Below are 70,776 nucleotides of genomic sequence, written 5' to 3' on the forward strand. Positions count from 1 at the left end.
CTAAGCAACTAAGTTATGTTTTGCAAACATAGGGTGATAGTGGCTCAATTATATCTCTAGGAAAGTAAATCACACTCCTATGTCAATGTTTAGCAATCCTAGGGTGATATGATCTCAAGTTTGTCTCTAGAAATGTAAATTACACAAATGTAAATGCGACAATCAAATGAGACAAGGAGACAAGAGATTTATCACCGAGGTTCGGAAACTCGCCGGTTTCCTACTCCCCGTTGAGGCGAGCCCAACTCCACCGCTCAACCACGAAGCCACCGCACGCCCCCTTCGTCAAGGGATGGGCAAGGCGGGAGCCCGCCCACAGAGAGGACTACCCAAGCCTCGATCACTAGGGTAGTTCTTCCTTCACTCCGAAGGTGGTGAACTCCAAACCACTCACAAACCGGCGCCGGGCCTCCTCCACAATCTTCTCGGAGAGGTCACCGGGCAACTCCTCCACAAGCCGTCTAGGAGGCGGCAACCTCCAACAGTAACAAGCAATGACCCGGCGTGGAGATGATCAATCAAGTGCCACACTGGCTCTACAATGGAAGCAATTACACTTGACTCTTGGCTAGATCAAACCTCTAACACACTAGATGGATGAACACAAAGCTCAAGGGGGTGTGAGAGAGGTGCAAGGGGTGTATGCAATTGAATTGGGTGCCAAGAGAGTCCCCTTGCTGCTGGTGGGGGAGTATTTATATTCCCACCCACCAAAACTAGCCATTGGGGGCGAAATCCCCCAACTTTGTGCTCTGCCGGTCTGACCGGAGGTATGTGGCCGGTCAGACCGTGCTACTCTGCAATAGCTAGAAAACAAGCCGTTGTAGTGCTGTCAGAAGGCCCCATCGGCCTGGCCGGTCAGACCGGCGTTGAGTGGGCGGTCAGACCGGCCTCGGCTCGGTCTGACCGAATACGGCTCCGTCGGCTCTGTATCGGTCACCCTGAGTAGCACCATCCCGGCGTCCAGGGGACCGGTCTGACCGAGCATGTGCCGCCGGTCAGACCGGCCAGGGCACGCCGGTCAGACCGCCACTATGTGGCCGGTCTGACCGCCCCTGGTCAGGCCGAGCTCAGTGAAAGCAAAGGTGAGTTTTTGTGTGTGTGATGAAAAAGTGAGCACAAGTGAAAATGCAATGACTTAATGTGGCAATTTAATCATCTCTTTGATAGGTCATTACCCCTCTTAATAGTACGGCGAAACTAGCAAATAAACTAGCAAATTTGATCGCCCTACACCTCGATCAATTCTAAATTACAGCACTAGTTTTACCGTTTTCTTTCTCTTTGCTTTGCGCCGTCAATTTTAATCCATCGATAGTCATCCATACGCACACATGACGTGGACCTAATCTTAAAATATTATCTCAATAGCAATGGTTAGTCCACAATTAGCGCTTGTCATTAATTACTAAAATTAACAACGGGGGCCTAGATGCTTCAATCTCCCCCTTTTTGGTAATTGATGTCAAACACCACAAATATATATATATATATATAATCAAACATAGAACACATGGACATATATTGCAATGGAAATCAAAAGCTCCCCCTAAACATGTGCATATCAATCATAGACAATAAATATGGAGCCAATGCACATTTCAATATCACATTCCAACAAGCACAAAACACATTAGCAATATATCAATGTGAACTTCAATCCATAGGCATAAGATGGTCACATATATTAATATCACATACACCATCCATCATCGCACAAGTTCACATCACTTAACCATCCAAAACACATAAGTCACAAATCATCCTAAAAGGGCTCACAAATAAACATAGGCTATTACAAGACCACGAGGGGTCCAAATGACATAGAGTTTAACAAAACGACAAAGAACACACAATATAGAGTAATAGCCCATACCCATACAAAATATAGCCCAAACCTCCTTAACTTATTAAATATGAGGTGACTAACCTCACTACCACTAGTCCCAACCCACAAGACATAAAACACACTTTTCTCCCCCTTTTGGCATCAAGCACCAAAAAGGTCTTCACTCTTGTAGAGGAGGAGGACGCGCCGAAGTGGAAGGATGAGGAGCATCACGACGACGATGATACACAAATGCTTGGGAGCTCTCCAACATTTGGACTCGAGAATCCAATGTACCCACTCTAGTGTGCAATCTCCCCACAGAAGCATTCAAGTCTCCAACATCTGTGCGCAATCCACGAACATTCTCATGCAAAGCTTCATGCCCGGTGGACAAGCGTTGAATGCTTTCACTTAGGGTATTAATAGCCCCAAGTACCGGGTTAAAGTATTCGTTTGGTTGCATTCCAAAGTAGGCATACTGAGGATAGAAAAAAGCATTTGGATCATACCCATGAGGAGGAGGAGGTGCTGAGCTTGAGCTAGCTCCAGGATGAGAGGAGGGTGCCGCCCTAGGAGCACGGGGAGCTCCAAGCTGAAGGCGGGGCTTGTACTGCTTGTGCTTCTTTAAATTTTGCCCAACAGCCCCAAGCTTGTCTTGAATCAACCTCATGATGTAAGGGGCATAATAGATTCCCTGAGTGAATGTAGCCTTAGAGATGGCAATCTCTTGCATCATAAGAGACACAATGTCGAATTGATGGCCCTGAATGATGGCATCGATGACGTGCCAAGCCACCCCCCTAATGTCATCATTGTTACCAAGGCGAGGGAGGATGGTAACTCTCACAATCCTGTTAACCACACAGGGGATGGTCCTCAAGCCGGCAACCTTCCCATGTGTGTACCACACTCCGTCTTCGTAAAACTGAGAGACGTAGTCTATGGAGAGCGGATTGTGAGTGTGCTCCTCATGCAAGTCATCTCCAAAGTCCAAGCGAATACTGAGGAGCCGCCAGAATTGCCTCCTAGAGATAGAACACTGAAGGGTGTCGGACATCCACTTCATCTCACTATAGTCTCCAGCCACCCACACTGTAGCATAGAACTGTCGGATTAAATCTTCATTGTAGTCTTGTTTGAGAGTCACAATCCGTCAATGCCAACAGTCTTGAAGAGATCCTGCAAGCCCTCAAACTCTGGAGTCTCATTGATGTCTCTCCAAGAAATCCACTTATGCTCTGCAAAAGCTTTCCCTGCATAAACTTGCTCATACACACTCTTTTGGAAAGCGGTGTGAAAACGGGGATTCCGGGTGTCCCGAGGCCTCAAAAACTGATCATGGTGCCTCAAAATGGTATACTGCGATGGATTCCTCATGTTCACAACAAACTGGATGGAGGGATCAATGTGCATATCATCACTTCCTTCATCCTCATCCTCTCCACTTCCACTGACATCATCTCCACTTTCCTCCTCACTAGCCCCCTCAACATTGGCCTCAACCTCTTCATCACTTTGAGCGTACTCATCTCCGCTTGACTCCTCACTCACGGGATCGGGCGTGGGCTCACGACGACTATGACGAGTGCGGGGAGGCATTTGCTGTCAAAGAGCAAAGGATATGGGATATTAGCAATAACTTTTAGAAGACACTATGTTTAGGCGAAAAGGAAACTGCACACTGCATGTCAGGGGCGGTCAGACCGAAGTCCAGCGGCCGGTCAGACCGGTGGATAACGGCCGGTCAGACCGCCGTCCACATGTCGGTCAGACCGTCGGCCGAGCTCGGTCAGACCGTCGACCGCTGACCGAGCTCGATCAGACCACCTCTGACAAGTGCACAAGAAAATCCCTTTTACCATCACATACAAATGACTCTAAAAATATTTGCTACATCAAGATTGCACAAGATTGGAACTAGAACATCAAAGGATTGGACCTATTTCATCAAGATTGGAACAACTACCCATAGCCCTAGGGTGAAATAGATCGATTTGAGAGAATGCACAAGAGGAAGAGTGATTTACCGGTTGGAGGAGTTGAATCACACCAAGAAACTACCCTCTATTGGTGCAAATCGAAGAACACCTCGTGCTTCACCTAGGGTTCCATGCCATGGATCAAAAACTCAACAAAAACACGAACTGATACATGGAATAGAGAGAGGAAGCGGAGGAGAATCACTTACGGTGTAACCGGAGAGAAATCCACGGTCAAACCGAGGGGATTTGGTGGAGGAAAGAGTTAGGGTTTAAGGGGAGGTGAGAGAGAGAGAGAGAGAGTTTTTCGAGTTGGGGATGAATGGGGATGAGATAGGAGAGGGTAGGTGCGGGATGGAGAAGAAAAAGGGGCAAAACTGCCTAGGCCCACCTCAGCCGGTCAGACCGGCCCTATGTGGCCGGTCAGACCACCGCACCTGGCCAGTCAGACCGCGCATATAGCGCCGGTCAGACCGCCAGGCCCCCTGCCGGCTGTGCACAGCCCTTGCACAAGCCGGCAACCCCACACAATAAAATTCAACAAGAAATTTGATTTTTTAAAGCAATTTTTGAAATGTGTGAGTATAAATATTGCTAACCACCCATAATATTTAAAAATTATAATGATTTGCAACAAAACTCACTTAAGTGCTAGGAGGTGACCTTTTATGGTATATAGGGGTTTTTGGGCTAAATTGTTTTTCAAATAACTTTTGAAATATTTGGTTTTTGAATATGATTTGAATACCAAAAACATTTCAAATCCTCCTCTTTACCAACTTTGTTTTGAAACTTTTCTCAAATTCTCTCTCAATCTCATTTTGGAGGAAAATCTCATTTTGGCCAAAAATAAGAATATAGTTTCTTCAAAAGAGGGCCAAAAGGGCATTTTCATTTAAAAATCATTTTCCTTGCAATGTGAGGCTTGGAAAACATATAGGAAACCTTTTGAAACATTTTCCAAGAGATAGTTTTCAAATTACATTGATTTTACAAAAGTTTTGACTTATGTTGACTTGGGCATTTTGAAAATACTACTAGCACCACTAGTTGATTTGCTCACATATAAAGGGAAGTAGAGCACATGCAAGAGTGCAAAACTCCCCCTTAATGTGACATGCTCCATTTTCGCAATGAAGAATTTAGTGGCAACAAATCCAAAGCATAAGAGCAAAAGGAGCAAATATGCAAAAAGGCAAAAAGAAGCAACCATGGTGCACCATCTCAAGCCACATTAGAGAAGTCTATGATATTTAACTCATTCCTCAACTTGCAAAAGCGGGTTTCATCAAGAGCCTTGGTAAATATGTCGGCTAGTTGATCCTCGGTTCTTATGTGGCTAATGACTATGTCACACTTGGCAACATGGTCTCTTAGGAAGTGATGGCGTATGTCAATATGCTTGGTTCTAGAATGTTGGACCGAGTTATTGGCTATCTTTATGGCACTATCATTGTCACATAGGAGTGGGGTTTTGGTGAAGGATATGCCATAGTCCAACAATGTTTGTTTCATCCAAAGCAATTGGGCATAACAACTACCCGCCGAAACATATTCCGCCTCGGCGGTAGAGGGCTACGGAGTTTTGTTTCTTGGATGACCATGACACAAGGGATCTACCAAGCATTTGGCAACTACCGAATGTGCTCTTTCTATCCACTTTGCAACCGGCATAATCCGAATCGGAATAGCCAACAAGTTTAAACTTAGCACCTTTTAAGTACCACAAGCCAATAGTAGAGGAATGCTTTAAATATCTTAGAATCCTTTTCACGGCCACTAAGTGACACTCCTTAGGAGCGGCTTGAAACCGTGCACACATGCAAACACTAAACATGATATCCGGCCTAGATGCAGTAAGGTAAAGCAAGCTACCAATCATAGAACGATAAAGCTTTAAATCTACCGGTTTACCTCCCTCATCAAGGTCGAGATGCCCGTTGGTTGCCATAGGTGTCTTGATGGGCTTCGCATCCTCCAAGCCAAACCTCTTGAGTAGATCCTTGATGTACTTGGTTTGGCTCACGAACGTCCCATCCTTGAGTTGCTTGATTTGAAGTCCAAGGAAGAAGCTCAATTCTTCAATCATGGACATCTCAAATTCCCTAGACATCATATCACCAAATCCCTTGCAAAATACCTTATTAGTAGAACCGAAAATGAAATCATCAACATAAATTTGACACACAAAGAAATCATCACCAATGATTTTTGTGAAAAGGGTGGTGTCAACTTTTCCAATTTTGAAATCCTTTGACAAAAGAAAATCTCTCAATCTTTCATACCAAGCCCTAGGAGCTTGTTTTAAACCATAAAGAGCTTTTGAGAGTTTATAAACATGGTTAGGATTTTTAGGATCTTCAAAACCGGGAGGTTGTTCAACAAAGACAAGTTCGGCAATTTCACCATTTAGAAAAGCACTTTTCACATCCATTTGAAATAGTTTTATATCAAAGCATAATGCAAATGCAAGAAGGATGCGAATAGCCTCAAGTCTTGCCACGGGGGCAAAAGTTTCACCGAAGTCCAAACCTTCAACTTGTGTGAAACCTTGTGCCACCAACCTTGCCTTGTTTCTCACCACCAACCCGTTCTCATCTTGTTTGTTCCTAAAGACCCACTTTGTCCCTATGACATTGTGGTCTCTAAGTCTTTCAACCAAAGTCCACACATTATTTCTTGCAAAGTTGTTGAGCTCTTCATGCATAGCATTCATCCAATCCGGATCACAAAGAGCTTCATCTACATGTTTTGGCTCAAGACAAGAAACAAACGAGTAATGTTCACAAATTGAAGCGACACGAGATCGAGTTTGAACACCCTTACTAATGTCACTCAACACTTGGTCAATTGGGTGATCCTTGGAAAGAGCGGTGTGTATCCTTGGTGGCATAGGTGGATCTTGTGCCTTCTCCTCCTCCACTTCAACTTGAGCTTGACTTGGCGTAGCGGAAGTAGATGGCTCATCTTGAGTGGAGGTGGATGGCTTGTCTTCCACTTCAGTAGGCTTGACATCTCCAATTGACATGTTCTTCATAGCTCTCATCAAGCCTTCATCACCTACATCATCCAGATTCTTGTGCCCCTCTTGGGAGCCATTAGTCTCATCAAATTGAACATCGGCGGTTTCTTCCACAATACCTTTGTTCTTGTTGTAGACCCGGTATGCCTTGCTATTTGAGGCATAACCTAGAAGAAACCCTTCATCACAACGACTTTCAAATTTGGTTAGTCTAACACCCTTTTGATAAATATAACACTTGCAACCAAAAACTCGAAAATAGGCAACATTTGGCTTCCTCCCAATAATTCGCTCATAGAAAGTCTTTTTCATGAGACGATGCAAATAAAGCCAATTGGTTGCATGGCAAGCGGTGTTTATGGCTTCCGCCCAAAAGGAATCAGAAACACCATATTCATCAAGCATAGTCATTGCCATCTCAATCAATGTACGATTTTTCCTCTCCACTACACCATTTTGTTGAGGTTAGTAGGTAGCGGAAAGTTCGTGTTTAATGCCAAGATCATCACAATAGTCCTCGATATTGGTATTCTTAAACTCGGAACCATTGTCACTTCTAATTTTCACAAGAGTGCAATTAAATTCATTTTGGGCCCTTTTTGCAAACTTTTTGAAAAGCTCGGCAACAATAGACTTGTCATGCAAAAAGAACACCCAAGTATAGCGAGAATAATCATCAACAATGACAAGACAATGACTATTACCACCAATGCTCTTATAGGTTGTTGGGCCAAACAAATCCATATGCAAGAGCTCCAATGGTCTAGATGTGGACATGATACTCTTAGTAGGATGAGAACATGCAACTTGCTTGCCAGCTTGACAAGCACTACAAAGCTTATCTTTCTCAAACTTCACATCTTTCAAGCCCACAACTAGATCACGTTTTGAAAGTTTGCTCAATTGATTCACGCAAACATGGGCTAGCCTCCTATGCCAAAGCCAACCCATTGAAGTTTTTGCAACTAAACAAGTTTTCAAATTTGCTTCACTAGAATTGAAATCAACCAAATAAAGATTTCCATATCTAAAACCTTTGAACACACAAGACTTGTCAAGAAGGCTAGAAACAATAACTTCTTGCGGGAAGAAAGCACATGACAAGCCAAGATCACAAATTTGAGCAACCGAAAGCAAATTAAAATTTAGAGATTTAACAAGAGAGACATTATCAATTGACAAATCATTAGTGATAGCAATTTTACCTAACCCAATTACCTTTCCTTTGCTATTGTCTCCAAATGTCACTTTCTCTTGTTCTTTCCCTCCTACTTCAAATATGGTGAACATAGCCCTATCACCAGTCATGTGTTGAGTGCATCCACTATCAAGCACACAATGGCTCCCACCGGTGCGGTAGTTCACCTAAAAAAGAAGATCAAGCTCTTTTAGATACCCAAACTTGTTTGGGTCCTTGGAGGTTAGAGACCAAAGCTTTGGGCACCCAAATGTCATTCTTTTTACCACGGAGTATAGGGGAACCCACATATCTAGCAATAATGCTACCATCATGAGCCTTCCTAAGCATATAATGAGAATCAAACATGCAAGTCTTGGAAGGCTTACCAAATGCCCAACCTCACGACACTTGGAGCAATACTTACCATTACTCTTGACAAAACGAGTAGCACGGTGAGAAGCTTTCTTACCCTTCTTTGAAATGAATCCAAGTCACTCCTTGTTAAGGATGCACCGTTGCTCACTCAAAATCTTGTCAAGAGTGTTCTTACCCTTGAAGCACATCTCCAAACTCTTGTTGAGCTTAACCACTTGCTCCTTAAGCTCATTGTTCTCAACAACAAGTGAGGCATCACAAATAGAAACACAAGTGCTAGAGCTAGAGCTAGGCATATCCACAAGATCATCACAAGAGGTAGAAATGCTAGATGATACAACATGAGCAATATGGCAAATAGCACTATCATCAAGCAAATCACAAGATATGCCAACATCAATGAGAACTCCATGTTGAGTAGTGGAAAGGAGGTTGTCATGAGCTTCCTTAAGCTTCTCATGAGAAATGGTGAGTCTCTCATGAGAGGTCTTTAGCTCCTCATACAAGACCTCCAAAGAAGCATGATCCTTCTTTCGGGCCTTGAACTTGACAATCTCCTTCTCACTATAAGCATAGAGCTCCTTAAACATACTCACAAGCTCATCATAGGAAACATCATCACAATCATCATCACTCTCACTATCACTAAGAAATGCTACCTTAGAGGAGTCCTTTGCCATGAGACAAAGTGGAGCGAAGAGTGATGGAGCCTCCTTGATGGCAACAACGGCCATCTTCTTCTTCTTGGAGCTTGCATCATCACCACCTTCTTCTTCGGACCCGGATGAGGCGGAGCTCTCCTCATTTGAGTCCCATTCCCCGATAAAGGCCTCAATATTCTTGCCTTCCTTCTTGAGCTTCTTCATGAGCTTGTAGCCTCCACTCTTCTTCTTGGATGACTTGTCTCCATCATCATCCTTGGAAGGGCACTTGGAAGCAAAGTGTCCCTTCTCACCACACTCAAAGCACCTCAAGTTGGGAAGAGTCTTGTTGGGTCTTCTATTTCTTCTCCTATTGGAGTTGGAGTCCCTTCCTCTCTCCTTTCTCCTTCACAAGAGATCATTGAACCTTCTAGCAAGAAGGGCAATCTCTTCCTCCAAGTCCTCATTGGCTTCATTCACCTTGCCCTTGCCCTTGTCTTTAACTTCGGCTTGTAGAACAATGCACTTCTTGGAATGTGAGACTTCCTCCATCTCCTTCTTCTTCAACTTGTACATGTCATTGGTGTTGATCTTCCCCAAGAGGCTTGCGGGTGTCATCCTTGACATGTCAGAGTTGATGAGCATGGTGACAAGGGTCTCATACTTCTCTGGTAGAGCCCTAAGCATCTTTTGGGCAACCTCAAGATCGGTATAGTTTGCCCCAAGTCCCTTGAGATCATTTACAATGACATTGAGCCTCCCATACATGTCATTCACACTCTCATGAGGCAACATGGAGAATGTCTCATATTGGATCTTGAGGAAATGAAGCTTGGCATCCTTGTACTCGCTTATGCCCTCATGGATCTCCGCCAACTTGTTCCAAATCTCATATGCAGTCTCAAGGTTGCTCACTCTATCGAACTCCTCTTGGCTCAAAGAGTTGAACAAAGCATTCATAGCTTGGGCATTGAGTTGGAGGTTGCGGTGATCAATCTCCATCAAGAGCGTGCCGGTGATAGCAAAGCCTACATCCACAATACTCCAAATATGGAAGCTCATAGCTTTGAGGTGAGTAGACATTTTAATTTTTCAAGTGGAGTAGTTTGTTCCATTAAACATGGGAGCCTTCCCTACATGGTTCACCTCGTTCGACATCTTCTCTCTAGGCGGTGAAGCCCAATCAAGAGAGACCAAGCTCTGATACCACTTGTAGGATCGAGATGTCGACTAGAGGAGGGTGAATAGGTGATTTAAAAACTAAATGACACCTAATCAAAACTAACCTAAGTTGCTAGGCTTGGTGAGGGTCAACTCTAACTAAGCAACTAAGTTATGTTTTGCAAACCTAGGGTGATAGTGGCTCAATTATATCTCTAGGAAAGTAAATCACACTCCTATGTCGATGCTTAGCAATCCTAGGGTGATAAGATTTCAAGTTTGTCTCTAGAAATGTAAATTGCACAAATGTAAATGCAACAATCAAATGGACAAGGAGACAAGAGATTTTTCACCGAGGTTCGGAAACTCGCCGGTTTCCTACTCCTCGTTGAGGCGAGCCCAACTCCACCGCTCAACCACGAAGCCACCGCACGCCCCCTTCGTCAAGGGGTGGGCAAGGCGGGAGCCGGCCCACGGAGAGGACTACCCAAGCCTCGATCACTAGGGTAGTTCTTCCTTCACTCCGAAGGTGGTGAACTCCAAACCACTCACAAACCAGCGCCGGGCCTCCTCCACAATCTTCTCGGAGAGGTCACCGGGCAACTCCTCCACAAGCCGTCTAGGAGGCGGCAACCTCCAAGAGTAACAAGCAATGACCCGGCATGGAGATGATCAATCAAGTGCCACACTAGCTCTACAATGGAAGCAAATGCACTTGATTTATGGCTAGATCAAACCTCTAACACACTAGATGGATGAACACAAAACTCAAGTGGGTGTCAGAGAGATGAAAGGGGTGTATGCAATTGAATTGGGTGCCAAAAGAGTCCCCTTGCTGTTGGTGGGGGAGTATTTATACTCCCATCCACCAAAACTAGCTATTGGGGGCGAAATCCCCCAACTTTGTGCTCTGCCGGTCTGACCGGAGGTATATGGCCGGTCAGACCGTGCTACTCTGCAACGGCTAGAAAACTAGCCGTTGTAGTGCTGTCAGAGGGCCCCATCTGCCTGGCCGGTCAGACCGGCGTTGAGTGGGCGGTCAGATCGGCCTCGGCTCGGTCTGACCGAATACGGCTCCGTCGGCTCTGTATCGGCCATCCCAAGTAGCAGCATCCCGGCCTCCAGGGGGCCGGTCTGTCCGGGCATGTGCCGCCGGTCAGACCGGCCTTACGGGCCGGTCAGACCGCCGTTGTGAGGCCGGTCAGACCGGCCAGGGCATGCCGGTCAGACCGCCACTATGTGGCCGGTCTGACCGCCCCTGGTCAGGCCGAGCTCAGTGAAAGCAAAGGTGAGTTTTTGTGTGTGTGATGAAAAAGTGAGCACAAGTGAAAATGCAATGACCTAATGTAGCAATTTAATCATCTCTTTGCTAGGTCATTACCCCTCTTAATAGTACGGCGAAACTAGAAAATAAACTAGCAAATTTAATCGCCCTACACATCGATCAATTCTAAATTAAAGCACTAGTTTTACCGTCTTCTTTCTCTTTGCTTTGTGCCGTCAATTTTAATACATCGATAGTCATCCATGCGCACACATGACATGGACCTAATCTTAAAATATTATCTCAATAGCAACGGTTAGTCTACAATTAGTGCTTGTCATTAATTACCAAAATTAATAACGGGGGCCTAGATGCTTCAGCTGCGTTGGCCTCCGTGTCACTGGCCATGCCTTCTCGCGCCATGCAAGCCTCCACCCCCGCCGGCCATGAGAACCTCCTACCAAAAGGCCGCCGGAACTGCCGCCCTACCACTGCCATCGTCGCTACAGCGACCCCACCACATGTCGGCCCCTCCTCTCCTGCCTCCACCATTGCCTGGCTCTAGATCTAGCCCGTACTCCATAGTCGGTCTCCTCCCTCCCTGCCTCCACCTCCGGTTACCGTCGCCATCCACGCGCCGGCCTGCCACGCCTGCACCATCTCTTCCCGTGTGCCAGCCTCGACACCAACGTTAATTCGGCCAGCCTCGCTCCCTAGCAAGCATGTCCTGGCTGCCTGCCATGGCCTAGGCTCCGCCACTGCCGGCACCACCACCAACGCGCCACCCCGAACAGCTCGCTTGGCCCAAGCATGAGGTGGACGAAGCCCCGCCGTCACCATTCTTGCGGCCATGCGGCTTTGTCGGCGGCCGCTCGGGCGGTGGTGGAGGCGCTTGTCGCCTCCCGAGCCGCCCGTGGTGGAGGGCGACGCGAGACCAAGCTTTTTCTTACCACAATTATAAAGCATAATTTAAATAATTAGGTTAGTTGTTTACTCTGTCTGTCCATAAAAAATAAACCTATTACGAAATGCGATATATCTTAGTACTGCAAATGAATTTGGATTGGTGTTTTTTATGTAACCAAGGCAATAGCTAGTAGTAGCTGCAGCGCAGTCAGCCTGCCTATATACAGTGATTTGTGTGCATGTGAGCAACAGCGGCTGCGCTGGCTGGGTAACAACGGGTGTACCATGCCGCCGAACACGGGCAAAATAGCGGCCATAGCGCGGTCGCTTGCTGCCGCCTGCCGCTACCAATTGCAGAATCTATATACGTACATTGGCCACTAAATAAGTCCAATGACAGCTCACACGCGTGGGGAGACCAAAGTGGCTGCACTACCAAATAGTATGTGGCTGCTATACTAACTTGCGCATGTTTCTGTGTTTCTCCGCTGTGCAACGACCATGCAACCAGCCAACTGAAATACTACCATTAGTAAAGAATTTTTTAAAGAACCGTCTATCAAAATCATTATTTTTAAAAACAGTTTCTAAAAGGATTGTACGTAAAAATTCTGTCTTCACAGATGGTTTGCTTAAATAACTATGCTTAAAAATTGGAGCAATATTAATATTAACGATGAAATTTGGCAACTGTTATTAGTTAAGACCGAGTCAAGGGAGGATTTAACGCTATGATTATAGTAGATTCGGTTGGAAAATGTATTGGAATAAGTTGATAAGTGTCATGGTTATGGATAATGCATACCCTCTATCCTACGAGTCATGGAATGTAGGGATATCTTCGTATGTACGGTAAAGCTCTGTATGCGATAAGGAAATCGACAAAAGATTATGGAAATAAATTATGGATGCTTACTGATGTTAGTTTTCTGTTGAATTTCTAATATTGCAGTTATGGAGCATCTTGGAAGCTCAAGCATTGCGCGTGGGAGAGGCAAGAACAAGAGGATTTGGACGAACTTTGATTGTTCAAGTTCGCTTTAGATCCAAGCTGGAAATCAGAAGGAGATTTCAAAAATGGATACTGCAAGTTCTAGAGAATGTACTTGCTAAGAAGTTGTCAAGTTCTAGCCTTACTACTGTTCCGCACATTGAGTCGAGAGTAAGACACTTTAGGACTAAGTTTGGCGTAATTGAAGTGATGCTAACTAAAAAGTGGCTTTTCTCGGGATGACAACAGAAAGATAGATGATACAATAATGTGAGAAACAACAATATGATGATCATTGCAGGGTAAGTCATCAAACAAAGTATATAATTATATGGAGTACAAAATTTATTTATTGATTCATAAGTCGCTATTGGCGGACTGCGGCCGCCTGCCGCTACCAATTAGCCGCTATTGCAGCAGTGGGGCGAGGTGATATCAATCTATTTACATTGGCCACCGAACAAGTCCAAAGGTCCGGTCACACGCGTGGGGAGACCAAAGTGGCTGTACTACCAAATAGCATGTGGCTGCTATACTAACTTGCGCATGTTTCTGTGTTTCTCCGCTGTGCAACGACCATGCAACCAGCCAACTGAGATATACCTCTCACTAGTACAAAAATCATCTATATAGGTTCTAGGTTTTCCTTTCGATGAGAACATAATATTACACGTGGATTCATGATAAATCTTATTTGAAAATAGCGGTGGTTTTTTAAAGAACCATCTATCAAAATCATTACTTTTAAAGAGGTTACTAAAAGAATTGTATGTAAAAATTGATCTTCACAGATGGTTTGCTTAAATAACTATGCTTAAAAATTGGAGTAATATTAATATTAACATTGAAATTTCGCAATTGTTGTTAGTTAAGATCGAGTCAAGGAGGATTTAACGCTATGATTACAGTAGATTCGGTTGGAAAATGTATTGGAATAAGTTGGTATGTTTAGAGGTATTTTTGTATCAGCTTCCATAGTAGGGAAGGTTTGTTTTTATTCTTCTTTTCTATAGATAGAGTCCTGAGCCAATCGAGTCATGTATAAATCGGTCTCAGTTAATTTCCTTTTTCTATAAGGTGACCGATCAAGTCCTATTTGAGTTGGACTTGTATCAACCCGAGAGTATAAATATATGTGCTCTAGGACCTTGTAATCTAACAACAATTCAATAATCACTTTTCGGCACATTTCTACCCTAGTTCCAATTTCGACGAGTTCTTGTTTTCGAGTTTAGGTTGCAACGGTTTTGATTTTCAGCGAAAAAATAAGATTTGTTAATCTCGCTTGTATTGGTGGAATTAGTAATTTCTCAAATAAGTCCAATATACTAGTTAAGCTCTTACTAGCGTTGCCTATCCGATATATCGACTCTTTATTAGATTGCTTTGCTATCTACTCTCTCCGTCCCTTAGTATAAGGGATTTTGATATTTTGTTGCATGTTTGACCACTCGTCTTATTCAAAAAAAATTTGTGCAAATATAAAAAAACGAAAAGTTATGCTTAAAGTATTTTGGATAATAAAGTAAGTCAAAAAAAATAAGTAATAATTTCAAAAAATTTTAAATAAGACAAATGATCAAACAGTATAAGTAAAATATCAAAATTCCTTATATTATGGGACGGAAGGAGTAGATGGATTTAGTATATCAATCCCTCTATGCATCACCTAACGGATCGTTTAGATTAATCAAGCTTATTATATATCGATTAAATCAACTTGATCAATCTGATAGGTTATGTTCATCATTTTATTAGAGTTTTAGCCGATGAGTTACCTACTTATCATCAATTAATCTGCTACTTACCAGACTTATATAATCATCCGGTTGTTGCTTTTATTGACTTCTAGGTCCGATCTATCAAAGATAGTGATCAATATTTGAAAATATTTGAAGATTGCTATTGATTGTACTTCTTCTTGTCGTAGCCGTGCGCTAGTAGTTATTTTTTTATAGGAGTTAATGATAAGTTTCAAGCAATTTAGCACATCGGCCTATATTTAAAGATCATATAATTGTTTAAATACTATTTTATTTTTAAAATCTTATAGTGTCTTGATTTTGTCCGATCTATCTAGATTGGTTTTAGTAAAGTTACGTGATTCACAATTATATTACATCCAAGTATCCACTGATGTTTCCTTTTGATTCATTTTTGCATCTAAATTCCACCTGTTATAGTCATTGATCAGAAATTCTATCAGTATCAGCTGGGCACACGATACTATATTAGCCGTGTGGCTGATTGGCCCAACGATCTAATTTCTTTGGTTCTATCTTGTTAGTTATAGGATTAAATTAACTGGTACGTTCTGAACCCGATTGATAGGACCTGCACTATAGCGAAGCAAATCTCTTAGGTTTTTATATGAACGACAAATTTTACGTCAATAATTAACTCGAAAAAAATCGTAACTCTAGTGGAAATTGTACATGAAATTCATATGGCTCTCGATAGGATATATAACTTCATAGTTTTAAGGTTTTTTTTAATTTAAGATCATTAGGAACCTAAATACCTGTACAAGCTTTCATATCTATTTTTAAGAAAAACAATTTTTGAGTTTGGCAACTGACCCCGGATGGAGATATGCACTGTACAAAGTTGTATATATAGTGCTGATGAGATTTACAATTTTTCATTTAATATTATTTATAATATATGTTTTAGAGAGGTAAACTTAAAAAATATCATATAATGTTTGAGTGATTCCTAGTACATTTCTGTAGAGCAATTATGCCAAAAGTCATATCTACTTAATTAATGGCTCTGCAGAAAAGTGCCGGCAGTATCGGCTACGTCCACAACAAAAATCCACTATACCGATATGCTTTTGTCATGACTTTGTAGATGCCTTTGGCACTTCGCCTATCAAAACATCACTTCATAAATCAGGCTAATTTAAGGGATATTTCACGTACGGTGCTCTTCTCAACGGCGGTATCCGGCCTATATATGTGACTGCCGGAGCTACTTCTGTGTAATGGTCCTTACTTCTTCGGTAATTTCAGAAATTTTTTGGCCAAAATTATTTGAAGTTTTGACTGATTTTGAATTAATTTGAACAAAATTTGACCAAATTCACAAAAATTGCAAAAAACAGAAAATTTCGGGTGATATTGAGCTTGCCGGTGGGGAGCGAAATTACCAAAATTTTAGAAATTTCGAACCGAAATTTCAAACCCTAGTCATAAGCGTATAGTCCAGTCTATCCGACGAGCGCGGTTATTTACATATAGCACGCTACTTATAGTTTTGTTTTTGTTTCGTGTAAAAAAGTTAATCCAGGAGTAGGATAGTTAGATGGACAAAGTCTTATAGGTCGGTTCTTCTCTTGTTACAGTAGTAAGGTGGTCATAACTATAAACTTTTGTTTTTATTTCATGTAAAAAGTTAACCCAAGACTTATATGATTGGATGGATAAGATCTTATAAGTTGGTTCTCCTCTTGTTTACCAGTAAGGTGATCTTAACCAAGTACACATAGTATTTTGTAGACTACATAAGTCATATTCTAATGGAAAAAATCCAAATCACCCCATACTATTGCGATCGTCAAAATAACCCCCATACTATTGCGATCGTCCGAATTACCCCTAAACTCCAATACCGGACATTTTTAACCTTGAAATTTACAAACCAGACTAGTTACTGTTTATGTCGATCCAGGACGGTTTTGGCCCTACGTGGACACACACGTCGAAGTCTAGTCAACCAAAATAAATAAAAAACATAGGGCCAACTTATTAGCCAAAACAAATAAAACATGGTGAGACCCACTGTCAGTCCAATCCCTCTTCTTCTCCCCTCCTCTTCGCCCTTTCCCCCCTCTCTCTCAATCTCCAGTGCATCAAGGGTGGCAGCAGAGCTAGTTAAGGCAAGCAAAAGATTTGGGGGCAACGCGCGGTGGCGGTGCTAGTGGAGGTGACTCGTGGCGGCAAATTAATGCGGAACTGATGTCGCACACCTTTTTGCCGCCTATCTCGCTGCCCACATCATAGTGCCCTGACCGAGAGAGGTGGCGATGGTGGAAGAAGGGTGGATCTGGCTTGGTAGGTGACAAGGAGGGCGGATTTCTGCCGTCATCTTCTCCGTCGGTGCTGCTCGCCAGGCCTCTCCACCTCTTCCGACCGGCACTGCTATCATCACCTCCTACGCCCGAGCCACCAGCTACACCATGGTCCCCTCGACTATGGTTGGAGTCTACATCGTCTCCCAAGGTCAATTCAGGGGAAGAGGGGCAGCGGTGGCTGAGGCCCCGCCTTGTCGGAGTCCGCATCGCCTCCTGCAGTTGATTTGGAGGAGGGGGGTGCAGTAGTGGCTGAGGCCCACATGGCCAATGTCCGCATTGCCTGCTGAACCTGGTGAAGAGCGCACCTCAACGTCGTTGCTTACTAGGGTCGAGCCGCTAGGAAGGAGAGGAAAGGAAGATGTACTGACAACTGGACTCCACTGATTTTTTTTTGTTTTCTAACTGGGCTGCCATGCGTATGCCACATAGGCTAAAAATCACTCCGCATTGAGTTAGTTGGAAAATTCTTCAGGATTTAAGAATTTGGGGTGTCAAATATCCGGTATTAAAGTTTAGGGAGTAATTCAGACGACCGCAATATTTATGGAGTAATTCAAACTTTTTCATATTCTAATTTGATCAAAGATGTCACATTTTGTGAGCTTAAGCACCGTGTATAGGCCACTAAGGTATTATTATTATTTTTTTCTTCTTTCGTTCGGATGGCCCAATCGAGCAGAGTGGGGAGGGAGAGCTAGCAATGCAAGTTGTCACTGTTTATTGAATGGACACCGAAATATAAGGGTTCGTTCGGGGGGTTTTGAAAGATTGTAAGGGGAATTGAAGTTTTATCTAAAAGAAAATATTATAAAATTCTTAAGTTCAAAATACGTTCCAGCAAAATGAACCTCTTCCTCCTATGATCCTATCCACTGCAAGCTCTTTCTATTGTCCCGAAATTAAATGTTGGACATATCCAATTTTTAAAAAATTTTATTTGGTGTAAATCTGTTGTAAAAATTGCCATAAATTTCCTTGCATCCAGGCTTCTATATAGCTAGCTAGCTATCGTGAAGAGTTAAGCATGGACAAAATGACTCCGGCGGCTGATGGCGACGACGATGAGACGACATGCATCCGTGCCTTGGAGCTAATCTTCACCTTTGTCGTTCCCATGACACTCAAGGCGACGATCAAGCTTGGCCTCCTCGACGCACTCACCGGCGGCGGCCACGCACTCACCGCCGACGAGCTGGCCGCGGCCGCGCAACTGCCGGCCGAGGCGGCGTCGTCGGTGGACCGCATGCTGAGGCTCCTCGCGTCGTTGGATGTCGTCAAGTGCGCCCCGACAGACACTGGAGGCGAAGCAGCTGTCCGGCGGTACACGCCAGCGCCGGTGTGCAGGTGGTTTGCCGGCGAAAGGTCTCTGGCACCGCTGGCCATGTTCCTCCTCGACGACGACTACCTGAGCACCTGGAATCAGTTGCCGGCGGCGGTGGCCGGCGGCGACGGGCAGGTGGCGTTCGAGAAGGCTCGCGGGATGCCCATGTTCGAGTACATGGGGACGAACCGCCGGCTGAACACGCTCTTCAACCAGGCCATGGTGCAGCAGTCGACGGTGGTGATCGGCAAGCTGCTCGAGCGATTCCAGGGGTTCGACGGCGTCAGCGTGCTCGTCGACGTCGGCGGGGGCACCGGCGCCACCCTGGAGATGATCACTTCGAGGTACAAGAACATCACCGGCGTTAACTTCGACCTGCCTCATGTCATTGCTCAGGCTCCATCTCTTCCGGGTATTGAAATTAATATTTTTATCATCTCTTTTCTCACTTTAATTTTTCAGTAGCCCGAGGTTTTATCTAGTTTAAAAACAAAAAGACACTATACCGTTCCAACATAATAGCTTATGTGTATTAACATCGGCACGGTATTACTTGTGCTACCAGACATGATATCTATATATATCAAACTCTTATATATATTATAATCAATGTTAACATCATCATGACGTCGGTTATTTTATTATAGTACTCTCTCCGTATTTTAATGTATGACGCCGTTGACTTTTTAACAAACGTTTGACCTTTCGTCTTATTTAAAAAATTTATGTAATTATCATTTATTTTATTGTGACTTGATTTATCATCAAATGTTCTTTAAGCATGACATAAGTATTTTTGTATTTGTATAAAAAATTTAAATAAGATGAATGGTCAAACGTTGGTTAAAAAGTCAACGGCGTCATACATTAAAATACGGAGGGAGTATAATGGTATACTATTTCGTATTTCCGGTAAAAATATGAGCTCATTTAGATGAGAAATACAAATAAAAGCACGGACAACCCTGCGATACAAATTCTGTACTCTATGTTTGACTTTTTCTTTTCATGTAGGTGTCAAACATATAGCTGGAAATATGTTTGAGAGCGTACCTAATGGAGATGCAATTTTCTTGAAGGTAAGATGAATAACTAGACGTAACATCCATTTCCCCTTTTATTGAGTATTTAAATGTTAACTATAAGATAGCATGGTCCCCATATTAATTACTATTTATCTTACGTTCATAAAAATCTATGTGCACTGACACAAGATGTGTAAAACACTATTCCATTATCTTAAAATTTAAAAAGAAATTATCGATAGCACAAGCCGATCCATAGGTATAATATATACTTCCTTCGTCCCTAAATAATTGACGCCGTTAAATTTTTTAAACATGTTTGGCCGTTTATATTATTTAAAAACTTTTATGAATATATTCAAAAACTTGAGTAGTATTAGTATATTTAACAATAAATCAAATGATAGAAAAGAATTAATAATTACTTAAAACTTTTTAAATAAGATGAACGGTCAAACATGTTATACTATTTGTTGGTCCATTCTTTCATAAAATGAACTATGTTTCATTTTGGAAGAGCAAAGGTGCGAAACTTAGTTCATTACTTTACTTTAAAGTAGGTTGGGTTTAAGACAAAGGAGTGAGTCCGGCTAACACCGTACCAACCCTGAAAAGTATATATGCATTATATTTTAAAGAAACTAATTATGGTCAGTTTAACATATAATACCTCAAGTCATTCTAATATTTTCCACATTCATATTGATGTTAATGAATCTAAATATAACTTCAATATGAATGTGAAAAATGCTAGAATAACTTATATTGTGAAACGAGTCGATAAATAACCAACTAACGTGGCTTGAATATATGTGCATGCAGTCGATGCTCCACCTACATAACGATGAGGACTGCATCAAGATCCTCAAGAAGTGCCACCAAGCACTCACACACAACGGGAAGGTGATTGCTGTTGAGATACTTCTCCCAGCGATTCCAGAGCCGGTCCCAACAGCACAAAACCCATTCCGGATGGACATGATCATGCTCAACAATCACTGGGGAGGAAAGGAGAGGACGGAACCAGAGTTTGCTAAGCTAGCCGTGGAATGTGGCTACACCGGTGTATTTCAAGCAACCTATATTTTCGCTAACTATTGGGCTCTTGAGTTCAGCAAGTAGTTCTTCAAAATCATGTTAATTTGGTTTTATATTTATTATGTATTTCAATAAGTATATATGGCAAAGAGTAATTCCGATGCCATGCAAATGGTTTGAAATTGTTTTTACTTGTGTAATAAAAATATAAATTACCCCCTATAAATCGAACATCGTACTGCAAATGGCTCATATATATATATATATATATATATATATATATATATATATATATATATATATATATATATATATATATATATATATATATATATATATATATATATATATATATATATATATATATATATATATATATATATATATATATATATATATATATATATATATATATGTATGTATGTATGTATACATGTACATATATTATGTATATGTATATGTACATATGTATACGTATATGTATATGTATATGTATATACGTATATGTATGTATATGTATGTATATACATATATATAGATATATGTATGTATATATATACATACATATATGTATGTATATATATGTATGTACATATATACATACATACATACATACATACATACATACATATATATATATACATATATATATATACATATATATATATATATATATATATATATATATATATATATGTATATACATGTGGTTTGGAGACTCCTAATGCACACGTGCGCGCGCTAGGAGACCAAGTCACACACTCAACCATCTGAATTTTAAAACAACCTCTTTCTACCTAAGATTTCAAAAACTTTCAATATAAAATCTAAAAGCTTTTAATTCAAATCTAAAACTTCCAACTGAAAGTAGTTCAAAAACTTTCAACTTGTGGTCAGACTTTCCATATAGAATTAGGAATTTTTTTTTTAGAATTACACAGTACGACACAGACACTCACAACGCACGCGTACTCACCCCTATGAACACACGCACGCAAACCCTACCCCTATGAACATCTTCGAAGACTGGGCCGGCAAATCAAATCCTGGAGAGATTGACAAAGTCACCACAGGCGGCCGGCAAATCAAATCCTGGAGAGATTGATGAAGTCACCACAGGCAAACCCTACCCTAGAGAGATTGACGAAGTCACCACAGGCAAACCCTACCCCTATGAGCATCTTCGAAGACTGGGCCGGCAAATCAAATCCTGGAGAGATTGACAAAGTCACCACAGGCGGCCGGCAAATCAAATCCTGGAGAGATTGATGAAGTCACCACAGGCAAACCCTACCCTAGAGAGATTGACGAAGTCACCACAGGCAAACCCTACCCCTATGAGCATCTTCGAAGACTGGGCCGGCAAATCAAATCTTGGAGAGGCAAACCCTACCCCTATGAGCATCTTCGAAGACTGAGCCGGCAAATCAAATCCTGGAGAGATTGACGAAGTCACCACAGGCAAACCCTACCCCTATGAACATCTTCGAAGACTGGGTCGGCAAATCAAATCCTGGAGAGATTGACGAAGTCACCACAGGCGCCTCGCTGTCGACGGGTACGTCGCCTACCACTGAAAGCACAACGCCGTTAAATCCTAGAAAATTCGCTCCCATAGGGAGTCGAACCCAAGACCTCAGGTGCTACTGAGGCTCTTGTAACCACCAGGCTACAGGCCTTTTCGCATTAGGAAATTTTTTTATCCAAGAACTGAAACTTCCAACTAAAAAATAAAAAATAAAAAACTTTCTACTAATTGGTCGAACTTTCAATATAGAATTACAAAATTTTTGATTCAAGATTCAAAAAACTTTCAGCCGTAATTCCTCACAAGGCGGCAGAGAAGGAGTACCGCCCCATGTAAAACACCCGATAATCACAATCTATTTGACAACTTGATAACAAATTTTAGTTTTAATAACTTGGTAAGATAGAATTCATCAGAACTAAGCTTCCACCCACTAACATATTCTTACATTTTCAACTACTTAACTATTTTTCTATTCTTTTCTCAATTATTTTCTAATCCTTATTGCTTAGCTTACTAAAATCATTAGAATACTGAGATATTTATCAGAAAAATTTCTTACACGACATCCAAATATATGGTAAAATTGTTCTTCAGATGTATTTTGGTATGACCAAAATAGAATAGTTCGCTCTTATGAAAATTGATTTTAAGATCAGAAAGATGCGTTGATATATTTACATTTAAGATATTCTATAAAACACCTGTATTACATACTCTCTACATATTGAAAAATTGTTTGAATAACACTGTTACATAGTGTATGTACTGTTTCAATAGTACTTCACTTGTACTCGCTTAGTCTCAAAATATATTTATGTAACCAGCTCTACAAATATTTGAATATTGGATGAAGAAGAAAGAGGCTGGCAAAAAAAAAGGCCGAAAGTAAAGTAAGGTGAAGACCGATAAATAAATGGGCCGAAAGCCCATTTAGTTAGTTTTGTTCCGCTGAAAGCCCTGAAACCACACGAACACGCGGCTTTGCTTCGGTTTCGTTGCCCCTCCGCCGCCGCCGCCGCCGCCGCCACCCATGGAGATGGAGATGGAGGACAACAAGGCGCCCTCGCCGCCATCACCTATGGAGTCCGACGTCGCTGGGGAGAAGCGCAAGAGGGAGGACGATGCATCCTCCTCCGCTGTACTTGCCGCCGCCAACAACACCGGCGGTGCCCAGCACCCCATGTGGAAGACCAGCCTCTGCTCCTTCTTCCGCCGCCGCGCCGCCTCCTCCGCCGACGGCTGCAGCCACGGCGACTCCTGCCGCTACGCGCACTCCGAGGAGGAGCTCCGCCCGCGCCCCGACGGCACCTGGGACCCCACCTCCGACCGCGCCAAGAAGCTCCGCAAGGTCGCCGCCGACGAGGTGGAGGAAGAGGTGGTCACCATTGACGACAAGGCCCTGGACAAGTGCCTCGTCGGCCTCCCGAGGGGATGGGCCAACGACAGGCTCAAGACTTTCCTCCAAGACAAGGCAAGAACTAACTACTCCTCCATTCTTCCTCCTGCTCTACTACTAGTTTTTTCATCGTTCTTTCTTGTTTTACCACTGTCTACTCCAACTAGTACAAAATTCTCACACTCTTTCGATTATATCTTCCTGTTTTGCACCAACAGATATTGGTTCAGAATGAGTTTAGTTGATAAGCTCTAGAATCGAAACTATTGATCAACACATGATTCAAGTCCTTACAGCTGATATCACTTGAGTTAGCTTGGTCCAAAAGTCCTTTGACAAGCAAGAAAGTAACTTTTCATCACCTTAGCTTAGTCTGGTATTTTTGTATAGGTTGAAATAGATTACTATACCGTCGCACCATTATATTATTGTAAGATAAGAGCATCTCAAATACATTGAACAAGTAACTTTTCAAATTGGTGAGATTATAATAAGTTTATCTGTTTTGCAACATGTGGATGTGGCTATGATGACATTAAAATGAAGGTATGCCATGGTATATTGGTCATCTCGTAATGTTGTGTCATTTTGATTCATAGAAACTTGAATGGATGAATTGCATTTTTTAAAAAAAAAGTCAAACCTTGATGTTTGTTAATAGATTATGTCATGAACACATGACACATGGAAGTACACTGTTTGAGATTTTGAGTAATACTGGAATCATTGATCCAGTCATAAATACCTTAATACAAGTCATCCCAATAATTCCTGTATACCAGTGATTCTACCTAAAATTCGAATCCGAGTAGCTGGTTAGATGATAGCATGAACCAAATTATTCCATTCAGCATACTCCAATTAATGCATGCTTGTACTTGTAGTAAGTATACATGAACGATGGAATTCTTTTGCATTACGTCCCTCAACTCTTGTTGATATTGTGGACAAATAGAAGCATGGTCAAATATTGGAAGCTTGTCTCAAAGCTTCATCTTGCTCTCCCAGATATAAATTCAACTTTTCTTGCACTAATGCTGAAATACTACTGCTTGGTTCAACCTTGAGTTATTGAAAAATGTGCGATGTTCGAAAATAATTCAGAAACTAGGACTATAATTTTTAGGGTTATGATAATTAATTTTGAGAAATCTTTATCAAGGTCTGACATGGTCAATACTAAAAGAGAATCGGTTTAGTTTACAGATATTTCACAATGGAAAGGAGTTTTTTTCGTAATTTTAAGTTGTGTGGTATGCATATTTATTTTGAGGCTTCTGAAATCTGTACTTGTTTCATTTCTTTTGTACAAATACACTTGATTAGTTTGGCTAGTCTTTTATAAATATATAACAGTACTTACAGTATCCCTAGTGCTAGGAAAGAAATCATCTTCAGTACCTGTATGAAGCACATTTAGAAGTAATGGATTAAGGGACAAAGAGGTGATGATAATAACCATGCAGATATCATGTTTATCTGGTTTGTAAAAATATTGAAAAAGTAAACTCCCAATTTTGGCTTTTTAAAAAAACTTAGAATTGCATGCTTATCTTGTGTAATACTCCTTCCATTTTACTATTTTTTGTCCAAGGCTTTCATGCCCATTATGCACATAGACCAAGCAGTGGTAGTCTACTAGATTTAAAATAAAGTGGGATTGTATAAACCAATCAAATGACATATGGAATCTGCTCAATCGTTTGGCTCTTTTTCAGCACTAAAGTAGTAGAGAGTGCAAAAACTATAAATATTTGGATAGCTTCATTTTTTATTTTCTCAGTAGACGAATGTGAAATGACACTTTCCAAGGAAATAGTCACTTGCAAGACAGAGGGAACATATTTTCATTCCTAGAAAGAAGGATGCAGTTTGCAGCTTTAAATCATGTTAGATTATGCCAACCTAAATGCTGTAACTTCATTGATGGTGATGCAGGGAATCTCGTATGCAACAGCGAAGAAGAAGAAGGGAATGACTGTTGGTTTTGTAACTTTTGAAAATATTGAACAGCTGAAGAATGCTATCGAGGTAATTATTGGTATGTTCATATTGGAACGTGTTTGAGCAACTGGGAAGTGACAATGACTCTTGCATATTAACTTGAGTAGGTACTTACAGAGAACCAATCTGGTGGAAAGGAAATAAAGATAGCAGATGCCAATCGTAGATCTCATCAAAAGCTGCACACAGAAAAGCCTGTATCTGACAATGGAGTGACAACAGAAAATGGTACTAGTGTTGATGTTCCTCCTGGGGAGACATCTGCACCTGAAGCAGCAATATCAAATAAAAAAAGTGTCCGCGATGCAGTTACTCCCCTTGCCCACATGTCTTATAATGATCAGCTAGAGCACAAAAAGAATTCTGTTGCGCAGATACTGAAGAGGCTTGTAAGATCAAAACCATAATCTTCTTCTACCTTTTTGTTTGCTTGAATCATTAGTAACTTTTCTTGTTATCTACTTCCGCAGACTCGCAATGCTAGGAAAGCTTGCCCTACTGGCATTCCCCTTCCAGATTGGGTTTTTAAATCCAAAGAAATTGGTAGCCTCCTACTCTCATTATGTTGTGTTTGATATAACTAAGATATGCTTAGTAATTGTGGCTCTAAACACATGTTCTGTGATAAGATTGTTTGGGTAGAACACGATAATTTTATGTACTATTTATTCTTCTGGTGGCTAATAGGAAAAGTGCCAAAATTGTAGTGGGGATTTGGATGATCCAAATGCATAAATTTTCTTATAATTTCCACCCTAATAACAGTTAAAACTAGTATTATATATGGCAGGTTTTTAGTTAAAGACTTAAAGTTAGTAAAATTTCATAATGCAAGTTCTAGTTAAATGAAAGTGCTATGCTCCTCACTTATAGGGGAATGAGTATATGTATTTGATTAGGAGTTTAATACCTTCTGTCCAAGCATTTGTACATTTCATTTATTCCATTTTCCTCTTTAGTTTGTCATGATTATATTTTAAATCATGCAGGTGGTCTTCCTTGCAAGCTTGAAGGCATTCTGGAGTCCCCAGTGATTAATGGATACCGTAACAAGTGTGAATTCTCTGTGGGATTTTCTTTGGAGGGAAAAAAGACGGTTGGATTTATGCTTGGAAATTTTAGGTTGGTTTCCCTATTTGTTTTCTGTTTGTTGTTCGTGCTCAGCACTAATGATTGACAAAACAAAATCCAGGGAAGGTGTGACTGCTGTTGAGGAACCTGTGGACTGCCCAAATGTCTCAGAAATTTCCTGCAAATATGCTCTGATGTTCCAAGACTTTCTGCAGTCATCAAGCTTGCCTGTGTGGAACAGAGTTGATAATTGTGGATTTTGGCGTCAATTCACAGTATGATCTCTCAAAGCTTTTCAACTCTTTCAGTGGGTGCTTATATGTTCATTTCCTGTTGGTATATTATACACTTTATTTGAACTATTTTAGTTCTGGGATAATAATTTCTCAGACTATGGCTGCTGTATAGGTTCGGGAGGGAAGATGTCAAGCTCAAGCTGTTGCACAGAATGCAGAAAACCAAATATCAGAAGTCATGCTTATTGTTCAGGTAGTACCTCATTCTCAAATAGATGGTGCTTTAGAATGTGCTCTATCAAACCTCATAAACTTTTGGTGGAGAATATAAAAAATTAATACATTAAGACTTCTCATGTCAAAATGACATTAGTAGATCTGTGACATCTGTCATGAAAAATATATTTTTAGTAGTTTTGAAAAACATAATACTATAATAAGTACTGGTTCAAAGGTGCGTGACAAGGGAACAGAAGGATTGTAACATCAAGAATCAAAATGCATTGTATACTACGAGTCCTGTAGATCACATCAGTGCAATACATGTTCCTACTGGCAGTATTGTCTGACTTCCTATGTTCAGGTTTGCTCCACAGGTGTTGATGATGCAGTAATGAAAGATGAATTTGACAAGTTGACCGTTGCCCTGCAACAAGGAGCAGCAACATGCTCACCTCCATTACCTCTAACAACTATAGTAGTGCAAGTAAGTTTGAGTTCTTTGTCTGGAAGTAAGACTTCTATTTATAGTTTCCTCCATTGCCTCAACATTTCAGCTTGTCTAAACTGACCACTCTTATAAGTTTTATTACTTTATACTGTAGATGTCTTGCTGTCCTGTAACTCAATATGCTACCCACTAATATCTAGGAGTTACCATTGTACTAAAAATGTATAAAACATGGTTGATAGGAGTTCAGAAAGTGCATTTATCTGGGTTCATCCGATCACTGGTAGAATATGTTACCACTTGAACCAAACTTTATGTAATTTATAATGGTATATTTGCAACTACGGAATCTTTTACTGCTCATGCAGGATCACAAAGGAATTTCAAATGCTGCACCAGCTGATTGTCCATTGATCCCACTATTGGTGCCAAAAGTAGATCAATCAGAAGGTACAGTGGATAAAACAAGAATCCATGACCACATCGGTAATCTGTGGTTCTCCATATCACCAACAGCATTTTTTCAGGTTAGCTAAAACTGCAGACAGCTTTGTCCATTGGCTATCACGGTTCAATTTGGTAATGACTCACTATTACACAGGTCAATACTCTCGCTGCAGAAAGATTGTATACCCTTGCTGGTGATTGGGCCAACCTCAATTCGGGCACATTACTTTTTGACGTATGTTGTGGAACAGGAACAATTGGACTGACCTTGGCACACCGTGTTGGAATGGTGATTTCCTCCATTCATTTCATGTGATAGTGCATGATACTTCTTATTACCCGTATAATGCTCAGCCACAGCTGGGCTCTTTATTAACTTATGTAGAATTTTGGAAATGTCATGGTAGAGAAGTCAATGAATGATTTAGCGAATTCCTTGTCAAATGTGCAGGTTGTTGGAATCGAAATGAATGAATCAGCAGTTTCTGATGCTGAGAGAAATGCGCTCATTAACGGTGTATCAAATTGTCGCTTTGTCTGTGGGAAGGTGAGGCTTATGCCCTTGTATTCCTAGAAGTTTCTATCATTCTATTGTCACTGACTCACTGTAGCCACCATGGTGTCAATCCTATTCAGTTTTTCTTATGTCCTACTTTATATACTCACCACATCAGGCTCATCTGAATTTTACATCTTGGGATTAAACAGGCCGAAGATGTGATGGGGTCTCTTCTCACTGAATATCTTGGTTCACCGCAGCAGGACATTCCTGTTTCTGAAGGTGCAGTAAGTGGTACTGTGAAAGATGAGGAAGTTATTGACAGTTCTAAGAATAGTGGCGAAAATTTGGACAGCTCAATGCAGAAAAATGACAATGGCGAAAGCCAGCAGCTCGGGGATGCACCAGCTGATTCTTCCTCTTCTGCCATAGATGAGATAAAGGGGAATTCCAATGATAGGGTTGGCAATGGGTTGGAAGGCAGCCATGATGAATACAATGAGGTTGCTGGAGAAGATATTCATGGGGAAGCATCATTGATCAATGAGTCTGTTGACCTGAAAGTATCGGACTGTTTGGAGGACAGAAAGACATCTGATGATGGTTCTTCCATTTCTAACAATGATGTGACTGCAGCTACTGCATGTCAGTTCGAAGACATTGTTGCTATTGTGGATCCTCCTCGTGTTGGGCTTCACCCTACTGTGAGTAAATTTCAATATCTTAGTCCATTCTTGTTACAATTGTTTGCCCCTTTATATTCCAAATGCTTCCATGCAAACTTCAAAACATGCCCACAAAATTGATATCCTTTATTTTTATTGTCCATTATTCTAATCTACATATCCTAATAAATTTAACCAAAACTATGGATTTTATGTATATGTTCTTTAATTATGCAATAAAATTAGTGGTTTTGTGTTTTTTGTGTGAGATTTATACCTAACTTTTACTGATTCCTACTGGTTAAAGTTGAGCATATATGCCTGAGTAGGTATAACATGGTTCAAAGCAGGCAATGGAAGAACCATGACCTAAACTGGCCTAGATCCTTTTCTGGTCCATTTTTTTACTAGTTAAACAGCCAATCCATTCCCACTTCGCATGATTTTGATCTTCAATAGAGATATCACTAAAGTGAAGAAATGAAGAATCTAGAGAAAATCAAGACAACATGCAACTAACAGATAATGTAAATATAATGAGCTTCCTGTGACTTTTCACTGTCTGCATACTGTGAAGCATTAAACCACATTTTTGTCACTTACAATGAAACTAGATTTGTATCCCATATGCATATGAACCTATCCATACACATACATGTGCTGCCAATAAATGCATTTCTGGTCAATTCCAAATATATTGATTCATTGTATGTGTCCTATACCTTTCTTTCTTATGTATGGTGTTGAGTATTTTAATTGAACTATCGACTCCCATGGAGGATCAAGCTTACACACTGAATTTGATAGGTGATCAAGGCATTGAGGACTCATCCACGAATTCGACGTCTAGTGTAAGTATCTTGTGTACCTGATTTCTGCTACACTGGTCTATTATACAAAATGAAATCTTAGTGATGGTCGAAATTGTAAGAAACACCGTTTGTTCTCTTAAAGCTAGTAGAGAAAGTTAGACATCTTTTGCATCGATGCTGGCCAGTTGCAATTTAATTTACAGTACTGGCAATAAGTGGTCCTGTTCCTGAAAGATGAGGGCAGCATTCTCTCAAGAGTATTGGCAAATAAAAACAGCATGTCTTGCTGTGTTACTGCTCTGAAACTGATTTTCCTCTTATTTGTTTTTACCAGGTACATTTCCTGCAATCCAGATAGTCTAGTTGCCAATGCGATTGAGCTGTGTACCCCATCATCTGAGAAACAGGAAAAGAACAAAGGAAACCGGGGATGGCGAACCATGAGCAGCGCTGGCCTCGCGAGGCAGCGTACAAAGTCGATGCCCAACTCTGAGCCATTTGTTCCCAAGAGAGCCATGGCTGTTGATTTGTTCCCCCACACCTCGCATTGTGAGATGGTTATGCTTTTCGAGAGGTGAACAAGTAGCCGGCTCATCGAATTCTTTCTAGAGATTTTTGATCTTTGTTGAAATTTTCATCATGTTGTATGATGCATTACAAGACCCAGAAGCCATGACAATTGATTGTTGCTGCTGGCCTGGAACATCAATTTTTCATGTTAAATGAATTGCACTCAAAAAGGACCACAACCACAAAGCAGGCACACTGGAAGCTGAAACTTAACATGTGACATGCATCTGTCTTATTTTTAGGTAAACCCCAAAAGAGGACAGGGAGTTGCTGTTTTCATTTAAGAAGAAGAGAGTGACCCGCATCTGTCATAACTAGAGCTTTGATGTATTGGCAATCTTGTCAGGGAAAAACCGTACTTTGGTACAGGATCCAGTGTTTGCCCCATCCATGGCAAACAACAGTGCTGGTAGTACTAATATTTGTGCTCAGATTGTAATATTGTCAATAGGGGGAAAAAAAGAGGTTCAGTTCCTTGCTACTCATTGGCTGCATCTGGTAAAGGATGGCCTAACATAGACTAATAAATATCTAAATGCATGGAGATGGAGTCAATTTCTTGTGGTGCCCGCTAGACAAGAAAGCAATGGCAATGGCATTAGCAATAGCTATCTCATCCAAAGAAGAAAAGAAAAGAAAAGACAAGAAAAGAAAAGGAAGAGAGGAATGGTGGTGCGGCAACGCATAATAAAAAGTGGAGGTGCAGTAGCTCAAGTAGTCCAGAATCATATCTATCTGATCAAGTTGAGTTGAGATGGGAGCAATCCTTCTTCCATTCCATATATCCATGCCCTCTCTCTCTCTCTCCTTTATTGAGTTTGATGGATGGCAAAGGCAGAGAGAGAGAGACCTCTCTCTCCTTTATTGAGTTTGAGAGAGAGGGGCAACCAAACCAACCAGCAGCATTTGCTCATTTTCTGGGTGGAGTGGACACTACATGTGCCCAATGGATTATTAGCATTTAAAAGCACACTTTGACCCTAGACAACACCTCTATTCCTACTACAGTGGAGTACTTAATAATTTCTTGACCTAACAACTACTGAATTCAACAAAACGGCTACGGATTCTGTGTGCATTCACTACAGCAAACCCATACCTTTGCCCATCAACTGCAAATAGCAACTTGTAGATCGACCTTCAGATTTGCGTCGGTAGATTATCTACTTGATTATATGGATAAATTAAATATTTTGAAAAATAAAGTTAGCAAATAGCTTAAAACGAGTGTTCTAAACAATACAGTAAAAGAAAATATTTTTTTATGAAAACATATTTTTCGAAACGTAGAATAAGTAATCCGTTTCAATAATCTAATAAATTTTAGTTGCTCATTTTAATATACTAGCATATATATATGCTATAGAATAGAGTGCATCATCGTCATTATTATTATAATTACTATTAAAGTACTATACTACTATTTGAACAAATCTACACATAGAACAGAGTCTGATAAAAAAAATACTCATAGATTAATTTGTACATCTTCCTCTCTGATAAAAAAAATACTCATAGATTAATTTGTACATCTTCCACCTATCAGGTTTAAAAATTGTAGCTTGGTAGATTAATCGTCGATAAATAAATGCACTGGGCAGCTACATGAGACCATACAGTAAATTGTTCTTTCAAAAAGGGCTGCTGATTTCATTGAATTTTGTTGTTTGTGAAGTTCGTTTTCACGTAGTATGAACAAATTAGTCGGACAGAATATGACCAGAGAATTAATTCCCTGTGTTGATTGAAATCATGTGGCTGTGAGAATGATCGATTCGATTGACCAAGCTCATATACCAATAGTTTGTGCCGACTAAACCCTAAAATACTTGACGACTCCTATGTCACACAATCGCTAGAGATCATTGCCAGCACATCACAATCCTACGTGTCATCATCAGTGCCCATAAACACACGAGAATGCATACTTCTTAACCATAATTAACCCTAATATAAAGTACAAAGGCATACATGCTCACGTGTCAAAGTTTTAAAAACCTTTGACCTAGCTCTTAATTGTGTCCATGTGGCTTTGACATATAACAAATCAAGACTCTGCACATGTGGCTCCCGAATTCGACACGTGTAATACGAAGAGCTGTTCTCTTATTAAAACAGGGGATATGGAATGGATGAACTCAGAAGAACTTGTTTGATTCGTAGGAGCAGCCAGCCACTAAAGTTTTTCTTTTTCTTCGAGCAGCTACACATTTAAGCTTGGCATGTGTCAATCAATGCTTGATTCTTGCCATGACTGAGCATATATAGTCAGGTTTCTCAATCATTTAAAATAATCGAGGTGCATGTACCAAGTTAAAAATACCCTTAGCTTTAGGAAAATCAATATATGAAAATAAGAAAATTCTTACTAATAATTGAACTAAAGCATATTGTATGTTTAGTATCATGCATATATAATAACATCAGCTAGATTCATATTTAAAAGGACCTCTCATGTGATGTTAAATTTTGATAATATATCATGAAGAAAAACAATAGAGTTCAGGCTTAAAAAGTTTATGATAGAAAAAAAATAATCAAATAGGTTAATTTTCTTTCAGTGATAAGCAAACGTACCCATCGACAACACGATATGGTGGCTTCGTAAATCTCAATATATATATATATATATATATATATATATATATATATATATATATATATATATATATATATATATATATATATATATATATATATATATATATATATATATATATATATATATATATATATATATATATATCAGTCCAGTCTTCGGAGGTGCTCGTAACCGTAGGGTGTGTGCCCGCGTTCATAGCTACAGGCGAGGGTGTGTGCGCGTATTTATATGAGTGCCTCCATATGTACCATGTTTTAAAAGGAAAAAGAATAATCAAATCGGCTAAAATTCTCTATAATTCGCTAGGCCAAAAGTGAAACATGACGCGCCGTAGAAAGAATTTTTGAAGCAAAATTGTCGTATCAATACAGATCGAAGACGTGACACGCCGCGTAGAAAGAATTTCTGGTGGCATGCAAATTTGTCGTAGCAATACAGAAGATGTGTCGAATGTTGGTCCTATCATGCATTTGGACATGTCGTAGTCTGTCCTTACTAATCTACTGTGGGTATGAATGATGCGTATAGGTTACACAACGCAAGTCGACGTTTCAGTATTCCTTTTCGCTACCTACCTACTGTTTCTAGTCTCGACAACAGTAAAACGCGTACTTTTGTATATATGCGTGTGCTTTGTTGTTAGCATCGTTCTCAAACTTTGTAAAGGGAATCGAAGAAGTTGACCCCAAAGCAAATTTATGATTTTGCCGACGCTCAACGGCTATAGTAATTAATATATATAAAAGCGACACTGAGTTTGAAATGAGAAAAGAAGTCCATTAATTTTACTTTTCCAAACTATTTTATTGGATCATGATGTTTAAATCAGCCTATGTTCTTCCAACATATATGAACAATGATGACAAAAAATGTCGTGACTTGATGCATCTTTCATCCTACCAAACTTTAATCGCAAAGTAAAACTTATAAAGAGAGAAACGATAAACAAATACTGTTAGGAGCGAAGTAAACTATTTTTTATTGCTTATGGTGCAAAATGAGTCGAAAAATAATTTAGGTGGTTAAGGTCTCTGGCGAAATAGTTCGAGGAAATAAAATAGACTAATAAGGAGGATAAAAAAGTGAGCTAATGAAGAGGTGTGGGATAAAGAGCTTATTATTTGAAAATCTCTCAAATGATCTTTTTTGTAACAATTAATATTTGGAAAGTGAAGTTTATTTTTTCATATATTAATTCTCGCTCCAATCATCTAATCCCTTTAATTTGGCCACATGCATGTACCCAAATTGGGGAAACTTTGGCGGCTGCAATGTTATCTGCTGCCGAAGTGGTAGAAACTATTAATATTTGATAGAATAGAACATCTGAAAATATTATAAAGGGGGAGAGATGGGAGCTGCAGAGCTGCAGTGCAGGGTGATTGATGAGCGATCAGCTTGAACGGAAATATGCGTATCTGATATTTATGCAGATGTGTTCTTGTTAGAAAAAGAAAAAGAAAAAAAAACAAGTAATGGGGAGGGGGTGTCGCTGTCTGCCTCTCTCTTGTCTTTTGATTAAGGAGGGAAGGAAGGAGGCTCAAATGGCTCATTGTCTTCCTTCCCCACCACCTCCCCCTGTCTCTATGTCATCGTTTCGTCTCCTCGTCTCTGCGTGTCGTCTCCACTTCCGTCTCTCATCATCACTATCAGTCTATCACTTGGAGTAGGTGACTATTAGCCAGTTATAAACATATTTAATTGAGATAAAAGATTAGAGAGAAGAGTAGTAGGCTACAGATCTGTAGCTAGCCAGCTGCAGCACAGACTCCAAAACGCAATGTGTATATGATAGGTGGGACTATATATTAATAGTATAGTAAGCAACTATTGTATGAATTAGCTATTAGATCGGCTATAGATGAATTGGAGCTAGTAGTGGGCTATACTATTAAACTTGCTCTAACATACGTTATAGTGATGCGGGCCACTAACATGTAAACCCGTGACAGTGAGTCTTGTTTGTCAGTGACCTATATACCTCCGACTTTACATCAAGACCGTCAATGAGGGCGTGTGAAATGAGTGATCGAACAGGCCCCAAAATTAGGTGCCCCAAATTTTTTTATATTCTAATCTACACCAATGCGTTCCGATATATTTAAAGGCCTCTCATTCCATTTTTATAAAGTTTCACTCTTACTCATTTGTTTATTTGGTTAGAAAGGGCTTGTTTTTTTAGCTTTGATAAGTGTTGGATGGCACTCATGGCCAACTCAAATAGCTATAACTCATGACGATGACATGAATGTGCGTTATAGGCATTAAAGATTCCATTTTTCTATCTAATAAAAATAAATTACTACATCATAACATGGTATTTTTGTAACATTTATTTAAAATCTTCTTCTAACTGAGATAAAGCTCTACTGCTAATTTTTTTTGTCTTTCCTATTTATATTAGCGTTAAATTGTGTTTCGCACCGAGGCCTAGAATTCGTAGTTACGGCCTTGTGTACTCTCGTGCTACTCTAGTTTCCATTCCATTTCCACCGCCACTCCCACCCAACCACAGTTCTAGTCTCCCCTGCAGCTGAAATCGCCCCTCCTTATTTATTGTGGCCTACCTCTTGTCACCGCTGCTAGCTCTTCATTTTGCACTCCAGACTACAAACAAGCTAGCTAGGATCAACAACAACAACTCAAACAATAATCTGCCGCCCGCCATGGATCAGCAGCTGCACCTGCAGGTACACACACATACCCTTCTTCATCTCTCTCTCTCTCTCTCTCTCTCTCTCTCTCTCTCTCTGCAACTCCTTTCTTTCTTTCTTTCGTCTAGCTTGCATAGTTGCATGGATGCTACTTCCTGGTTTCTTGTTTCTCTTCTTACGGATTTGTGCTAATCAATCGGTGCTGCAACTTCACAAGTGCCACTCTGCAATCAGCCATCCATGACCGTGATTTTTCTAAATAATTCTTTTAGCTACAAATTGTCCATGATTTCGGGATTGTTTGCCCTTCACCAGTTTGAGATTGATTCCTCCTCATACCCTACCCTACCCTCTCTGCTGAATGAAATTAATGTACCATCATCTTTTGATTATCACTTACCTGCATGTGTGCTACCTTCATTAACTGAATCTTTCTTATGCTCCTTAATCAATTTCGTAGGGGACTAGTACTGCTACAACTGTTCCATTGCAAGGTGACCCTGCTTCTGATCACCACCCACATCTCTCAATCGACATACCACCAGCTGCAGCAAGCATGTCACCTGCACCGACACAAGCTGCTGCAGATATCACACCCACACCGACCACTTCGATTTTGAGCACCAAAGCGAGCACACCTGCAGGTTCATGTTCCAGCAGAAGCACCAGCGTTGCCCCAAAGCCGCAACGATCGTCATCCTTCATGCTGAGGCAGACTGTCAAGAGCCTCTTGCCAGTGGGAAGCTTCAAGTCGTCAGTCAAGTTCTTCAACGCCAGAATTTCGAGGACATCGTCGCTCCCGGTGACCGATGTCTCGCAGGAACAAGCCGATAAAACTTCGACTACTCATGCTGTTGTAAGCATATATAACCAAACTCAGCTTGGCAAATTCTGTATGATCAAGAGCTAGTATATTATGTTTATTTTGTCTGACCGATTTTGTACCTGTGGTGCAGGATAAAGCAGGTCACATGTACCGGTCACAGTCGCTTCCCATGAACATGAAGAAATTGAATAATGGAAAGAGCTTCAAGAGAATGAATTCACTCGGCGGTGTCTACCGCGTAGTTCCTTCGACACCATCAGTCCCCGTGACAAGCAGCAATGTCATCCCAGATATAGTCCCATCTGAACCAGGTGTGTACCGTCCAATATCAGTTATATATAATATAGTTTCACCCCAGATAAATATGGTTTGCTGGTTGTATAGAGAAATTTTACAGTCCTCTAGGTACCACACATCATTCTAGTAAATTTTTAGTACGTACCTCATCTCGGTTTAAGATGAGTACATTCTCAACGATAGTAAAATTACCATTTTCTATATATATATATGGTGCTAACGATGTGAGTCGATCAATTTGTGTATAGGTGATGAAGATGGAGAGGACATAGCAGAGGAAGAGGCAGTATGCAGGATCTGCATGGTTGAGCTGTCAGAAGGGAGTGACACTCTGAAGCTGGAGTGTTCATGCAAGGGCGAGCTCGCTCTAGCTCACAAGCACTGCGCCATGAAGTGGTTCACCATGAAAGGTACCAGGACATGCGAGGTCTGCAAGGAAGATGTTCAGAACCTCCCTGTCACCCTTGTTCGTGTTCAGAGCATGCAGCAGCCTGAGCTTCAGACCAACCCTGCCAACGCATCAAGATACGATCGCCTCAGGTAATTAATTAACTTATTACTAGTATTAACAATTCATTCCATTGATCCTGCTGTTGCTTGCCAGAGCTTTGTAGTATTTGTCATACAGTTGGTTTGGTTTGGTTAACTACTTAATTTGATCACAAGGACAAGGCCATTAGTTGTGCATGGGATTTTTCTAGTAGTATATTATTAGGGTGACAAATTAAGACAAAAACACCTTTTGCTGGAACTAGAATGATGTGTGCCAATGGAATATTAACACCTAGTAAAACTGTCTGATGCATGAACAACAGCTGATGTTAATTAATTTGTCATCTTGTTGCTGGATGATCAGGATGTGGCAGGGAGCGCCAATCCTTGTGATCGTCAGCATCCTCGCCTACTTCTGCTTCTTGGAACAGCTGCTGGTACGTGTCTCTCTCTCGTTGATAACACTATATACAAGTGTACTAGATAACAAATTAAAATATAAATGTGTTCTGATTTCTTTCCTAATTAATTAATCAATTCCCTAATGTTACATGTGTGTGACATGCATATTATATATATCTGCAGGTTGCCCGTGATGGTATTGCAGCGCTGGCAATATCGCTGCCCTTCTCATGTATCCTTGGCCTCTTCTCATCCCTCACCACAACAAGCATGGGTACGTATGACGACACTTATTACTGTTGCATCATCACGCGTGAAAGTTACTTAAGTCAATAATTCAGAACAACTTAACTAATTAACTGTATTCTGTGCACGTTTGTGAGTGTAGTGGCAAGGAGATACGTGTGGATCTATGCGACAATTCAGTTTCTGTTCGTCGTCTTCTTCACCCATCTCTTCTACAGATATGTAAGAATCAGCATCACAATAATTAACTTGTCTAGTACAGTGACAGTTAACTGCATGCAATTAGATTGCAATTAACTTGTGAATTATATATATGCAGCTCCATTTGCAAGCGGTGATATCAATCATCCTGGCCACGTTTGCCGGGTTCGGCGTAGGGATGACCGGCAACTCCATCATCGTGGAGATTATACGGTGGAGGGCGGCGAGGGCGGCGGCGGCGCCGCCGGCTCAAACCCGTCATCGTCGTCGTCGTCATGGTCGCAGGCAACAACAGCCACCACCTGCACAACCAGCTGCTTCTTCAGCTGCCGTCGCCGACGTTGAGAACCCACCTGTATAATACTCATCGATCGTTACCTGAAAGGAAGGTTGGAGGCCTTGCAAACTGTATAAATTTATTTCAAACTAGGAAGTTAAGTTAATAAGTAGGCATGGAGTTGATTTTTTTGCTCAGGATCGATGCATGGATGCATGTCAATTTTATACTATATTTTTTCAGTTCTTTTTATTTTTTTTGGAGCTTGTGTGAAAGAATCAGTCTTAGTATAGTATATACTAGTATAAAATGTGTCCTGGTGTACAAAGTATGTCAGACATGTATATCTGCTTGAAATCTTGTATTAGTATAAAACTCTTGAGATGCTCTGCTCTTGGCTTGCTGAAATTGTAAACCATGCATCCTCCAGAAATTAATCTTCATCTTCAGATATACAAGTGTTACAATAACTGTTAATTATCCATATTCCAGACATCATTCTGAACGGCTTAATTATGTTTGGCTTATAAATTTAGCTAAACTCCTCTCTTCTCTAGACAATACACGTTGTGTCCTTTAATTTCCCTTCCCGATCGATCGATCGGCGACATATGTACAGTAACAGCACTGAACAACAGTAGCAGCAGCAAGATATATAAACAACCCAGGCCTCACGTTTGGTTGTGCCTATTGCCAACGACACTAGTGGTGAAAGAGAAGTAGGTTAGGCAGGAATTCCCTACCTATAGTACAAATAAATACGAATGGTCATGGTCTAACCTTATTAGCTAGCACAAGGTCTCTAGGATGACGACTCCTCTCAATTTCTCAACCACGCAGCTGCAGCTTGATTGTTATAATGTTTCTTCCCTATACTACTATATAGCAAAAATATTTATAAGATACACAACTACACATCAATGTACATCACAGAATAAATCGGCGATAAACAACAATAACTTATGTTACTAAAATAAGAAATATCATATACATATATAAAGAAAGGATATTCATAATCTAACATATCTAGTACATTAAATTAGAAGATCTTAATCAAATTACACTCTACAGATTATATGGATGCTAAAATACTTAATAGTTAATTTAGAAATCAACAAGTCTGGAAATCAATATCACTATTCACGTGAAAATAGAAATCAACAAGTCTGGAAATCAATATCACTATTCACATGAAAATAGTTCGAGTCAACGATTTCGCGTAAACTTCTATCGGTTAGGTTAGTGGAGCGATTTCGCTAGGGTTTCGAGTGTGATGGGCCAGAAAACCACCTTCTCAACATAACTGAATTAGTTTCTGAGCAACCTAGGATTTCTCTCACTCATGGTAGATTTTTCTTTAAAGCCAACGGGACAGGATATATGCTGGGATCTTAACTGCATTTTCTTTAGGAGCCAGCGGACCAGGATATATACTGGTATCTCAGCCTTTTCCACGCTAGCTCGACGAAGCCTATTTTATTTTATTGTGTGGGTAGAACTAGTATATTATAATTGTCGATTAAGGAACTATATGATGTTTTTAATTACTAATCGATACGATATATATTTATGGGTAAGATATTTGTACAATTTTTTAATATATAAGACTAAGACTAATATTTGCTTAGATCCTGAGATGTATATAACAAATTTATTTATCTATTATATACTAAAAGCCCATTAAATATCTTATAAACGCTCCAAGTCCCCACATGGCACTCGTACCAACGCTTTATGTGACGTTCTAATAAATTAGAGCATCGAGGCATCGATTTTTCACTTAAAAATGATTGGTCCATTATTATATACCATTAATTTTATTTAACAAATCAAAACAGAAAAAATCTCACTACTCATCACGTACACACCTATATAAATTGCTGAAGATGCCTCATTTTTGTGTTGTATTTTACTATTATTAGTTAGATAGAAAATTTAAACAACACGCACCTCTTCTTCTAACTATCCGCCCCCCTTACAACTGACTTTTACGGTATTACCTCTCTCCTCTCTATTACCTCCTCTCCTCTCCTCTCATGTTTAATTGCTTCTTCTCATATTTTTTTTATAATGATAATAACAATTAGATAGCTAAGTGATTATGATTTTTATTCCATAATTAATTCAAGATACATATTACCCATATTTTACTAAGTAAAAATATGCATAGAGATGGTATTTATGAAGAATTTATACATAGATTTGAAAATAAGTAACACTTAGACTTAGGTAGTAGTGAAGATATTGTTTTTAGTGTATTAATGATGCATTAGGTTTTATTTTGGTGCTATAGTTAAAGTTTCATCTTGAAATAAACGGTCAACTTTCAAAATAATGATAATTGACAATAGACCAATTAAAAGGAGGTTAGCTTGATGGTAAAAAAACATTTTTTTAACAATAATGGTTTAAAATTAGTTTGTTAAACATGCATTTTGAATAAACCAACTCTACTTACTTTTTTCCCTAAATAATGAAGAATATCATGGTTAATTTGTTGTATGGATAAATTAAATATGATATAGTTCAAGCCAACAAATTGGTTAGAAAAAATATTTAAGAAATGTCGATGAAGAAAATATGTGGAGAATTAAAACTTTTGAAGCATGATAGATGTAATCTAGTTGATATTTCATATATATAAATTTCTCAAACACAATCTATGCCTTTGTTATTATATATCAAAAGTCAATGAAACATCCTATAGAGCACTCCTAGGCCGCCACATGACATTATAGTAAATTAGAGAATTATATATGAGAAAATAGTAAAATATCTAACCTTCAATTTTCATTTAAAACGGTGAACCCATTATTTTAGATCATTGGGTTTAGCTTATAAGAAAATCTGCCAAGTCTCATCTACTACTCTCCCAAGTACTAGTATCGTTAAAATCCTAGGGATCGATATGATATTCTTTTAAAAACTTTGGTCAATATCATGTAGGAATAATACATTTTCACGAATCTTTTAGAGATATGAGACTAAGATTAATATTTGTTCAAAGGTGAAGGAGTATCTAACAAATTACAATATTGTCACTGCATTTTTCTATAATAGCTCTATAATATACTCATATAGTACTTGTGTATACTATCCATACCACAAGTGTGAATTTCACTAATACAGAGCTAATATAAACCATTTCAACAGTAATATAATCCACTAGTATAGGGTAGTATATATGGAGCACCATAAATGAACTTAAATTTTAGTAACAAAAATGAAAACATTTATTCATTATTGTGTTACAAAACTATTGTTGATCTCCTTGCCACCATGCCAGAGAGAGACACAGGGCATGGTCCCACCCCAACCTCATGTGCTCATAACATCGAGGAGTGAGTATGACTCTCTCGCATGTTCCTCATGATCAAACGCACCATTTTCATTCACCCCCGATCTTGTCAACTCATGTATATAAGAAAACGCTACCGAATTTCATAGGTGGTGACTGATATATGGCCTGGCAAATCCAAAACTCTAAGAACACTAATTGGTCCGTTGAAGGCGACCAAAGGGCGAATTCCATCACCACGTCCTTTCAAAAAAAAATTTCCATAACCACAGCTGCAGGTGAAGATTCTAGGGTCGCTATCATTGACACTATCATCGGTATCGGTATGGTGATCAATCTAAGATGCCCCCTGCAACATATATTTACGATACCAATGCAACATCAAATGACACTTATTGCTGCATCGTACACCGGTCAATATTACCACCGAATTCCACATAAGCAAAACTTGGTGATTATGCATACGCTAATATCAAGTTTAAGAATTAGCTCCAACAAAATCCTTTCACAAACATGCAAGAACAAATGTAGGGATGATGTATATATGCATTAAAATCAACAAATGCAATAAATGTGTTCTTATGGTGTAACCTAAACTAGGAAAACGCATAAATATTTTCTTATTAAAGATAGTTTTTGTTTAATTTCAGAGCTCAAACACTTTGAGTGGTATTTTTTAGGCTGTCCAAAATAAAATATTTTAATAGTAAATTTCATAAATTGCTCATATTAATTTCTTGCGAAGTTACTACATACAAACCATGACATAAATATGCAAATTCTCAATCAATTTTTACTAAATGTAAATGTATATGAAAAAAGCTCATGCATCGCATAGGCTACTGACTACTACATATATGTCGTGGCACCATATATTATATAATACTTCCTCCGTCCCTAAATATTTAACGTCATTGACTTTTTTAAAAATGTTTGATCACTTTCGTCTTATTCAAAAACTTTTGTGAATATTATTTAAAAACTTGAGTAGTAGTAGTATATTTAACAATGAATCAAATGATAGCAAAAGAATTAATAATTACTTAAATTTTTTGAATAATACGAACTGTTAAACATATTTAAAAAAGTCAACGACGTCAAATATTTAGTGATGGAGGGAGTAACAAATAAAGATTCTTGTGTATCCCCCAAGTACAATGGCCAGAATATTAGTGGATTATCTTTGAGACAAAAAGTTTCCTTGCACAAAATCCATTTCCTTTTTATCATAAAAAAAATTTGATGCGGAAAGCCTAGTGGATGTATATATACATAACGGCCTGACTCTGATCTTTGAACTTAACAAAGTTTGAATGATGTGTATATTTAGTTTGGGCCGGAAAAGAGAGTTAAATCTATTATCTATTATGTACTAAAAGTCCATAAAACTTCCTACAAACGCTCTTAAGCCGCCACGTGGCGCTATAGTAAAATAGAGAAAATCCTAGAAATTCTAAGAAAAAAGCAAAACATCTATCCCTTTGATTTTCACTTAAATTGGTGGGTCCAATATTATACACCGTTAGATAAAATTGATTTTAAAACAAACTAAATACCATGGTCCCACCTATCCTCCTCCCGCGCATTGGCAGGTGGAGTATATAGTACGTACATGGTACGTACACTTCCTCCCCCTTCCTTTTTTTTCCTTTTTCTTCTTTTTTCCATTTATATATAATGGATATATTTTTTAAATAATCATTATTTTACAAATAAAGGGTCTACCATCATATAATTTAAACCGGTGTACTCTTTACTTTGTACTATTATTTTCAAATAATGCACTATTTTAAAATAAATTTTACACAATTATATCGTGTACCTATCAAATAAACAATATTTATATTAACTAATTTATACGTGCACTTAAGCTAATGGCCCCATTATATAAATCATCGGATCTATTTTTTATTACATTGGTCTATTATTCTATAATTCTCAAGTAATGCACTGTTTCAAAATAAGGTCTACACCATTATATTGTGTATCCATTATATTAACAATTTAAAATCTATATAAACTAATTTACACTTACACTAGAACTGGTGGACATATTATTATAATCATTGGATCTATTGTTTGCTAATAAATAAAGCGTCCGAAATTTTCTTTTTGCCCGCCGCACAATGCACGTCTGCACCTTGGCCTTTCGCATGCGTGACGAAGCGTAGTGTCTGAGACATCTAAGTTGATCACAACCGCTGTAGCGCTACCGCTTTGCCACATATCAAATCATATATGGAGATGATTAATTTTGTTAATAACATGAAAAGAAAATTAAAGGTATGATGCAGCGAGAGAATAATTAAGCACCATGGGTTGTGTTTTTCTCAACACTAATTAGCTCTGTTTAAGTTGAAACCGAGAGTTGATTACATAATAATTATAATGTATCTGTGTTATGTCGTATTTGGATTTTGTAATATTTGTTCGTACAAGTGAAAGGAATCATTATGTTATAAACAAGGAAGGAAGCCCGCGCTGATGCGCGGGCATTTTATTTTTTAATGATAAAGAGAACACTAAAATAAGTATTATCTCACCATATTCGTATTAGAAATTCACCATAAGAGATGGTAAATTATCTTATAGTGGTAACTAAAATGAAAGAAAAATACTTATGCCGTGAAATAGATCATAGACTTTGATACTCTCAAATTTCAAACAAAAATCACTTAGTTCATGCTTTTATATAAACTCACATATCACCACTACAGATTATTATTGTCTTGAAAGTTGAGTCTCTTTTCATAAATGGAATTAAATGGAATTGTATTAGTACCATAAAAAGAGCCTAACACATCAGTAATACAATAAAATAATCACGAACACTTCACACATAATTCTCTGTCTTATGTCCACATCTATGCATAGATATTCTTAAACCATTCCTACCAATTAATAGGGTAGTACAATTAAAATTAAACATGAATGTCTCCCTAACATGTGAGACCGGGTAACACTACTAAGAACCATGTGAAAAAAATATTCGCTCGAGTAACAATCTCTCACTAACACAAGGGTTAGTGGGTTTCGATATTTCTTTCTTGTATTATATCTGAAGTTCTTTTTTAATTTTTCCCGTGTAATATTACATCCCTAGGTAAAGCATGTATGTTTTTTTCAGCGAATAGCTTGTACTACGTATGTAAGTTTAGGCGGACAGATCATAAGCATACGAACATAACAACATTTAATCTGAGTATCGAGAGGGGAGAATTGATTTTTTGCCCGATCTTACATATGTAGGTATTATGTAGGAGTATGTTAATTTTGGGAGAATGGCGTGTCCTACGTATGTACGCATTTTTTTCGGCTTTTATCCGGCGAACAGTTTGCACGTATTTTTCTTGTCGTCGTACATACACGTATGGACTTATGGATGGATGCTTTTCCATTGGTGTACAAATTAATGTATGGATTGTGCGTCGTACATCAGATATTCAGAAGGTAGCTAGGCTTGTCCATCTTGCTGAGACCAACTCCTACAAAACTTCTCGCGCATAAAAATTATTCAAAAAGAGAAGTTCACACACACATAATTGTGTCATACCTGCACGTGCAGTAGATTAGGAGGGAGGGTTTTTTTTTCTGTCGTTGTATACACCCTGGTACGTACACAGAAGAAGATTAGGAGTGGTGGATTTTTAAAAGATCCAATCTAATGGTCCAAAATAACGGGTTTACCGATTTAAATAAAAATAGAGGGTTTGTATGTTTTATATCATGTGACGGTCTAAGAGCGTTTATAGAGTGCTACATGGCGGTTTAGGAGCGTTCATAGTATGTTTAATTGACTTTTAGTATATAATAAATAGATAGACTGACGGTAAGAAAGCGGAGCAATGGATAGTGTGAGGCGCCGCCGTGGCATGGCTTCTTCACGGCCTCGTAGGAGTGTTTGGTACATATGCACAGTTTGAAAAAAAAAACTTAGAGGTGGAAGGATAGAGAGAATCGTAGGAGTGTTTGGTACATATGCACAGTTTGAAAAAAAACTTAGAGGTGGAAGGATAGAGAAAATCATAGGAGTGTTGTACATATGCACAGTTTGAAAAAAAACTTAGAGGTGGAAGGATAGAGAAAACTACCAGACGGCCGGGTCCTACGTAGTTGTCTTGTAAAATACAGAATATATGAAAGATTCCTTTAAACGATTATGTTATATATACAATTAATCAAAATTATACGGTAATTAAACATTTAGTATATATCTATCATTTATTCGAGATATTTAGATATGTCAATATGAGCACTGCTACACATACTTTTTTTTTCTTATTAAATCTTTACTAACAATCATCTTAACCGTTTGATTTAGATAGATAGAAGTTATGGAAAACCTAAATGCACTCATAGCATGACACATCACTGTTAGTAAGAATTTAGTAATAAAAAGTTAGTATGTATAGCCTTTTCCATCATTCTAATACTCTTCTCAACTATCCAACTGATCAAACGTACACTAATTGTGCTGGACTGCTGGTAGACAATAGGCGATTCAATTAGCACGGGGTGCTAGACTTAATCTGTGTTTTGGTGGTTGCTTTTTGTTCACAGGAGATAATTCCGATCCGACTCGTTGGTTCGTGACAGTCTCGCCGCCGTATATACCCATTAACAAATGAATAATGGACCGTAGATTCGTATGGGGACGGACTTTTTCTTTCCATTTTTTCACATCTGTTGCACATAGGAAGTACATTAGCCGGTTTTTAGGAGAGAGATTTTAACAAATCTAATCTAATGGCTAAAAATAATGGCTCCATATGTTTGCGCATAAATCAATGGCTAGATATTTTTTCCAGAATTTCTTATATTTTCTTTAATTTATTAGAGCGCCACATGGCATCATGAGAGCGTTTGTAGAATCTCACGTGGCGGCTTGAGAGCGTTTGTAGGAAGTTTAATGGACTTTTAGTATATAATAGATGTGAGCGCAATATTGGCTAATATCAATAGAACTCTTACTACGACAAGGGTGATAAAGGGAGTTTAAGGCCCTCGATCTCTTTTTTTTTCCCGATTCCATATTTTGGATTTTTGTTTGCACGCTTTCTAAGTTTCTAAATGGTGTCTTCTTTAAACAACATTCTAACGTTTTAGAAGTGAATTCATTCGTTTATACCCTCAAATAGCTATCACATAAATTATATAATTCATCAATTTCAGCTATTCTAAACCTTAGGTGCTACATATTTTTTTTCATGCGAGTCATGGTGATCAGTAAACTGGTGATCAACGGATCATCGAAGTCGTAAGATGAATATGTAAGAGTTACTCTGAACAATTGTAAATAGGTGTCAAAATTAATTGCTATTAATTAGACATCTAATGGCTTGCTAGCCACAAAATTAATTTCTCTCTACAAGTATATAAACATGGACGAAGTTGGAACAAATATTACCATATGTCCCATACATATATATTGCGCAGTTAATATTCTAATTAGTCATTTAAAATTCCTTAAAATGTTCTCAAGGTGCCACATGGTGTTCTAATAAATTCGGGCAAATATTAGAAATTCTAAGAAAAAAAATCAAAATATCTATTACTTGATTTTCACTTAAATCGGTAGGTCCAATATTACAAACCGTTAGATTAAATTGATCTTAGAACAAACTAAATACTACGAGGTCCCACCTCGGCATAGGTACGCACCTACGTGCACGGGTACCTACGCCTCCCCTCCCTTTTTTTCATTTTTCTCTTTCTTCTTTTTTTCCCATGCATCTGCTTCCCTCCCTTTATTACTATATCATGCACCTTCATGCGACGATTTAATCTAAAGAATTTTGAGTATCTTGCACTCGCATTTTTCATTTGCGGCCATACTACACGTACGTATATAGATGGATTGTATGATAATTAACTAGCAATAGTTTCTTATTTACTCGAGAAAAAAAACATGATTCAAAAGTTGTAAGTACTTAATCCATCTCCTACTCAAAAGTTTGTGAATGGTTTTCTAAGATACCTTAAGAAAAATAGAATCCTTAAATTATTATAAAATTACATTATTAAAGTTTGCCCTAAATCTATTAGACAAAATTTCTGAACAAATAATAATCTTACCTTTCAATAATATAAGTGCCCGCGCATACACGCGGGCCACCTTCCTTGTTAAACAAAATCGTGCAGCGCATAGCTAGATAAGCATATACTCAGCCCATGTTCAGTGAGGCAATTAAGTTTAATTTGGATCAGCCCGTGTTATCTATAATGAGAAAAGTAAGCAAGCTGGGTTCACATGATCAATAAAGGACTAGCTAGCCTGTGATCAAATAATCAATCCTTTGCTTTGAGATGAAGTCATGCTTTAATTTGTCAGTTCCCAAAAGAAAAGGGTGCAAACAGGTTGATCGACCGACGAATCAGCCATATGGTGAGAAGGTACTTCTTTTACTCATTAGCCCATTGGTGCCATTCTGGCTAAATATATTGTATGATCACTTTAATTTGTCAGTGAGAGATCAGCTGGCTTAGCTGCCTGATTAAGATATAATATAACAAATGTGTGTCTTTTTTAGGGTAATTAAGCAAATGTATGTTGTTGTCATGCAGAACTCTGAAGCTGAAGTAGTAGTGAATTAGTATATATTTTAGTGATGAGCTAGCACAAACCCCCCAACGCAAGGAAAGAAAAGAGAGAAGAAAATTAATAAGGTAGTAGAAAAGGAGAGATGCGATCCTTTGCCCAAACCCTGGAGCCAAAGTCTCGAATAATAGAATCACATCATCACTTCAAACCTCTTCTATTCCCATGCCTCTCTCTCTCTAGTATAAATATACGAACTAACCATGATCGATGCATTTGTGCTATCCATCGAGTTTGATAATTACTTCTTATTGTTTCATTAGCAATTAAGCTATACTAGCTTCAGTGCAGTTTAATCGATCATGGCGGCTAATTCCTCCAACGACACCGTCAACGTGGCCTCCGAGGTGAGCAGCATCCTCTCCAAGCTCAACGATCACCTCGCCGGCGCCGACGAGGCCAAGGAGCCGGCGGGGACAAGCATCATCACGCTGGCCGGGGAGAACAACGGCGCCACCATGGAGGTGGCCGGCGACGTGGAGGACCTCGTCGTGGTGGAGGCCGGCGGCGACGAGGACGACGACGAGGAGGAGGAGAGCGTGGTGAGTGCCTACACCAACAGCAACTACCAGGCTCTGAACAACTCGGTGCTCGTCGCCGGCAGCTGCGCCGTCAAGGACCCCGGCGTCCACGTCGTCATCGTCGAGCACGTCGACGAGATCCGCGACTACGACGACGACGTCCGGGACGAATAAGCCTGCAACTCATCTATCATCTCATCCATCTGCAGGTCATCAACACCATCTATACATATGTATATCTATCGATATATGGATTAAAGTGATGATCAGGTGATCGATCATGATCACCTGCATCATCAATCTACATCAGAAATTAATCGATATATACATCCCATCGCATGATCAACAGCTCGATATATATGTATGTTGTGCACGTGGCTTCGGCTTCCTTTGTTAAGTTTCTTAATTAATTTACAAGATTTGGTAGTCATATGTATTTGTTCTGGTTGTTGTAGTTGTGATCTATATTTATACATGTTGCTTCTATATATGTAAGTTGGTTTGTATGTGTTTTCTTCCAATAAAATCTTGTTTACTCCAATGTAAAAATGTTAATTAACTATAATGTTTGTTGATTTGTCTCAAATACCAAACGAACATACATTTTTCGTTTCCTTAAAAATATGGTGCCACATTTTTTACTTGATTTTAGTCATATTTTTATCTTTGTGATGGATATTTTTAACTTATATGTAAGTATGTTTCTCTCTCTCTCTTGCTACCTCTTCCAAGTATGTAATCATTTAATTTTAATTATTCACTTATATAATGTACATTACGAAATTTACAATGTAAATATTAAATTTATAGGGTAAATGTAGGTAATTTATAATATAAAATGATTTTATTGTTTTCTGAAAATATGACGTCATGGCTAGTCCCTATTTTTTTATCAAAGATACAGGGTGGGACTCACTTAGCCTAGATTTTTTACATTTTGGTCCTTTTAAAAAATTACAACTAGAACCCTTGATAAATTTATTTTAGTAATGGACCATTTTCTAGGTGCCAAAGTCCATACCGCAGAGGTCCAACATCTTGGCACCAACGATGTTGGCGTTGACACCTTTGCTCCCGTAGTAGCAGAGATGTAGAGGGGTCTGATATACCAAAGAGACTGGCAATGAAGACATATCTGTAAAATAAATGTTATGAAAAAGGTCAAAATGGAGAAATATTTCTTACAAATAGGTCCTTAATGCTAAAGAGGCTAGCACTAAGGACCTATTTATAAGAAAAATATTTACATTTTCGCTCTTTTTAGAAAATTTATTTCATAAATTGGTCATCGGCGCCATTCTTTTTGGCACGGACTCTCTTCACGTTAGCGACTTAGCTACCAATTTATGAGGGTGTCGGAGCCCGTATCATTTACACCGAGACATTGAACCTTGGCGCCAATGATCTTGGGCTCTTGGTGACAAGAAAAGGAATTCATTCCATAGTAAGTTTTTTCGTATGTCTATTTATAAAATAAGTTTTGAAAAAAAAAAGGTAAAATGTAAAAGATCCATTAGCCCCTTTTCATTGGGATGAGGCCCAGGTTGTCCAGCCAATTCTGGCTCATAAAGAATTAGCATGGTGAAAAATCATTGAGGTCTATGGCCTTCTCTTCTCCAATATAACTCATTATAAATCTAATTGTCGTATCATATTTCCCCGAACGTAGATTCAGTACGTCTGTGGTTATCGACGTTATCGTTGTGCGCGTTGTGTTAATTGCGCTTATTTTTAACCTGTTTTTAAAATGAAAACTTGTTTTACAGATCGGATCACAGCTTGATAAAATTAGTATTTCCCAATTAATTGTCATGTCTCATATATATCTGTCCTAATTTCTTCATATTTTGGAATGTAATAATATTATTGTTTGCAATATAGATTACTGCACCATATGAGATTATTATCATGATCCATTGCACTACCGAACGGCCGTTTGAAGCGCGCATTAAGCTAGATAATCCATCAAGTCCCACGTCTCCTCTAACCTTTCTAGCTAGCTAGCTAGTTTCTACTCACAACAAATTAATTAACCAATGCAAACATATCCAACATCAGAAAATTTCGTTTCTTAGCATACACTCTTGGAATCTCTCAGCACATGCAACTAAGTTCCTCCTATGAGCATTGCTCCATCTCACCGGCTCAACTTGTTAATTACTTCTACTTAGACCAAGACGGTCTTATTTTATTAATTCGACTTAGACCAGACGTTGGGTCAGCCTGTGGAGGATAAAAATCTGAGCCAAATATTGCTATACCGGGCCCGGCCTAGCTTGTTAAGCCCATTATTGGGCCGGACCAAATAGGTCCACGTAGGCCTAGTGTGTTTTTTCTCCCCTTTCCCTACATTTGTTCTCTCATTTTCCACTCACATACTTCATGAATTATTAAAAAAAATTAATAAAAAAGTGTTTTAGAAAGATGCTTTTAAAAACATATTAACCTATTTTTAAAAAAAAAATTGTAGCTAATATAATTAATCATGCGCTAATCTACCATGGTCTGTTTCATTCGTTTTACGTGCTGAAAGGAACGGTTCCTCATCCCTCAAAAGAACTCAGCCTTAGAATATGCACTGACAAATGAAATGGCAGAGTACAGATGACAGAACGACAGTTTATCATAGCCTAATTTTATCAGGTGATGAGAGATTGTGTAGTATCCTGTTTCCAATGAGACCAAAGTTTGCTTATATATGTGCTACTGTTACTTAGACACGGCCTAATTAATTGACTGATTTAAAAAAATAATCAAAATTTGCACATACATGTCTGGATTTGCAACCTAAGCAGTAGCAGTTTCATCGTCGGATACATATCGGACGGTCTGGATCGAGCGCACTGTTCATGGTTACATAGATCTAGACCGTTGATCATAAAAATGGACGCTCCATGTTGTGTGCGGTTGCTAACGTGCAGTCACTGCATCAACCCCATTGCCCTCTTTCTCCTTCATCATAAGTGAAATCCCTGATCGATGGCTCTAATAAACGCCTAGATTCAGAACCACTCGATCTCTTGCAACCTCGCCCACGGCTTCAACGGCATCACCACACATCCACTGCACACTACCTCCCTAGATATCCCTCTAAGCTAAGCCTGGGGAAATTATTCTCTTACATTGTAACACCTAACCCAACTATTAAATTTGCTCTAATGTGGATTTTAAAGTTAGAGTTTTACGTACATGCCCCTGACCCAATCCCCTCCCAAAAAAGATCCTCGCTAGAGGCTTTACAGGTGCTTCTTGGAAGAGAAGAGGGGCACAATCGAATAATTTGACTAAAGTTTGTGCAAATTTTAGTAATCCCCTATTATTTATATTGTACGAAACACTAGTTTTATTGAAATTACCGATATTATTGCACCCAAGGAACTATTTGTTGCATGTTCCCTCATCGTATACACGTAAGTGAATATCCAAAGGGCTTGATAGTGATATGACTTTTAGATTGTACGGACCAAATTGCGTGCAAATTATTTTTGCCACGTTTTTAAAAATACGATTTAATTAAAAAAAAACCCTACATCGGCATTATTTCGATAGTTTATTCTGTATAAGCTGCAGCCTGTTTTACACTAAATAATATTTAATTTATCCATATAAAATAATAGTGCATAATCCGTCCCATCATCCATTGCAAGTGCCCATGGCTTGTGTCTTGTCCTCATAAATACCATGGATGGAATTTACATATACTTCTTCCGTCCCATAATATAAGAGATTTTAAGTTTTTTACTTGTATTGTTTGACCACTCGTCTTATTCAAAAAATTTTAAAATTATTATTATTATTTGACTTACTTTATTATCCAAAGTACTTTAAGCACAACTTTTCGTTTTTTATATTTGCACAAATTTTTTGAATAAGACGAGTGGTCAAACAATACAAACAAAAATTCAAAACCCTTGTATTATGAGACGGAGGGAGTACAAAAGTTGGGCTAGAAGAATATCCTCAATATATGTGCGGCTTTACTTAGCCCAGCCAGGCCAGTCTAAATTAGTTTTTGTCGAATCCCAAATAAGCTTTATGGTTTCAATTATTAATTCCCTTGAGAAGTATATATAATTTTATTCAAAAGCAACACGGCATGGCAATTTAGAATCATCCAAAGCAATATCCAACATGGTGAGAGCATCATGAAGTTAGCCGGCGCGTGACTTGATGGGCTATATATATCGCACGATCGGGCCGTCAAGATCAATCATCATCCATTAATTGGTGTTGGACAAATGTATTTAATTTCAGTCCTCAGTTTAATTACGGCCTGAAAGATAAAGTTTGGGTGTTGTTAATCTGCAAGGGACCAAATTAAGGATGCAACTAATCTATAGCTGCACATGATTAAAGGACAAAGATGAACCTAAAAGTTGTTCATGCGCGGCGGCGATTCAGATTCGGCAAAACTTGAGTGTCAAATCTTACAGCAATGCTACGAGATGCATCTATCTTTTCATGTTGCCTAATTAATAATTACAGTATCATATATATTAGGGGATAGGCCAACTAAGCTGGGAGTAATTAAAAGTAGTAAAACGAAGACGCAAAGTAACCTTTTCATCATTTCATATATCATTCAGAAATAACATAGGGACCAGCTAGCTGTAGGCTGCAGCTTGTGTTGTGTTGTGTTGTGTGTGTGTGTGTGTGTAAGCATAGGTGCGCACTACTCTCAGAATGCATATATATGCTTCATTTAATTCAGAGTTCAATACACTCAGGTAAGCAAAAGCTTCCCTAATTAAGTGCGTAATTGTTTAAAAAAATTACTCCATCCGTCCCATTTTAAGTGGGAACATAAGTTTCTGCGTCCAACTTTTACCATCCGTCTTATTTAAAAAAAATTATAATTAGTATTTTTGTTGTTATGAGATGATAAAACATGAATGTAATTTACTCGTGACTTATGTTTTAAAACTTTTTTCAAAAATTTTTCAAATAAGATTAACGGCCAAAGTTGAATGTGAAAAACCATGGCTGTATTTAAAATGGAATGGACGGAGGAAGTGCATAATCAAGATTGCAACAAGATACTTGCACCTGCAACCTTGAGAGTTCAGTCTGTCAGTGTGGTCGCACTAAAACCCATCATTAGACCCACATTGCATCCTAGCTATCTTAATCATCATCTTGTACCTCCCTGCCTTGATTATTTTCTGCTTAAGTCCCTAATGATTTGAGGTTATCTTTTAACACCTAATATGGAGTAGCACCTGGACTTTGGCAAAGGTAATATTGAAGTGTTTTACAATGTTCTATACTGACAGGATAACTGATATATTTATACTACCGCATCGACTATTAGTAGTAAAATTTTTAAAACAATGGTTGATATGATGTATCCTGATGATAATAGCAGAGAATACTACTAACTATTAGTTGTAGAACTATTTTTTTAAGAATACACAGTACAACGCAGATACTCATAACGCATGCGCACTCACCGGTCCCTATGAACGCACACACGTAAACCCTATCCCTATAAGTATCTTTGAAGACTGGTCCGGCAAATCCATCCTGGAGATTGACGAAAACACTACAGGCGTCTCGCTAATCACAGGCGTCTCGCTGTCGACGGATACGTCGCCTACCACTGAAAGCACAAAGTTGTTAAATCCTGGAAAATTCGCTCCCATGGAGAGTCGAACCCAGAATCTATGGTGCTACTGAGGCTCTTGTAACCACCCTTTCGCATTAGTAGAACTTTTAGAACAATGGCTGATATCAATATATATCCTAATAGTATAATATTACTGAGTAGAGAGAGGGATCGTCCGTAACATTGGTTTGTACTCCCTCCGTTTCACAATATAAGTCATTCTAGCATTTCCCACATTCATATTTTCATTAACATCAATATGAATGTGGGAAATGCTAGAATGACTTACATTGTGAAACGGAGGGAGTACAAACCAATGTTACGGACGATCCCTCTCTCTACTCAGTAATATTATACTATTAGGATATATATTGATATCAGCCATTGTTCTAAAAGTTCTACTAATGCGAAAGGGTGGTTACAAGAGCCTCAATAGCACCATAGTATTAACATCAATATGAATGTGGGAAATGTTAGAATGAGTTACATTGTGAAAGGGAGGGAGTACTCCGTAATACAAATTAGCTTGAACATACATAATTTCCAGACAAGGAAACGGCAATAGTCGCAGCTCTATTTTCTGAACAACTTTTTTAGGAAAAAAATATTTTTTTAATAGTGAGAATGAAAAAATATATATATCTCTTTTATTTTTAAACCTTAAATTAGCGGGCAAATTCAGGAGTACTTCAGTGGAGTACTGAAGTAAGTAGGGCTCGTTCACTTCTTTAAAAAAAAACTTACCAAGTTTTTGGTAAAATATTACATTACCAAATTTTGGTAAGGTAAAGTAAAGGTTTGGTAGTGTTTGTTTTGAAGCCTTTTCATCTCTTGCTAGAAGTTGTGAGAGTATAAGGTTCTAAAATTAATAAAAATTAGTAGAATTATGTTGGTACGTTATGTTTAGATTGTTACCTTGCCAAGACTTGACATTACCAAAATTTTGAAAGGTTAAAAATGGCTATAAAGTGAACAAACCCAGATAGAGAAATGGCAATAGCACAACTCAATTTTTTGAATAAGTTTTAAGGAAAATATATACGGTCTCATCTTTTCGCTTATACTTATCAGTAAAAATTTAAATTTTCAACCTTAAATTTAGAGTTGACTTTGGTTTATTTTTCATTGAAGTTTATTTTTCAGCCTTTGTTTTTAGATCACTGAGAACACATATATAAAAAATTTATTCACAAATTATTATTCGTTTGCAAATATAATGTTTAGCTTATTCCCGAATAAACGAAACAATGGGGCTGATAATAAAATGAGAGTATTTTTCACTCTTTTCTTTTTAACTCTTACATTTGGGGCAAATGCAGAGGTACTTCACTGAGGTCCAGAGTGAAACACCGAGCGAGCTATAAAAGTCTGTGTGTCATCCCCTCCACTCCACACTCCTCTCAACTCTCAACAAGAAGAAGCAGAAGCATCGATCCAATCCAATCGAGGCCATGGCCGCCGGCGTGAAGAACATGGTCATCGCCATCCTCGTCCCTCTCCCTTCCCTCCTCTTCTTCTTCTCTTTCGTCCGCCCCACCACCACCCCGTCCCCGGTGTCGTCGTGGTGCGCCGCCCACCCCCTCCTCGTCGCCAACCTCCTCTTCCTCTTCAACGTTGACCTCCTCTTCTGGCTCATCGGCAATCTCCTCTCCAACCACTGGGTCAGTTCTTTTCCTCCTCTCTAGACTTTAGTGTTCTTCACTGCTCTGTTGCTTTTGCCCGCAACCTGTTTGACGAAATGCCTTGTTTGTTGCAGCTCATCGATCTGTACTGGACCGTCATCCCGGTGATGCTGCTGCACTACTACCGGGCCCACCCGGCCGCGGTTGCGGACACGGCGAGGTCGGCGGTGGCGGTGGCGCTCACCTGGGTGTGGAGCGCCAGGCTGACGCACAACTACCTGAGGAGGGAAGGGTGGCAATGGGGCAAGAGGGAGGATTGGAGGTTCGCCGAGATGCGGGGGCAGTACGGCAGGGCGTGGTGGTGGATGTCCTTCTTCGCCGTCTACCTCTCGCAGCAGGTGTTCCTCATCGGCATCTGCCTCCCCATGTACGCCATCCACTCCACCACCCAGCCATGGGGCGCCTGGGACGTCGTGGCAACAATGGCATGCCTCGCCGGCATCGTCATCGCCCACTTCGCCGACACGCAGCTGCACAGGTTCGTGACCACCAACGAGAAGCTGAAGAAGGTCGGCGAGCCCACGGTGCTGACCATGGAGGCCGGGCTGTGGCGGTACTCGCGGCATCCCAACTACTTCGGGGAGCAGCTGTGGTGGTGGGGGCTGTACCTGTTCGCCTGGAACATCGGGCAGCCATGGATGGTGGTCGGGCCGCTTGTGAACAGCCTGTGCCTTGGCTATGTCACCGTGCTGGTGGAGCGGCGAATGGTGAAGCAGGAGCACCGAGCAGAGGCCTACAAGCTGTACCAGAAGAGGACCTCCGTTTGGATCCCCTGGTTCAGGAAGCCCGTCCCTCAACCCTACAACCACAAGGACAGCTCAAACCAAAATTCGCTCAAAATTTCGCACTCTTGATTGTTCACCTTTATGTGTTTGATCACTTTGATTGCTCCTTCCTGTCTGTCGTGCTTTTGTGATGTTTCATTTGTTGTCGTGTAATTAACTATTTGTAATCTGTAACTTGTACCATCATCACTTTGCAAGGTGTCTGCAAATTCACGGTGTAATCTCTACTCATCGCCTTCACTAAAATGAATTACATGTATTACTAGCGAGCGACAGCTGAATGCTTGATGCAGGAGACTCTGTCCATCAAATGTCAAAAACACAATAAGTTAACTAATGCTGAATCCAGGCTTGATCCTTGGTGTGGATGTGATATATGTTACGAACAACTTGTGCGAAAATAATGATGAGACAGTGTGATTGCTGTTCAGATTTATAAAACTATGTATCAAACCGACGCATATACTGATCAGGGCTCAAAATCAATTTTAATAAGAGTGAGGTTTTCTGTCTGGGGGCAGCAACACAAAAACAGGATTTGTACAGCCAAATTTTTACTTGCAACAGTGGGGGGTTTCCCATGAGATATTTGGGTTTTCCAATTGATCAAAAACGACTTTTGAATAAAGATTGGAAACAGGCTGAAGAAAAAAGTTGGATGTTGGCAAGGAAATCTTCAGTCGATTGGGGGAAGGGTGACTTTAATCAATGCTTGTCTTAGTAGCACTCCTTTATACATGTTATCCTTCTTTAGAGTTCCTATAGGGGTAAGGGAGAAGATGGACTTTTTAAGAAGAAGATTTTTATGGCAGGAGGATCAAGGGATTAGAAAGTATCATCTAGTTAATTGGAACACTATTTGCTCCCCTAGAGAAATAGGGGGTTTGGGCATTCTAGATTTAGAGGCTATGAATATTGCTTTATTGGGAAAATGGATATGGAATCTTGAGACTAGTGATGGCATGTGGCAGCAGCTGATTAGACAAAAATATCTATTCAAAAACATCTTGGCTGCTACTAAATTAAGACCAGGGGCATCTCATTTCTGGCAAGGGATTATGGATGTGAAAAACAGTTTTTTCAAATTCTGTACAAAGAAACCTGGGGATGGAAAAAACACTTTATTTTGGGAAGATAATTGGTTAGGTGGCAAACCTCTGGCTGAGCAATTTCCTTTTTTGTATAGAATAACTCACAAACCACATATCACTTTGGCTAAGGTGAAAGAGATAGGTTGGACTGAAATGACTTTCAGAAGAAACTTAGTAGGAGATAGACTAGCAGATTGGAACAGAATTAAGGCTTCTTGCAATCAGTTGACTTTAAATGATAAAAAAGATGTGGTTGTGTGGAATCTGACAAAAAATGGATTGTTCAGTGTTAAATCCTTTTATAGAGCTCTGAAACTTCAGGAAACATCCTCCATGACAGGGGGTATACATAAGAAAATCTGGAAAATCAAGATTCCTTTAAAAGTTAGGATTTTCATGTGGTTGATGTTAAAAGAGAGTATTCTAACAAAAGACAATTTGATAAAAAGGGGGTGGAAAAAAGGAAACAACTTATGCCAGTTCTGTGAACAAAAAGAGACAATCCAACATTTATTTTTCGAATGTCCAATAGTAAGGTTCACCTGGAACGTTGTGATTTGTGCTTTTGGAATGAAACAGATCAAAGACCTGAAACACATGCTGAACTCTTGGATTCGATCTTGTGACAAAACCACAAAACAGTTAATGTTGGTTGGTGTGGCTGCTGTAATTTGGGCCACTTGGAAAGCTAGAAACAAAGCTTGTTTCGATCAAATTTTACCACATAATCCAACTGATGTTTTATATAATGCTTGTGCACTAATGATTGACTGGTCTATTTTACAGCGTTCGGAGGAAAAGCGAAGAAAGTTACAGTGGGGAGCTCAATTGCTAAAGCAAATAGCAAGTGAAGTCTTCAAGTCTCAATTTGGATGGCACCTGGGATAGAGAAGATTACTGGATAGCTGATATAGAGCAAGAAGATCTGGAGAACGAAATGAAATCTTGTGTTGTGATCGATGGTCTTTTTGGCTTGCTCTATATAGCAGTGGAGGGGGGTTTCTAGTAAAAAACAGTTTGTTATTTCAGGCATTTCATCCTGTTTTTTTTCTTTCTTCTTTGTTTGCTCCATGTGAGCCCCTGGGGGGAGTTTTCTTCTCGGGTTTAAGACCTTAAATTTCTACATTTCTTTAATGGAAATGGAGGGCTTTTGCCCTTTGTTCTAAAAATATATATATACTGATCAGACTGAACTCCATCAGATTTGAGGTTTTCTTATTAAAGAAGAATTTGGTTTTTGGCGTTTATATCATTTACTCTTCTTCTATGGTAGGTTTGGTTTCTTATATCCGCTTCAACGTCATGCTCTGCCCATCGGCATTCGAACTCCTATCTGCCCAAGCTACACCGGGGATCATAATCATGTCCTACAATGAAGAGTTAAATGAACAACCCACCCACCATCTCGCAGATGAAAGCCTGAAACCATAGCTACCTTTCATAGCAGTTGAAACAATAAGCTACACATACGTAAACACCAAGAAAATTGCATCGAGGAAACTTACTTTCTATACCATGGCCCCTAAATCACTCTACTCCTTTGATTTCTAAAATGTACTTTCAAAGGAAGGAACACACTGAAAAAACTCCAGATCTCCTCAGTGGAAGCTGGTTGGTGCAGACAGTTTGCTATCTTTCTCTTTGCCATCCTCAACAGAAGAAACAGAACTGTCCTCCTCCTTCACAGCTAAGAACACCAAGAGTGCAAGCAAGGGGTAGCTCACGGTAGTAAGCGCCCAATTCACAATCAATTGCGAAATTAGGCTTGTCTTGTGGGTATCAATTTGCCATGCCACAGCTGCTCCAGCACTTTGCACTCCCTTATAGAATCCAACATATCTGCACACAAAATACACATTTAACTGAGACAAGTATTTTTGTGATTTGGTCTGCTCGACATGCATATTTAAAAGTTAAAAGATGGATCTTTCTACAACCATCAGTTGGATCTCTTTACTTGGCAAAACTTTTAACACACACAGCAAACATTCAAAGATTCACTTTTGAAACGGATGACTTTGCAGAGCAATCATGGTAGTAACTTTAAAGGAAATGCTAATTGGATAAGAATCCTTTTCTCTCGTACACTTTCAAATTTATTGTTGGAATTTCGGTTGCTATGTAAAGATACTAGAATCCTGAGGGTAAATCTGCTGTACAATTAAGTTACAGACAGTAAGAAACAGCTAATTTCTGCAGGAAAAAAGAAGATCAAATGATGCTTTTGTTGTCAAGCTTGCAGGTGGCAGCTTACAAACCACAGGGATATAGAGGATAGAGACACGCATTGCTTTTCTTAGCATGTCTCTTTCATGTTGGTCAATAGCCCAAAGAATCTAAAATTCGCAAGCCTTCAGTTACATGCCTTACTTGAAAAGCTCACACCCTTTCGAAATGCATGATGATTGAGATGCCAGATGAAATGGAACATACCAATAATTATCATATCCGGCTAGGGGCACTACTGAAAACGAACAATAAATTTGAAGAGTTCACCGACAAAAACGAAAATCAAGAGGAGTCTTTAGTTTTTCTTTCCCCCTTTATACAATGTACAGTGTCAGTGCTTTCTCTATATGTCTATAATCACCAGCGAAGCGAAACTGGTTTCGTTTCAGAAAACACTAAATGGACTATTTTATCAATTGTAACACTGCAAATCTGCGACCAGGATGATCGAATACACGTTCTTTAGTTATCAGAGAAACATATTGTTTTTTTCTATTTAATTATGGCTCTGTATGTTTGAACAGGAAAAGAGTCAGATTCCAGCAAGCAGAGTGTGTTTCTGAGCCGTAAAGCAGGAGGTCTGCTATCCGATTCCAATCTTAATCTGATTGTTAATTGACCATCCTAAATAACATACTAAAACCACAAACAGTTTGAACTGTTCTACAAATCCTTAGTCATCAGTACGAGGTAATACTAATAATAATAATAACAAAAGAGATTAAAAACTCAGCCATATCATATTTGTTGGTGACTTAATTGTTGTTAGAAATGAATGAAGTTAGGTAGGGAACCTGCTGAGGATTTGGGTGTCGTTGGCGAGGGCGCCGATGATCCAGTAGATGAGGCTCTGGAACATGGCGTCCAGCAATCCGTAGCTGAAGTAGAGCAGGAAGGGCCCCGCGTACCGCCGCCCATCCTTGAAATCGATGAGCCTCTCCCCCCAATTGCCGTCGGCGTAGCGGAGCTGGTTGGCGAGGCCGCCGGCCCAGATGGCGGTGCCGAGCACGGCGACGGCGGCGACCCCGCACAGGCCCCTCCTCCTCCTGCTGGAGGATCCGAATCCGAAGTCGAGGAAGTAGCCGATGGCCGCGGAGCCGAGCATCTGGGCGCCCCAGTAGAAGACGTTGTTGAGGCCCTTGGTGCGGAGCGTGAAGAGGCGGCCATTGACGTTGTTGAACTGGTAGGTGTAGAAGAAGTTGCTGGCCCATGCGGCGGGGAGGACGAGCAGCATCCTCCAGTTGGCGAACAGCTTGAGGATCTCCCACCCCTCGGTGGACACGGAGGAGTAGCTCATCCTGGTGGCGCGGCTGCCGTCGTCGCGGACGATCCTGGAGGCCGGCAGGAGGAGGAGGGCGAGGCCCGCGCCGAGGAGCATGAACGCCATGAAAGCGATGTAGGTGGCGTCGTTGACGCTGGCGGCGTCGGCGGCGCGGTGGTAGTTGAGGGAGAAGGGGAGGAGGCCACCGAGGACGCCGCCGAGGTTGAAGAGGCACCAGAAGAGGGAGATGTAGGAGCCGCGGCGGGACGGGGGTGGGTATGACGTCATGATGGCGCCCTGCGCGGCCCAGAGGAGTCCGGCCCCGACGCCGAGGAGGGCGCCGGCGGTGACGGGGAAGGCCTGGCGGGAGGGGTGGTGGTTGTAGTAGAGGAAGGAGGCGGCGTAGAGCGGGTAGGTGAGGGCGCCGGCGAGGAGGGTGACGCGCGGGCCGAGGAGGTTGTGGGCGGCGCCGCCGAGGACGCCGAAGACGGCGAAGCAGGAGTAGAGGGCGGTGTTGGCGTTGTCGGCGGTGGAGTGGTCCAGCTGCCCGCCGCCGCCGAGCCCGGTCAGGGCGTTGAACATGCCAGGGCAGCAGAAGCACACCAACCCGATCAGGGACACCTGCACCAGCGGCGAGTTGTACCGCAGCTTCCCCGTCGCCGCCGGCGACGACTCCACCTCCGCCGTCACGGCCATTCCTTCCTCCGCTAATCTAATCTCAAATTGGAAGGAAGGAATGGGATATTATTATCGTTGTTGATTAGTTAGTGTGTGAGGAATCATCTCCTCCATGGGTTTATATACCGGTTTATGTTATGTTATGTGTGAGATTCTTTTGTTTTTTTCAACAAAGAAAGATCCAACAAATCGATACCGACTTGATAATTTTAATGTTTTTTTTAAATTTTTATACATGCAGAACTCGATAATTTTGATACGATGGGATTGCTTTTTTGGTTTTGTCTTGGGGTGGGTAGCTTTGGCCGTTTGTTTTGGATAGATGACGGTGTGACATTTGGAGCAAGGTCAGGAATTCCAAATGAGTATTTCACATCAATTTAGATAAATATATAGTACGTCGTTGCAAGTGCGTGAGAATGAAGGGATTATTCTTTTCATCATTTTTATTTCGAATGATCCAATAAATTTGCCATTTGTTAACTTTTTCTGATTTTGTATTGGTAGCTACTCCATTCATGATGTTTGGAAGGAGGAAAAAAAAAGACCTATTGAACATCTATAGGTTAGTAATTTTGGGTTAGAGATCCAATTAACAAAGAGATGCATATCTCGTTAAGCCATATACCTGACAAGATTTCAGGCTTACCAGTGGGGCTGGCAAGGGAGATACTAACAAACATTCATGGCTACAATTTTGGATCTGTTCAATAATGCATCCTGGAAAAATCACATCCGTCGTTCCTTGTTTGTTGCATAAGAAGACGAGAGGCAGCTATGTACAGGGACAGCTAGCTAATTACGGCACGAGACCCTAGTTGTTAGGTAGTTGATTAAGATTAATCCTGCATTCACATGTATAAACAATTTCTGATGCTAGCTATTTATATATTTGGATTGACATTTCCGAGCCGAGCCGGCCCGCTAGCAAAACGATGCATACATATTTGTCTTCGTTAGTTGTCTGCAAACACGAGATAAAATGGAATGGAAACTTAGAAACTACACTAGGATGAAAAAAGTAGTCTAAACTACTTTATATGCAGCTTGAATTTCTTTAATGGACATGCAAGTTGGTAGACATCCATCAGATAAAATGTAGCTAGCTAGTTAAGCCTCATTTTATTTCTTAAATGAATGAATGAATAAACAAAGAAGGGATCGGGCTTATGTCCAAATGACTAGGGAGGTACTGAGATGCGTATCCACCTTAATTATATACTCCCTTCGTCTCATTTTAAATGCAACCATGAGTTTATATGCCTAAATTTGATCGTCTGTCTTATTTTGATTTTTTTTATAATTAGTATTTTTATTGTTATGAGATGATAAAACACGAATAAAATACTTTATACGTGACTTACGTTTTTAATTTTTTTAAAAAATAAATTCAAATAAGACAGACGATCAAAATTGGGCACAAAAAATTATGGCTGCACTTACAATAAGGGAGTATCACTAATACTATACTTGGTAGTTGCCACTCTCTAATTACTCCCTCCTTCCCAGAATATAGCAACTTAGGATCGAATGGGACGTATCCTACCCATATCCTACCCATTCGATCGTAGGTTGCTATATTCTAGGACGGAGGGAGTGGCAGTGAGTGACTCTCTAGTGTGTTGAGTACGAATGCCTGAAATTCTGAATTTGGCTCTATCCTTCCGTTGTTTAATTTTGGTGCTAACTGCGATGTTATTTCTTGTTCATATAGGAATATCAGTCTGTAGAAAAAAAAAAGGAATAAAATGAATAATAAAAGCGTGCATTCTTCACCAAGAAGGTATATATGTCAAGATATGGCTTGAATGCTACATCTCAAATGGCATTCCATGATTCCATCCATCAATTATCAACTGAACACTTGTTAGCGTGCAAGCGCCGGCCTGCCTCTGCCTGCAAATGATGTCACTTTTTGTTGTTTTGTAGGAGTATTTGGCCTGAAGGTCTCTTTCTTCAACCTATCCATCTCATCTCCCCTTCAATGGAGCTGTGCTCATTCAGATTAATCATCTCATCAACTACTGTGGATCGAAGTAAAAAAAAAGTTTAAGATTACTTTAACTGACAAAGATATGCCGGCCGGCTAACTGCAGCCTGCAGCACACAGCTGCTACAAGTCCACCCCTTAGTTCATACTAGTTCATATTACTATATACTACTAGAATCAACAGAGATAGTTCAAGAAAGAAGATTATACCAAAAAATAATAATCCAGACGGCCAGGAAACTTTTCATTCAAGACCGCTTCACCGGCAGGAAACTGAATCTTTATTTCTTAACGCCAGCGTACCTGCTTGCCTCCGGCGACTCTCATCTCTGAATTCCCAAACCAATAGTACTAGTTACTCCCTCTGTCCCAAATACTTGAGTAGTACAAGGGATTTTAGGTTGGATGTGACATATCCTAGTACTACGAATCTGGTACACACTCCATCTCTTTAGATTCGTAGTACTATGATGTCTCGCATTTATCTAAAATCTCTTATATTTTGAGACGGAAGGAGTACCAGCCAGCAACAGGGCAACCAAAACGTCAAGCAAACAAACATTATTCCTAATATCGGTCATCATCATAGTGGTCATACATGAACTACATTCGCCTACCATAGGACTACCCAAGGTAATAGCAAAAGGTTTGTAGGATTATTGTGACCAAAATGCGTTACAGCACTGTGCAACAATAGCATACTATTGTTCATGCTTCTTCATGCTGTGGCATGACAAGGATAACGTGAAGGTCAGCACCAGCCATTACCAGGTGGCATTCATAATAGTGAAACATATATACAATGGTTTTAATAAAGACGTGAGGCTTCCAAAAGAACACGAGAGAAATAGAGAGAACTTTTGGATGCTAGACAAAGTGGGTCTTCCTACAAGATGTCCTTCCAGCCAAAGGCCCCTGCTTATGTGGAAGACAAAAGTCTCAAAACCTGCAGAAAAGAGCAAACTTCTGTTGTTCATGGCTTTGGTTCAGGATATGCTCAAGCTAATATTTACATCAAAATGATTTTTTCCCCTGCTGAAACTTAGCAAGCTACATAGGAGATTCGTGCTACTCCCTCCATTTCAAAATATTTGACATCGCTGACTTTTTAAGTACGTGTTTGACCATTCGTCTTATTCAAAAAATTTAAGTAATTATTTATTCTTTTCATATCATTTGATTCATTGTTAAATATACTTTCATGTACACATATAGTTTCACATATTTCACAAATTTTTTTTGAATAAGACGAATGGTCAAACATGTGCTAAAAAGTCAACGGTGTCAAACATTTTGAAACGGAGGGAGTACATGTTTGCCAAATGATTGGAACTTGTCTTTATATTATAATAGCAAATTGTCCCTGTATTCTGAAGTTGGGGCCTGCAAGTGTTACTGTTATTAATTACATGAGTCAATGATTTAGCTTTAAGCAGAAGTTCAATGAGTCAACAAAAACATAAAGTAGCACCTAGTCCTTTTCTTATGCTGATGTTGCCATCAGGACCAAAAGAGTGAAGATATTTGTGGTTTGTTCATTTTTGCTTGTGAGCATGTCTTATTGAAAAGGATCAACACAAAAGGCACAGAATCATAAAAGTCGAGCTCTTTCTACCTACAAGCAACAATTTGTATGGTCCATCCCCCACCCCATCAGCCTAGACATAATTGAGAGCTTTAATATATGACAAAATGTTGCTTGAAAACAACTTGGTAGCATCTCTCAATTTATTGACCTGTAAACAAGGAGGCATATAGAGAGTAGTTTGACTCGTAGGATTAAAATATCCTAAGTACACGGCAACTGGCAAGCATACAGAGCCAGTTTGGTACTAGAGAATAACCAATAAGCAATTGGGTAGCATAAGAGCAGGTATAATAGGTTACAGTCAGCAGGCGGTAGTACTATTCATCTAAGATAAATCCTACATGGAAGAGTGAGAAAACAGGAGAGAGAGAGTAGCCGGCGCTTAATCTATCGCCGGGCTGCAGCTGTAGAAAAAGCATCATGACCAATCGTCGTCCATGCATGCTGCAGATGCAAACTTTTCCCACCATTTGCACGCTTCCCAATGCCCTCAATGAGAGAGAATAGACTGTGAGAAAATATTTTTTTTTGCTGAGTTGGAGTTTCTGTAGCCCGTTGCTGGCTATACTATTAAACCTGCTCTAAGAATGCAGTCCCTCCAGGAGGAGCACGCACAGTGTAAAATGCAATGCATACACCCAGATCCACCATATATGTGGTGCCTTAAAAAATTATGTCGCAAAGATTTCACATGTCAAACAGCCGATTTACCTTAAGGAGGAAAACAGCTTGTGGACTGCTCCAAAGATTTCTTCTTCAGTTCCGGTTGCATTTATCTACATGTCATTCAAAAAGTATTCTTTGATTACCTCCATGTCTTAACAATGATATAGAGTGGAAACAATTTCTAGAGATAATCCTTGTTTGTATAACTTTCTGAAGAAAATAACTGGAATAAGCCACGGCTCTAATCTACCAGGTAAAATCACTCACTATCCTCAAATCAATCACTAACCTCACTATCTTTCACCCACATCATAGAAAATCGAAGTCTTACCACTATATCAGTGCACATACAAGGAAAATGCATCCTATCAGAATTTCTGAGAATGGGCATATCCCATCATTTATAATTTGTTTCTGAATATTGGCAATTCAGACAATTGTATTTAAAGCCCAATATTATGAATCTTTACAGGTCAAATTTTGGAGCAAAGGGAAGAAGGCAGGGTAATCAAAAAGTAAAAGAACTAAATACCATCTGGGAAACTACATGCAAAACAAACAGACAGATTACCTTGTGAACCTTTCCTCTTGAAGTGTAGTAGTCAACAACAGGAATATTTAGACTCTCAAACACCTTTAGGCGCTTCTTGATTGTTTCAATGTTATCATCCACTCGTCCCTAAAAGGCATACATGTGAAAAAAGATAAACAGAAGAAAAAACCAGGGATTCCAATATAATTTAGAGTAAACAACATTACATTAATGCATCACTTGACAGATTTGCAATCATTAGCCTGTAATTTAGATTTATGTGTGTTTTATGAGCCTTAATTTAGAAAAGAAACAACGTTAGTATTTCTTTTCTTAAATTCAAAGAAGAAACTCTTATTTGTGAGAAGGAAATAAGCAGTGTCATGCGTTATCCTAAAAAAAAATGTTCTATGTATGCAAATCAATTCCAGCAGGAGAAAGAAGGAAAGATGGAGCATACCATTAATATTATATGTTTGTTAAGTACAGTTACATATCTAGTGCAATTTAGCCCAGAAGCTAGAATAGGAAGTACTGATGCCAACCTGGTTACGGCCTAGTAAACGTTTAACCATCTCATCCTCAGGGCAGTCAAAGAAAATCACAAGGTCTGGTTCTGTTCCAGTCTGAAATTTTTCAGAAAAGTAATTCATCAACATATGAGAACAGGAATAATGCAAAAACCATTTATTTGAGTAGCATTATAGAAATCAAATCAATGAATGGGCGATGATTAACACATCTCAATTAATGTGCTAGGTCTTCTTAGGTTGTCATGCAATGCAACCAAGTGAAAAAAATAATGATACCATTACTAGATGATGCAAGGCATTCACATTGACTGGCCACTATTTCAATGGACCTGTAAAACACATCATTGTGAAGCATCACATACTTATTCCTTCATTTGCTTTGTATGAAAAGAACAAGAGTTGCATATGCATCCTTCCGAAAGGTTGGAGGAAAGAACTGATGGGACTCCTGGATGTAAATCCCTTTGAACTATTTGAATTAATTGGAAACCCGATGTCTGTAAAGCAATAGTGAAACAGAACTTACTATTCTTTCAAAGGCGATCCTGTTTTCCTCACACCTTGGGAAACCATCAATAAGAACCCTTTTAGCATCGCTCGATTCCATAGCTTTTCTAATCAGTTCAACAGTAATCTCTGATGGAACAATCTTCCCTTCTTTTATTATATTTAAGATCAACTCCCTGAAATGCAGCATGGCCATTTGATTGAGTAAAAACCAGCGCACTAGTATGTTGGATCTAGTGCATAATGAAACAATTACTACTAGATGACAAAGCAATATTACCCTTTCTCACTGCCAGTTGAAATTTCACTCCGTAGAAGGTCACCAGCACTCAAATGAGCAAACCCAAAATCAGAAGCGATCCGGACACATTGCGTACCTTTCCCACTCCCGGGACCCCCTACATGCAGCAGGATGTTGATGTGAGGATGAGGAATTGGCAACATTTCTTTCTTTCTGATAACATCAATTGGCCTGACTAGGACTAAGGTCTTGTTTAGCAAAGCTCCAGCTCCATCCAAAAATGGATTGGAGCGGGTTGGAGTGCTCTCCTAAAATAAACTAAAGATCTGGTTAAGGCTGCTCCGCATCTCAACTCTAGACCCAGCTCTTGGAGTTAAATTTAGGAGTTGGAGCCCTGCCAAACAGGCCCTACAGACAAGGATTCTGAATGTGCTCTAGCAAGAACGAATTTGGCTGGGTTGCATTGACCATCATCATCATGGCATCATGAGAGGAGGCAAAAAAAAAAAAGAGTAGGAAAGAGAAAAGATGTACCTAAGACGAAAGCAATGAAGGGCTTGGTGGCACCATCACCCCCCTCTCCCTGTAAAGAAAGAAAGAAAGAAAGGATTAATTGCGGGTGCTATTGGCATGCAGTGGGCAGCAGAGCTGCAAGACGTATGGAGAGAGTGGGCACTCACAGATTGAGAAGTGAAGAGGCGGAGCAGAAGATTGGAAGCGAGAGGTGGGCTCTGCGCACAAGAAAGAAAGAATGAATCCAGCACTGGAACAAAGGAGAAAGAAAGAAAGCGAACAATGCGGAGTAGGTGTTTGAGGAAATGCGTGAGAGGGGACGGATCGGGGATATACAGTTACCTGGTCGGGGACGGGGAGGGGGAGATGGTGGCGGAGGGTGGAGGAAGGCGTGGATCGGTGCCGGAGAAGAAGGGCACCCACTTGCCGCCGCCACATCGCTGCCTCCTCCCCTCGCAATCGCAGGTGATCTCTGCTCTGCTGCTTCTTCGGTTCTTCCTCGCCTCCTCCCAAGTTTTTCCTTCTTTTTTCTTCTTTTCTTATATCTGATTTTTTTTGTGCTCCTTACAATCAGCCTACTGGGCCGTAAAAGAAATGGGCCCTAATGGCCCGTGCAATCCGACATACCCTTCATATTGCAGTGGAATAAGTCTATTTTACCTCTCTCAACTCATGCCTATGCTTGAATCGTATCGCTGAACCGCAAAACCAGATATAACCAGTCCCCCAACTTCCAAAACCATTGCAAATCAACTCCTCCGACGGTTTTAGAGGCGGTTTTGTCCTACGTAGCACTTACGTGATGGGTTGACTTGCTCTTCATCCCATATGGTATTGACGTGGCACTTACATTGCAATAAAATAAATACAAACCTAAATAGGGCCCACATGTCAGTGAGTAGAAATAAAAAAAATTCGGGCTCACATGTCAGTTATCCTTTCTCCTCCCTCTTTACCCTTTCTCTCTCTCAGGGGATGGCGGCAGCGAGCGAGATGCTGGGGCTTGCCGGTCGCGGCGCGCGCAGGAGGAGGGGCTTGCCGGTCGTAGCGCTCCGCGAGCTCGCCGGCCACTGCGCACGCGTGAGGAGGGGCTTGCTGGTCGAGGCGCACGCGGGGACGCCACGCACGTAGGGGAGGGGCTCGCTGGCCTCCGACTCTGTTCTTCCCCAAATCCCCACAATTCGTCTCTCCCCCGCCTTCCTCTCAACACGGCAAGGCGGTAGCGACGATGGCGGTGGCTAGCAGCAGCAGCCACCAGGGAGATGACCGCCCGTGAGGAGAGGGAGTGCCCACCACCCCACTGCCGCCTGGCCCAACCCCGGCATGGCTAGACCCCACCACGTTGGGTCCGAGGCTCCGAGCTTTCCCTTGGCGGCATAATAGAGGAGGAGAGATTCGGTGGTGGCAGAGGCGGTCGGGGAGGTCGTGCGTTAGAGGGAATCACCCGGCGCTGAAGCCGGCGTGGGTGCACGATGCCATCGGCCACTGCCGTCGGCCCGCTCCCTTTCCCGAGTTGGCAGAGGCGGTTGGGGAGGTCGTGCATGAGGGGGAATCGCCGGTGCTGAAGCCGTGGGTACACGACACCGTTGGCCCGCTCCTTGTCCCGAGTCAACGCTGGAGAGGTAGCAACAGCAGTAGAACACCCTCCCACCTCTAATGGCCCCCCGAGAGAGAGAGAGAGAGAGGAGGGAGGAGGAGCCGCCGCCGCCCTCCCAGGCTCCGACTCGTCGCCGGCGGCCCGTTGCCACCCT

At 40.1% G+C, this 70,776-nt stretch overlaps 7 protein-coding genes across 10 annotated transcripts; 5 read left to right on the forward strand and 2 right to left on the reverse strand.

The window, feature by feature from the left end:
* The first annotated feature begins 18,445 nt into the window (after positions 1–18,445).
* On the forward strand, positions 18,446–21,035 carry LOC4334903 (caffeate O-methyltransferase-like protein 2). The gene is made up of 3 exons (XM_015778947.3): positions 18,446–19,158; positions 19,761–19,825; positions 20,594–21,035. The coding sequence occupies exons 1-3, from the start codon at positions 18,450–18,452 to the stop codon at positions 20,891–20,893; spliced, it is 1,074 nt and encodes a 357-aa protein (XP_015634433.1). The 5' UTR covers positions 18,446–18,449; the 3' UTR covers positions 20,894–21,035.
* A 2,274-nt stretch (positions 21,036–23,309) lies between these two features.
* On the forward strand, positions 23,310–30,880 carry LOC9271204 (zinc finger CCCH domain-containing protein 24). 2 transcript variants are annotated; one of them, XM_015781510.3, is made up of 14 exons: positions 23,310–23,811; positions 25,675–25,767; positions 25,848–26,129; positions 26,211–26,283; positions 26,730–26,862; positions 26,933–27,086; positions 27,220–27,300; positions 27,631–27,753; positions 28,086–28,244; positions 28,319–28,453; positions 28,616–28,711; positions 28,873–29,367; positions 30,136–30,179; positions 30,475–30,880. In XM_015781510.3, exons 1-14 carry the CDS (start codon positions 23,371–23,373, stop codon positions 30,716–30,718), a joined length of 2,553 nt encoding a protein of 850 aa, XP_015636996.1. In that variant the 5' UTR covers positions 23,310–23,370; the 3' UTR covers positions 30,719–30,880. The 2 variants fall into 2 exon arrangements, with proteins under 2 accessions (XP_015636996.1, XP_025880667.1); XM_026024882.2 differs by lacking the exon at positions 23,310–23,811 and adding an exon at positions 24,262–24,282.
* A 5,016-nt stretch (positions 30,881–35,896) lies between these two features.
* LOC4334905 (uncharacterized) lies at positions 35,897–39,115 on the forward strand. Its single transcript, XM_015778229.3, has 8 exons — positions 35,897–36,002; positions 36,427–36,822; positions 36,923–37,103; positions 37,338–37,629; positions 37,946–38,018; positions 38,167–38,257; positions 38,372–38,451; positions 38,549–39,115. Exons 1-8 carry the CDS (start codon positions 35,979–35,981, stop codon positions 38,789–38,791), a joined length of 1,380 nt encoding a protein of 459 aa, XP_015633715.1. The 5' UTR covers positions 35,897–35,978; the 3' UTR covers positions 38,792–39,115.
* A 9,702-nt stretch (positions 39,116–48,817) lies between these two features.
* On the forward strand, positions 48,818–49,665 carry LOC4334906 (uncharacterized). The gene has a single exon (XM_015778710.3). It carries the CDS (start codon positions 48,906–48,908, stop codon positions 49,296–49,298), a length of 393 nt encoding a protein of 130 aa, XP_015634196.1. The 5' UTR covers positions 48,818–48,905; the 3' UTR covers positions 49,299–49,665.
* Positions 49,666–56,120: 6,455 nt separating this feature from the next.
* LOC4334907 (uncharacterized protein C594.04c) lies at positions 56,121–57,417 on the forward strand. Its single transcript, XM_015778523.3, has 2 exons — positions 56,121–56,390; positions 56,486–57,417. Exons 1-2 carry the CDS (start codon positions 56,181–56,183, stop codon positions 57,263–57,265), a joined length of 990 nt encoding a protein of 329 aa, XP_015634009.1. The 5' UTR covers positions 56,121–56,180; the 3' UTR covers positions 57,266–57,417.
* Positions 57,418–59,699: 2,282 nt separating this feature from the next.
* On the reverse strand, positions 59,700–62,550 carry LOC4334908 (UNC93-like protein 1). The gene is made up of 2 exons (XM_015777907.3): positions 61,311–62,550; positions 59,700–60,126 (listed from the first exon to the last, which is right to left on the reverse strand). Exons 1-2 carry the CDS (start codon positions 62,471–62,473, stop codon positions 59,886–59,888), a joined length of 1,404 nt encoding a protein of 467 aa, XP_015633393.2. The 5' UTR covers positions 62,474–62,550; the 3' UTR covers positions 59,700–59,885.
* A 2,441-nt stretch (positions 62,551–64,991) lies between these two features.
* LOC4334909 (UMP-CMP kinase 2-like) lies at positions 64,992–69,549 on the reverse strand. 3 transcript variants are annotated; one of them, NM_001419064.1, is made up of 9 exons: positions 69,368–69,549; positions 69,193–69,243; positions 69,047–69,095; positions 68,552–68,669; positions 68,291–68,447; positions 67,777–67,857; positions 67,271–67,378; positions 66,745–66,809; positions 64,992–65,391 (listed from the first exon to the last, which is right to left on the reverse strand). In NM_001419064.1, exons 1-9 carry the CDS (start codon positions 69,461–69,463, stop codon positions 65,385–65,387), a joined length of 732 nt encoding a protein of 243 aa, NP_001405993.1. In that variant the 5' UTR covers positions 69,464–69,549; the 3' UTR covers positions 64,992–65,384. The 3 variants fall into 3 exon arrangements, with proteins under 3 accessions (NP_001405993.1, NP_001405994.1, XP_015637025.1); NM_001419065.1 differs by lacking the exon at positions 64,992–65,391 and adding an exon at positions 66,106–66,541; XM_015781539.3 differs by lacking the exon at positions 64,992–65,391 and adding an exon at positions 66,131–66,522 and having other exon boundaries at positions 69,368–69,536.
* Positions 69,550–70,776: the final 1,227 nt, after the last annotated feature.

This window comes from Oryza sativa, chromosome 4 (assembly GCF_034140825.1).
Source record: "Oryza sativa Japonica Group chromosome 4, ASM3414082v1".
Taxonomy (NCBI): Eukaryota; Viridiplantae; Streptophyta; class Magnoliopsida; order Poales; family Poaceae; genus Oryza; species Oryza sativa.

Excerpts from the sequence above, each read along its gene's own strand:
- LOC4334903 (XM_015778947.3), top strand. The coding sequence starts at position 18,450 with ATGGACAAAATGACTCCGGCGGCTGATGGCGACGACGATGAGACGACA. Across the intron at positions 19,159-19,760 it reads TCAGGCTCCATCTCTTCCGG|GTGTCAAACATATAGCTGGA; the intron begins GTATTGAAATTA and ends CTTTTCATGTAG. Across the intron at positions 19,826-20,593 it reads GAGATGCAATTTTCTTGAAG|TCGATGCTCCACCTACATAA; the intron begins GTAAGATGAATA and ends ATGTGCATGCAG.
- LOC9271204 (XM_015781510.3), top strand. The coding sequence starts at position 23,371 with ATGGAGATGGAGATGGAGGACAACAAGGCGCCCTCGCCGCCATCACCT. Across the intron at positions 26,130-26,210 it reads CGCAGATACTGAAGAGGCTT|ACTCGCAATGCTAGGAAAGC; the intron begins GTAAGATCAAAA and ends CTACTTCCGCAG. Across the intron at positions 27,087-27,219 it reads GATTTTGGCGTCAATTCACA|GTTCGGGAGGGAAGATGTCA; the intron begins GTATGATCTCTC and ends GCTGCTGTATAG.
- LOC4334905 (XM_015778229.3), top strand. The coding sequence starts at position 35,979 with ATGGATCAGCAGCTGCACCTGCAG. Across the intron at positions 36,823-36,922 it reads CTTCGACTACTCATGCTGTT|GATAAAGCAGGTCACATGTA; the intron begins GTAAGCATATAT and ends CCTGTGGTGCAG. Across the intron at positions 37,630-37,945 it reads TCAAGATACGATCGCCTCAG|GATGTGGCAGGGAGCGCCAA; the intron begins GTAATTAATTAA and ends CTGGATGATCAG.
- LOC4334906 (XM_015778710.3), top strand. The coding sequence starts at position 48,906 with ATGGCGGCTAATTCCTCCAACGACACCGTCAACGTGGCCTCCGAGGTG.
- LOC4334907 (XM_015778523.3), top strand. The coding sequence starts at position 56,181 with ATGGCCGCCGGCGTGAAGAACATGGTCATCGCCATCCTCGTCCCTCTC. Across the intron at positions 56,391-56,485 it reads ATCTCCTCTCCAACCACTGG|CTCATCGATCTGTACTGGAC; the intron begins GTCAGTTCTTTT and ends TGTTTGTTGCAG.
- LOC4334908 (XM_015777907.3), bottom strand. The coding sequence starts at position 62,473 with ATGGCCGTGACGGCGGAGGTGGAGTCGTCGCCGGCGGCGACGGGGAAG. Across the intron at positions 60,127-61,310 it reads GACACCCAAATCCTCAGCAG|ATATGTTGGATTCTATAAGG; the intron begins GTTCCCTACCTA and ends TTTTGTGTGCAG.
- LOC4334909 (XM_015781539.3), bottom strand. The coding sequence starts at position 69,463 with ATGTGGCGGCGGCAAGTGGGTGCCCTTCTTCTCCGGCACCGATCCACG. Across the intron at positions 69,096-69,192 it reads GCCTCTTCACTTCTCAATCT|GGAGAGGGGGGTGATGGTGC; the intron begins GTGAGTGCCCAC and ends CTTTCTTTACAG. Across the intron at positions 66,523-66,744 it reads AAGCTGTTTTCCTCCTTAAG|GGCATTGGGAAGCGTGCAAA; the intron begins GTAAATCGGCTG and ends TCTCTCATTGAG.